At 39.2% G+C, this 72089-nt stretch overlaps 3 protein-coding genes across 6 annotated transcripts in view; 2 read left to right on the top strand and 1 right to left on the bottom strand.

Moving 5' to 3' along the window:
* The window catches only part of LOC115787028 (platelet-derived growth factor C), a 52970-nt gene extending 47878 nt beyond the window's left edge, over window positions 1-5092 (bottom strand). Inside the window, exon 1 of the mRNA XM_030739593.1 lies at window positions 4915-5092. Within this exon, the coding sequence (XP_030595453.1) occupies window positions 4915-5092 (178 nt within the window). The remainder of the gene's footprint in view (window positions 1-4914) is intronic.
* Window positions 5093-14719: 9627 nt separating this feature from the next.
* On the top strand, window positions 14720-42631 carry LOC115787401 (glycine receptor subunit beta). Of its 2 annotated transcripts, XM_030740092.1 has the most exons (10): window positions 14720-15034; window positions 17339-17477; window positions 19911-20017; window positions 21480-21547; window positions 28401-28627; window positions 30458-30540; window positions 31037-31177; window positions 34798-34950; window positions 37803-38095; window positions 41501-41797. In XM_030740092.1, the coding sequence occupies exons 2-10, from the start codon at window positions 17356-17358 to the stop codon at window positions 41795-41797; spliced, it is 1491 nt and encodes a 496-aa protein (XP_030595952.1). In that variant the 5' UTR covers window positions 14720-15034; window positions 17339-17355. The 2 variants fall into 2 exon arrangements, with proteins under 2 accessions (XP_030595952.1, XP_030595953.1); XM_030740093.1 differs by lacking the exon at window positions 14720-15034 and having other exon boundaries at window positions 17356-17477; window positions 41501-42631.
* An 11225-nt stretch (window positions 42632-53856) lies between these two features.
* gria2b (glutamate receptor, ionotropic, AMPA 2b) overlaps window positions 53857-72089 on the top strand; it is a 53020-nt gene continuing 34787 nt past the window's right edge. For 2 of the 3 annotated variants that reach the window (XM_030738800.1, XM_030738799.1), the window contains exons 1-2: window positions 53859-54141; window positions 54294-54434. In XM_030738800.1, coding sequence (XP_030594660.1) covers window positions 54057-54141; window positions 54294-54434 — 226 coding nt within the window. In that variant the 5' untranslated portion in view covers window positions 53859-54056. Of the gene's footprint in view, window positions 54142-54293; window positions 54435-72089 lie in introns of all 3 variants that reach the window. The other variant, XM_030738801.1, reaches the window with a different exon arrangement.

Here is a 72089-nt window from a genome sequence, read left to right as displayed (position 1 = left end):
AGCAGAGAAATTTTCTTGCAGCCTAATGGAATCCATTTAATACGCTGAGGGACAATTGAACTCTATAGCACCACCCTGCATGATAAAAAATGCATGAAAAGGACTACCCACTGCAATGAAATGTGGAGCCTTTAGAGTCCAGAACAGATTGCAGTGATTGGTGGAACCCAAAGCCTAGTTAAATGGAAACTGACTATTGCATTTATACTGTAGTTAATAGTTTGAGACACATCTTCAAATGCTCTGGGTGTGTTCTTTTATTTTTTCTTATGTGCAGTTGCAAAGAGGCAATCACATTCATTAACCTTTTAAAGAACAAGGTAACAGTTCCCTTGTTTGCCAAAAAGGAGCCACAAAACCGTTTAGGGTTGCATCAGGAGGGGCATCTGGCATAAAGATTTGCCAAATTAAATTTGTGTAGTTAACCACTGTGGTGACCTCTTGTGAATAAGGAGCAGCCAAAAGTAGCTTTAAGGTATTAGCCCCCCCCCCCCCCCGTGCATTTTGTTGTTACAAAGAAATGGCTTTTATGCCACTGGCTGCCAAAGCATTGTGTGCAGTGAAGAAAAATTCACTAACATTGAGCCAGGCACAGACAGAGCGCGTTTCTATAGAGACTATTTTGCCTCACTGGAGTTTAAACCTATGACCCAGACCCCCCCCCCCCCCCCCCCGAAACTCCCTTAGCCTCTTGAGGTGGTGGGACAGACAGTGCACTGGCTGCCCGAAATGACAAACAGCAGGCAGGCGGTGGCATGCTTTTCTTGCCAAATACAGCACTCCATGTTCAAATAGTGCTGACAGGAAAAACATAGACACTTTTATCCAGGGTCCCCCACTCCGGAGTGAGATGTTGAGGGGAAAATTTCCTCCTGCCAGAAGACATAGACCTGCCTGTATCCAGTAGTTTCTACTGCTGCTGTTGTGGAAAATTCACATAAGTGCATAATTTTTCTTTTTCTCACTAACACTAAATGGTTACTTAGAAGCTGACATATTTAGTGTCTTCCACAATGGACAGGAACAAGAAGCCAAACTCCTTTGTACAAATGAGAAAATCCATCACCTTCACGCAGCAAATAAAGACCTCTCCTTATAATTGTGTTTTTCATCTCACTATAGCGAGCTCCTTGGTGTAACTTCTGCCTTCTTTGCTTCCCACTGAGTTTATCGAAGAGTCGACCCATCCATTTTCTTTGATGGTTTTAATTCAGCCAAGCATACCGGCTGCTATTGCAATGCCCGCTGCAATGATTAACTGCGCAGTGCTGCATTCATTCATTCAAGCGCATCCATCAAAGCATGGATCCCTCTAAGTGGAAACAAGCTTTCCCAGCTTCAGGAAACATCTAACCTGTATTAAAAAATGAACAGAGATTCCAAGGCAGGTAAGTTTTGTTATGTCTGGTTTGAGAGCTGTATCATAATTTCAAATTAAAACCCAGAGTTAAGCACTATGGGAACCACTTAAAATACCATAGTGGAAACATGACTGCCAGCTGGTCACATTTAGTAGAAGAGGGTTGACCCAGTATAAATGACTATGTTTGGTCTTGTCAGGGCAGATTTAGTAACAGTGGGCTGACAAGGAAAAAAAAACACACAAAAAAAAATATTGCTTCTTAACTTTATATGCATAGACTGTACAATATGACTTGAGGTGACATAATAGAGCCCTAATTTGTATGAAATGTCTGTTTCATCTTTAATGGAAAAAATGTCAGATTGTGGGATAATGACTTTATTTAGAATGTAGTGTGAAAAAAAAAAAACAACCCTGCAATAAATCTTGATTATGAAGATACTAATTAATAAAGCTGTGTCATAAACACCTGCTCCACTGACTGCAATGGATGTTTTTAGATTCATCAGTCCTTGAATGAAACTGAAACTGACCCAAAGTCAAAAAAGTGATTGAATTTAAACTCACCGACATATATGGCTTCAGTAAAGTAGAACATTTAGCTTCCGTGTGCACGTTTCGGCTCTATGATGAGATATTTCCTACAAAAAATGTTTCTTAGGAATTGCAATTTACTTCTGCCCTCAAGTGATTTTGTACACAGGCTGGTATCTGACTCTTTATTAAATTAGCAGGTATTTCTCAAGGCAGTTGGTAATCTTTTAAATACTGTGGCTAGGCAAGCCTTAGAAGTACTTGAGCTGTCAATCACTTAAATGAATAGGATTTTGCCAGCAACCGAAATGACTCCTCCTACTTTGCTACTCTACAAGTATGCTATGAACAGCTGTTCTCAGCTATCTGTGAACGAATAGACAGCATGCTCTGTGTTACACCTGAAACAGTTATGATTCCTAACAAGGCCACCCACTGTCTTCCCTGTTGTTAAATTCTCACTGCAAATGTCTTATTTATCTACATCATAACCCAGTGAATGTATAATGCTCCTCTGTCCTTCATGTATGTATATGTGGTACATTGCATATGTTCCCCGTAGGCCTGTGACCCTTATAACCTCAGTCCTCCCTCTAATCTCTTAATCTTTAGCGGAACAGCAGCCTCTGTGATCATTGGCAGGTCTAGTGTGGTGCATACCTTTCTCCAGCGGTGCTCAGGGGGGATATGTGGGAATATCACAGGTAATCCACATCTCCTACAAATATCTGTTGCTGGATTTTTCTGAAAATATCTGGCTCTGTGCTTATGGGTGGCCTAGGTAAAAAAAACAAAACAAAAAACATAGCCTTCTATGGGGAAGGAGAAGGTAAACCACTTCACTCAGGGAAGTGATATGAAGAGGTGCTCCTGAGATGACCTGTGTGATTGGGAGACTGAGTTGGAGCTTTAGCTGGATGTGCAGTGTTGACAGCTAATGTCAGGCCATCACCGCATAATGAAACAAGCTTAGAGGCTATTAAGTAATAAGCCTGAAGACAGGGTGAAGTGTATTTTTTGGTGTATTTGCTTGGATGGGAGAGCATTTCCTGAAAAATGCCACTCAATAGAGTCTGAATCATGTATTTTCATAGCAAATCAAAATCGTGTGTCGTATAAAAAATGTTTTATGAAGACATAAACTGCTAATTTCCTCTTCGAAATGGTTGAGAATGAAAATAAAGCTGCCTGGATCAGATTCTCTGACATTATTTGCTTCAGTCCAGAAAGGCAGGCTTACATGTCCTGCATCACTCATGATGTCTTTCTGGTAAAAACAACACAATGTCTTTGCCTCTGACTTTTTTCAGCATTCAGTCCAGTTGTAACCTTTTATAAAACAACATTTAAAAAAGACATTTTTCCATACAATTAAAGATATGTTTGTGTTCTGACTTAAAGCTGTGGTGGTGTTTGAAGTGGATGGATACATCCATTTTCCTTCAGCAGTATTTCATTTTCAAAACTTAACAGTGCACAGCTTTTTTGGAGTGAATGGAGAAGTCTTTTTTTTTTTTTTCTTAACAACCATGAAACCCTATAGCTATGTGGCAAACACATGAAAATGGCATGCATGATGCTGTAACACAATTCTCACTGGTGGAGGAAGGAAATGTTCACATTATTTATCACCACAACACACAGAATTTAGATTTCAGAGTTCATTTTGAGAGTTTTTGTCCCAATCATTCATTGTGACAGATTGTTACTCTGAGCAGCTCTGGCTCTCAATGGGAGATGGTGCCCTCTGATATCTTATGGAGTCATCAGCAGCCGCTTGCCAAGTTTAATACAACTGGGGACCGTAACTCTCCAGGCAACTACTACTAAACATGCCAGACAGGTCTGGCTCTCTCCCCTCCATCAGATCAATATCAAATTGTCTCACAGACCATCTGCAATCAAGCACAGCAGAATAGAGCACTCAGACACTCCAGTCAAAGGTTACAGACGGTCTGGCCAGCTTTGCCCTCAGCCAAAGTGTGACCGCCTTTTTAAAGAGTTCTTTGACAGTTTAACATCTCCCCCACCACACTTCCCCCTTCACCTCCTTCATCACTCTCCCTGCCCTCCCTCCCGCCTCCCTCCTCTCTGTTGTTTTCCTTTCTCAGTCGTCCTGATTAAACCTGGATATCCCAGGAGGAGGCTCTGATTTCCCAGCACTGACTGTTAACTGTAGTGAAGTCAGCGCTGCATGTCCTCACACAAGTCCAGTCAAACCTACTGGCTATTGAAGACTGAGTAATATATGAAGTTTATATCAATTAATATTAAAAAAATTTTCCTTATGATTTGCATTTCTAGTACCAGAATATCCTGGTTTGTTTTGTAGTTCTTATAAACCTTCATCATTCATATGAAGCATATAAATAAGCTTATTTTGGTAATGTCAGGATTGGGAATAGCCTATAAGGGACCAGTACATAAGAATTCTTAATGCGCAATCTTAGGTATTATATTAAGATCTGAAAGATGCCTACAACAACAAAGAACTTGACTGTCAAATTACCCGTGATGGCAATATAATTATTTATTTATCCACCTAAACATTATCGTCTTGGCACAAGTATGGACACAAAACACTGAAAAAAGGGCGAAGAAAGGATTTCTGAATTGGTGCAGTTCATTGGAGTCATTTCACATGAGCAAATTACATCGCCCTGAGTGACTGCTCCTGTATGAATGGAGCCTTTTTTTATGATCACAAGAAAAAAAAAAAAAGAAAAAAAAAACGTCTCTCGGGGACGTGGAATTTCAGGAGGGTTTCCCCTCTTAAACATGCAGGGGTACACTTTAAAGGCAAAGGATAATGCTGCACTTCCTCTCCTGGATAATGCTGTTTGAACTAAATAAAAATGCTCCTATTCATTCAAAAAATGCACAAAGATGTGCATTTTTAAAGGAATCTCTTTAAGTTGGGTAAGAATGAGCGTCTAGGTATAGTTGTGGGTGTAAGACAATCCAAAGTTTGAACGTATTAACTTTTGAGACTGAAACAGAATCCATCGAAAACTTACCGTTTTGCTCCTTTACACTTGGAAGGTGAAATTTGCTGACAGGACTTGATTCAGCTTCCGACCCATATTGTTGGAGAAGCGATGCAAGAATGAATATTAATGGAAGGATCATTTGGATGAGTGGTAGATGGCGATTACAAAGCGCTGTAGACGGGACGGTTTGTATCACCACACACATGCGTCGTTTACAGGACACCGGTGCTGTTTCGGACACATTTGGAGAGGATAAACGCAGAGTAAAATCCACTTAATCTGAAGCATCAGTCCTTCGGAAGAACGTGTAATTTTTAACTTGATAAATAAGAACAACTCCTCTGCAGAGGTTCCAAACCTGCCGCTGCTGCGCAAAGCAAATGCGCACCTGTTGGTTCAACGGAAAGTTTGAGCAAAGTTTACTTTTGTGTTGTTGTAATCCTGGTATTAGTTATAAACCACCCTTGTGCACGCATATCATCTATGAAACGAAAACATTAAAAATACACAGATGCATTTTGGGTAAACCGCGCGTCCACGGTGCGTTCTTCAGTCCGTCTGATAAATCCCTGCAGATCTTTACGCATTACAGCAAGAGCTCACACACTGAGACAGCGAGAGAGCGCAGCAACTTGATACAGCCTGTACCCAGAAACCATTCAACACCGAGACGATTTCTGTTGTGTGGCGCGGTCTAGAGTCATAACTTGGAGACTGAGATAAAATATCGCTGCGCGCCCGGGGTTGGCTTTTTGGAGACTGGCAACTGACGGCACAACAGGTGCTATACATAAAGTAGCTAGAAGTTCTCAGCGGAGGAAACTCCCCAGGATGTTAACTATTCAGTTGCTGCCTGGTGTTTCACCCCTTTTCGGTTCCATTTTTTTGGTTTGTTGCAAACACTTTCACACATTTAAAGTATTTTCTTTTCGCAGGGTTAAGGGTTTAATGGCTCTCTGTCACTAAAAGGGTAACGTTTAAAGTTTTTAGGCTAAATATAAGACACAAAAAAAAAATATCAAGGAGACATTTCAGGGTATTTGCAGACACATTTCACTTTCTACTGTGTTGTACCTACTGTCTTAGTGCTCCTCTGTTTTTCTGCTTATTTTACTGGGCTACAGCATCGTGGCCTGGTTACATTTTTAGCCCAGTAAATCATGGTCCATCCGATGTGTAATATATACAGTGTAGCTCACAGGATGTATTCACATCAGGAGCTAAAACCTTCCATACAACATTCCTAAGCAACATTGTTTAACCATTGAGTAATTGTTTAAAACCTTGATTCACTGAATGAAAGATAAATGTCCCCCAAAAGAAAACTTTTTAACATGCATTTTTGTGCTCTTCTGGAATGTTTCTGTGGAAGGAAACGTTTAAGGTTCTCAATTTGTCATATCAAAGCAGAGACACCGCTTGAAACAATACTCCCTCCTGTTCCCAATTTCCTTTCTCCCCGGCACAATGTTGTACCTCATCAACTGTGTTTTATGTGGTTCCTCCCATCCTATTGTTGGCAAAATGCAACAGTGGATCCCCCCGCTGTATGGTAAGTCTGCTGTAGCACAGACACAACAATCAAAGGAGAGCTGGAGACATATTGAACCCATTGAGCCAGACACATGATGCAATGCTGCAGCAATTTACCCCCAGTCTCACATAGCTTAGAAACTACCACCTCAAAGAGAATGCAGAGCAATGATCTCTGCAGCATCAAGGTAAGCAGGGAGGTTTCTGTGGTTTTAATCAAAGTTAATGGTTCAGGAAAGAAGGCGTGGGACACTGATGCAGTCATTTCATACTCGTGTTGCCCCTGTGGAGAGGGGCATTTAGAGGTCTTCATGTGCCTGTTGCAAGGGCCAAGGCCCTTTGTGTAAAGGAGGGTATCACATTCCAGCCCTGCAAGTGCCTGCAGCAGATGTCAGCACTTCACATTGTGGAATCCCTCTCTTTTTCACAAAAACACACACACACACTCATTCACCCCATGAGGTTTTGTCTGTAAAATCTGAGTATTTTGTCTTGTTGTCCACATTTGATTGCTGCTTCCATGGTGGTCTTGTGAAACGCAAAGGCTTTGATACAAAGAAATATAATAAACAGAGGAAATTAGAAGCAAGTTAGGCCTTTTGGGTCATGCCAAACATGCAGAGACAAGCCAGCTAGGAGGGCTCTGTGTCCACTGAGTAGAGTGGAAATGGAAATGTATACAATGGAGAATTCACACTCATCGTCTACTGCCTAAATCCCATTAGCCTTGCTTGCCTTTTTGGGACACATACTGTCAAGCAAACAAATGCCCTCCAACAATCAGTCATTATTGTTAAACACATCTGTCTCCTCCTTTTGTGGTGAAGAGAAACACGGGGGAGTGAAAATGTTAGATCGCTTCATTTTGACTGTGAAACCTGTTGTAGCAGCAGCATGAACTTTGGCTTCGTATCCCGCTAAACATTCTATGTGGTTTAATGGAAAATATGCCAACAGAGCAAAAAAGAGCCCCCACCACACACACACACACACACACACACACACACATAGCGGTTACATTTATCATCATTGTAGGTCATGCTAATATTCATCCTCTAAAAGGTGCACTGACTTTCAGTAAGCAGTCACACTTTCATATTAGTGAAATGTTGATCTTTTATTGACCTTAAAGTCTCATGCTGATAAGTGGAAAGTTTCAGTAATTGCCCCTGGCTGCACATGGCTGTGAGACCGGAGCCCCCTGGTGGTGCCCCTTAGGGCTACATGCAGTGTTTTGCCCCTTGAATTTCTGGATGCCACTGCAGGTGCTGTGGAAAGTTTCTTTTTCTGTTCAAAACAACACTTATTTTGATTTCACAGAAGAAAACATATTTAATCCAGTATTTCAAGATGTTTCCGGTCTTCTAACATCCATTTGCTTGTCCTGTTCATGGTCACAAAGCTGCTCCTCGAGCCTTCATCTTCAAGCATGTTTCAATTCTATGTCTAAAAATGATTATAACTAACAAAGTACAGCTCTATGGTAGTTCTTGGTAGTTCTACTGCATGGCTTGTTCTTGTCTTTCAAAGTTTATGACACATTAATACCCCAATGTGCAGTGCAGGGGTTCACATAAAAAGTGATAGATTTAATCCGTTATGGTAATTTTGGCAGCACAGTGGCGCAGTGGTTAGCACTGCTGCCTCACAGTTAGAATAACATCTGAAAGGTCTGGGTTTGATTCCACCTTGGCCCAGGCCTCTCCCTCTCTCTGTGTGGAGTCTGCATGTTCTCCCCGTGCTTGCGTGGGTTTCCTCCCACTTTCCAAAGCCATGCACTTACTGGGGTTAGGTTAATTGGCTAATCTAAATTGCCCATAGGTGTGAATGCGAGTGTGAGTGTGAAAGGTTGTTTGTCTCTCTGTGTTGGCCCTGCGACAGGCTGGCGACCTGTTCAGGGTGTACCCTGCCTCTCGCCCTATGACAGCTGGGATAGGCTCCAGCCCCCCCTGCAACCCTGAACAGGATGAGCGGAAGTGAATAGATGGATGGTAATTTGATTTCATATTCTCACATAGATATTTACAAGTTGTGCTCACACTAACGTTATCAAATGTACAATGTGTCATAATCAGATCACCCTGCCATGAAGAGCTTCAAAGCTGGACTTTGATGTGGTGAAAAAAGAAGTGCAGAAGGATAATAAACACTTTTCAAAGCCTTCTGAAAGACCAGAAGTAGAAGCATTATTACTGTATTAATATGTAACTATAAGTTTAAGTCACTTGTGTTGGAGGCATGGCTTTGGGTACTGATTGGATGCATAGTCGGTAATACATCATAATGTGTTACTCACGCAGCATGTTTTGTATGTGAAATCTCAATCTTTACAGTAACTATGAATAAATACATTAACAGACACTTCCTTCTAATGAGCTTTAGCAGAAACAAATATGCTTTTTTGGAGCACTGATTGTCACAGCACAGCCTGTACAAACCACACAAAGTAGTATTGTACATAAAGTATATTCATATTATTCATGTGATTATGCACTATACAATTCAGATACTTTGAATGATTAATCTTTATTAACTAATGTTAATGGCTAACCTCACAAATCAAAACTGTCACAAGTTGCAGTGCATTTCAAGTCATTTCAAGTGTGTGACCTTGTTGCCATAGTCACTGTCTACTGTAGCACATTACTTCAGTTTGGCTTCATTAGACACTGATGCATGTTGTGCTGTATGCATAAATCACACAAAAACAAATACACTGATGTCCAATACAATTGTCTGCGGCTAAATTCCATTTAAATCAAATTATTAGTTTAATAATGCAGTCTGTGACTGCTCGATGCTCTGAAAATGAGAAAGAAGCAAGGCTGCAACTTGACAGTGCAAGCTTGGATAAAAACCACTGCTCTGATATCCAGGAGATTTTTAGTGTTTTAGAAATCTAATGTAAACATTTGGGAAAGTTGTGGAATATAGATACTCAAAACAAATAAAACAAGCTCTGTTGTTAACCTTGCTGAAATTAATCTAACATACCTTTAAGCTTTCACAAACGCGTGTAAAATTTTCATTCACTGTAATTGTTTAGTAATGTTGGACATTTCAGTTTGGAGAGAATTTCTTGTCCTTCAGGATTTCCCTCCTTAAGCAGGAAAGTGGTCCAAAAATATCTGAAAGGAACTCTCCTGCTTAACAGATTTCTGGCTCGATGCCTCCACCATAATTTTGGAGAGTGCTGCACTTACTAAACATCTGCTGACAAGGAAGACTCAGTTTCCATTATAGCAATCTGCTCATTTAATGATGAAGGATCTGATATTAGACTGCCAAAGTTCATCAATACATTATTGAACTGGAACCCTGTGCAGTGCAATGATGAATTGTAGTTTTAAATCTGTGTGTGTCTCCCCTCACCTATTGCTTTTATGAAGTATGAGCACAGTGTTTGAATAGATCACATGTGTGTTTACAGATCAGACAGAGAAACCATCATGCAGCGGGGAAAGACTTTGATCAATAAACCAGGACGTTGGAAGACGCTGATGTGCTAGTGTAATGAACATGTTCCACACTTTCAGACAGCTTGAAATGTATTTTCCTTGTACATAGCAAAATAGAAAATGTCTATGGAAGTAATTTTGACAGCACTCACCTTAACACACACCTCAAATGACAGCACTCTATAGAAACATCAAGCTGACGTGTGAATCTACTGTATTTTCAGTAAATACAGTTTTATCTCCATCCTTCATGATTTACATTAAGTTCTCATTCATCATGACTACTCTCATATCAGCTCCTGTGACATGTCCCTGTTCCTCTTCCAAATAATTTATCTCATTAATCTGAAGTTTTGGCAGCAAAGCTTCTCTGGGTTCAGTTAAAACACGAAAATGAAAACGGACCTGTTACTAAGCAGCACACAGAAAAAAAATATAATAAAATGTTTAGCGGTACACTTCTTTGTCTCCAGATCTGTCAAAAACTTGTTTTTCATTTGAATTACAATGTGACAACACATATAACTCTTCAGAGCTGCAGCGGTAGCAGAAATGTGGTTTTCATGCCAGGTTGTATTAAACCACAGTAGGTTGTTTCAGTCCAGCCTGACATATTTCTGGAATGGCATATGATTGTCCATCACACTCATGGCTCTTAGCCAGCCAGCCAGCCCGTGCACAGTCTCCTAAACAACACAAAAGAATCCTTGTGCTTGAATGTCTGCCTCTATATTGTAGCACCGGAGTCTTGCCCTGTGACATAAATCATTAATCTCTATGCATATGGTGCTGATTAATTTGTGTATGCAAATGGAATGCCTTGTCAATCAAGATTATACTACAGGGATCATCGCAGGAAGACCGCACAAGTTGTTTGACATAATGATGCATGAGATATGGATCAAATCTGTGGGGGAAAAAAGCTCCCTGGATTTTTCTCCTTTTTTTTGGACTTAAAAACAAAGGATCTGCCTTACTGTTCCCTTTTCTTAATGTCTTAATTTTTTTCTTTTTTCTTTGAAAAGGGGCACAAACATTTTTGGATGTTTTAGAAGGTTCCAAAAGAAGAAAAATATGACAACAATTAAATCCAGGCACATGTTGTGGTTCTTCCAAATCTGTACAGACATAAAAAAGTAAATTTGATGTCATCTCTGTCATCAACCAGATAACCAGTTCTAGACACGACCTACTTTTGAAGACAGATTTCAAAAGCCAACAGCAATTTTATATGATTTGGAAAGACACAGTTAAAACTGGGAACTATGGCTCAACTATTAATTGTTTGAATCCCTAAGATTTAATAATAAGCTGTCATAACACAGCCAGTGTATATTTATTTCTTCTTATTATTAAATGGTTTAAGGTAATTGGCGGGTCACCCACCTAGCCAAGCTTTACAGTGCTTGTAAATGTTTGGAGAGAAAGACTTGGAGACAAGTTGAGGACATTACACACACACACACACACACACACACACACACACACACACACACACACACACACACACACACACACACACACACACACACACACACACTATTTAGCTGAGTTTCTTAGCAAACACTTCTTGGAGCAGAAAGACATTTTTAGATTAATATTTATTTACAGCCCTGAATCCTTTCCAACATGGAGGAGCATCAGTCATAGGCCACATAAAAAGCCTTATATATGATTCATAAAATGACTTTATATACAATGGCTTTTAGACTGAGTATAAAAATTAATGGTAGGACCGTTTGAAGTGATAATCTTTGATGAGTTTGTAGCCATTTGGTCTTCTGCCAATAGGTTTGTCACAGTCAGTTATTATTATTTAAGATCTGCATTCATTTATATGTCCATCCTTCATTTCATTCATTTGGTCATGAACGTAATCACTGCACACCAAAATGAAAAAGACATTTCGTCCTGCTATAAATCCTCAACGTGTTTTAACAAACAGGCTGACAGCACAGACGTAGCGACTAAATCCAACTTACTGAATTTGGCTATAACAGCATTTGAGAGGCAAAAGTCCATTAAACAGTTGTTGTGGGGATTTCGGTAAATTTATAGTGCATCTCATTCCCATGAACAGACACATTTTGGCCAATATGGATTTGCAGATTTTCCAGTTTCCATTTTTCTAAGCTCTCTTCTCCATCTTCTTATGAAAATAGTGTGAAATTTTAAGAAATGGTTTCTGTGGTGGACCTAACTGTAAACACATGCAAAAGTGTGCAAAAGTGTCAAAAGTGGTTTATATTTGGGCATTGGCTGCTTCCTCACTCATTTTCAGTTCAGTCCTTGTACTTGACCATTTTCAGAGGAATGTTTTTTGTTTGTTTGTTTGTTATTAAGCGTTAAGCTTCTTAACACTGACCTATGACACATTCAAGTAAGAAAAGGCACCTAACTGAAGGAATAAAACAGTGCTGTGTCTACACATGACAGAGAACTTAGCAAAGAAAAACTGGAGTAAACTGGACAAGTGGAGGACAAAAGAAGCCTTAAAAACTATCTACAGCATGGGAACTGTATCTGAAAGTCATGTCCTTAAGAAGATAGATAGATAGATAGATAGATAGATAGATAGATAGATAGATAGATAGATAGATAGATAGATAGATAGATAGATAGATAGATAGATAGATAGATAGATAGATAGATAGATAGATAGATAGATAGATAGATAGATAGATAGAAGCAGGCAGGGCATACATGGAATGCCATAACCAAGTGTCTAGCATAGTATACAGGAACATCTGTGCCATGTATGACCAGGAAGTTCCGAGGTCAAAATGGGATACGCCCCCAAGGGTGGTCGAGAATAACAGAGCTTAGATCCTGTGGGACTTCCAGAGACAGACGGACAAACTTGCGATGGCTAACCAACCGGACATCATAGTGGTGGACAAACAAAGGTCCAGGAGCTCAGTGATGCCAGATCTGGGAGAAGATGCACCACTCGTCATCTCATTAGGAGCATGCTCCGATGTTGTCAGCCATGCATACAAGCTCATGGAGGCCATTAAAAACTACCGCACACCAATTTGAGCTGCTGCAATTAAATTTCAGCAAAATTGGCTAGCCTGTGGCATCACTGTTTTTACTTTGATTTTTGGGGTGTCTTTGAATTCAGTAGGTTGATAGTTTTCACTTCCATCAAATGATGTGGATTCACAGACACCAGGATGGCTTAGAATTTGAGCAGGCGCCCATATATGCTGTGTGGCAGTGGGGGTGGTGCAGGTTAGAGTCCCCAGGGACGTGGATTCATTTCACTCCTAATACATTACCCAGCCCATATCAGTACAGATATTCAATATGCTGCTGCCCCCCCCCCCTTCCACTGAGATCTGATGTGTTTTTAAAGTGTTCCTTTCAAAACTCAGGTGGGGGAATAAGACACAGGTGAATAGTTAACAACAGGTGAAGACAATGAGGGTGGGGCAGATGATCACACAGGATGGAAATGAAAACAGGAAATAAAACTAGAACAAGACACGTGAGACTAACCTTTAAAGTAAAAAAGGGAAAATGACCAAGAGACAAACACCTAACGCAGCAATATTAAGATTGACACTGAATTACACAACAGCGGTAGAACACAGGAGGAAAAAGGCAAACACACAAAGACAAAAGACAGATGGCTAATCCATGGAAACGGTGAGTAAAACAGGAAATGAGAACATTACAAATAAGAATGATGAGTAAGATCAAAACTAGACTCACAAATTATAATAATGCTGAACAAAATCCTGAAAGCGTGACAAAAAGCTCCAGGAAAAACAAAACTCAGCTTTGGAAATGTATGTGACAGTGCTTTTCACCAACGTTGCTAGTTAGAAAGTTTTTTTTCTTAGAACTGGCCAGCCAGTTTGGGCCACTTAATGGTTTTGGAAAGTGTGAACCTACAGAGGAGAAGGACATCGTTCTTTATTTCTGTTTAGCACCAGGAAGCACTGGATTGCAAGTCTGTGAGAATGGATCATGTCATGAGAGTTTCTGTCAAAACTGTTAATTTCATTTGAGCCAGAGGTCTAAACCACGCTCGGCTCTGCAATATTAATATTACCCTTGGCCTTCTGTGCCACACCAAAATAAGATAGTCAAGCCAAGAAGCTGTGCAGGTGCATTTTTCTGTAGTGATATTTTTTGTAATGACAGTAAACTGCCTTAATGTGGAAAACCTGAGACATATTGCTTAAATTTAACTTAAAATATCTAAGGCTGTATAATATCTATTTCATAAATAAGCTGAATGTTTACCAAATATGAAAATACGCTTAAATACACAAATTATGAGATCAAATTGCCCTGTTTGTGTGCTACAGACTAAAATGAGTTTGAGACTCCTGTATTATGTCAATAAAACATTACTTTGATCAATAATATTGAAACACTGCATTAAAAGAGGGTTATGATTCCACTAATAATAATTTTTATCTGGATGATAGAAACATGGATTAAGCCTATATCATTATCTTTTTGCACTCAGGCATTTAAGGAGTCACATTTTTTTCTCTCACATCTAGGTCTTGGTCTTACTACGGAACAAGATTACTACATAAATCAATATCAATAGAAGCTTTAGTATGAATCGTATTGGATCAATAATTTCTGATACAGCCCTTTTTATTCTCATCCGTCTGCTGCTAAATACTACACAGACCCAGCCATAAATAGTGATGCGTTTGGGTCCATCATGTGAAAGAGAGCTTTTATTTCCTGCCGTCACGTCACGTCTCCGTTTAGCAGCGGCTGTGGATGTGGAGGCGGGGAGCGGCTGTCCGTGGTGCTGATGGGAGTGATGCTCTCCAGTTCTGTGCAGCCGCTACTGCGCATGTTGCATGACAGGTACACGCAAGCCTCCATCTTGGGCATCCCAAGCTGAGGCGAAAGGGCAGCAGCTATATACACACTGATTCAAAAACAACAACAAGCGGGCTCGGAAACCAAAACAAAGAAAGAAAAAAAAAATTGGCAATTTGCCGAGATGTAACTTTTCCCCTCAAGCCAACTGAACACAATCGCATCAGTGAAGAAGAGAAGGTAACAAAATGGGAAAGAAAGACACCGACTGGTCGTGGAGGCTCTGTTAACGACTGTTTGCACAGTCAGCTTGACTGGATCGAGATTTCTGAGGAATTGACAGGTGACAAAGCCAAACGGTGAGTGGGACTCCGTGCTATGCTTCGTGACAGATGGCTGCTGTGTTATTTCTGTTCATAACATGCGCTCGCGTAAAGTGGAATCGCATGCTCGTGTTCATACGTGATGGCATCTTCGTCGTGCATCCCCCCCGTCATGGTGGTCGTTGCTTGCTGTGTTGTGCTCACCTCAGTATCCTCTGCTATTCTGATGCTCAGGCTTCGGGCGAGTGTCAGCCTCTCTTACTTACTTTTCTCTTGTTAGAAAGAGACCCAATGCGACGTGCAGCCACAGGTTGTGAGAGTCCCGGTAGTCTGCGGATTTATTTTGTGCTGGTAACATGTCAGTATTTTTGCTGAATACACCTGAGGCCTTTCCTCGTGGAGTATTGCATTAATCTGTAATAATATAGCAAATAATCCAGCTTTAAGTATATATATATATATATATATATATATATATATATATATATATATGTCCACCAAATAGAATAAAATAAATATTAATTTATTTACCTTAATATATACCCTCCTCCTGGTTGAAATTATTACAGATATTATGTTTAATTTCCAGAATCTTAAAAAGGATCTGCTCATGAATTGTTTATTAGCCCGTGACCCATAGGGCAAACCATGTAGCCTGCTTGAGTCACTGTCAGCCACTGCATGACAAAGCCTCTGCAGTTTTAACTTTGCCCCTAGTAAAACACAGCTAGGGCAATGTTCTTCAGTGGTGGCACACAGTTGAGTCAGACAGTGCCAAGGTCGAGTTACAGTTTCAGCTGAACTCACATTTATGTTTTAATGTCAGTCAGGTGGCATGGTGATTGTGTTTTTTTTATATATATATTGAAAATGTACACAGTAAGATACTGATTGAATTCAGTGGTCCCCACTTTGGGAATAGGACAAAGAACAGGTGTCAAAATAGATACATTTTAGGGGTTGTGTGATGATGCATATTCAGCACTATCAAGAATTTCATATGTGTCTTATTCTGTAATGAAGTAATCAAACTCTTTTATTCCCTACAGTAGAATATAGAGTATACTGGTTTTATATCTTATGCCTCTCTATTTATCAGGCAGACTGTAGTAAAGATGCTGAGATTTTACCCACAGGAACGTTAAGGGGGGCATGATATAGAGAATTTGTAGATTGGCTAAGAAATCGTTTCTCAGAAATGTGGTTGGGTTGCCAAGTCAAACATTTGATACCGCTCCAGCTGTTGCCATCTGAGATGTGTGGATTAGCTCTAACATTATGTTGGCCAGTCAAAGCCTCTGGTTTTCAGGAATTTTCCAAATCAATAAACAAATGTTGTCTTAGTTTAGACAAGGTGTTTGCATGGAGGCAAAAGGCGCTGTACTAGACATGGAGAGGATTTCTGTTGAAGAAGATGATGATCAATGTGCAGGTGAGGAGCAGACAGGGAGTTGCTGGGTCAAGGAAGTGAGACAGGGAGAGAGTGTCTCTGTCTAGACAATGAACTGCCTCGGTTAATACACAAGATGTGCTAAGATGTGTGTCTGAGTGAATGCGTGTTTGTGAGGTGGTATTGCTTCTTTGCTGTAGGTCTGAGTGTCCCTGTGCAATGAAAGGGAAGCACTTTCAGATGGACAATGAATCACACAGGTACTGTGGTTGCGAGGTGATTAATGGTCTCTATCAAGAAATGCTAAAATCCACTGTCTGTACTTCTAAGTGTACATTTGTATAGTTTTGTTCCTGTAAATACACAGGACCATATTATCTGTTACTTACCTTTACTTAAGTATTATACTGTGAGAAATGAATGACAAACAGGACTACACCAATCATAAATCAAGCCAAGTGACAGAACTCTAAACATGATTTGCAAATCCAAAGATGCATGCCGAAAGCCTTCTATGCAGGTCTCTCGAGTAAAGTGAAGGATATTGTAAGTAATATTTATTTCAGCTATCCTTTAAAGGTCACATTCAGCTGACAAGTCCTCAATGACCATTGTTATTCAGGTGCGATGCTCCAGTGATTGGATTTATGGTTGAACTTGCCCTACTTTATTAAACCTTGTCAGACTGATTCATCTATATTTTAGACATTTATTGTATATGACATGCATCTAAAGTAAATATGAATGGATGTCAAAAAAGTAAAGGGCAAAGTTGCAGTGTTCAGGAAATAACAAGCTCTGAAGCTATATCTTCTAATCAAGGAGCACGCCAAAGAACAACTGTGACATGCAGGCCGAGATTTGTGGGATGTGAAACAAAAATGATTGGGTTAATAAATGACAATCCTTTTCATTTTTTTCCTGTTCTTGTCTCTTTTTTTTCTGCACAGGTTCAGATCACGCCAGAATGGGCACGAAGAACTTTGTCGTTTTTCTCCTGGTCCTCTTTCTTTGTCTAGAGGTAGGATTTACCAAAGAAAAAGGAACAAAGAAAGGAAAGAAGAAAGGGAAACATGTTTACTGTCCATCGTAAGTACAGTGTGGAATAAATAACATCATGCTGTCATATTGGCCTCTGGGGTGGTGATTACATATATAAGCTTGATTGGTCCACATACAGTAAAGCCCATACATTTTGCTTGTGTACAAATCAAAAAAAAAAAAGGAGAGTACGTTTTTTGTTTTAAATCTGTTTTTGGTTCTATTGGATTGGTTTTAGTCAGTGGATTGGTAAGTGGTTCAGCCAACACAAATTTATTTATTTGTACATCTCAGAATTGCTTAATTTCACTGGATTCTCAAGCCACTGGTCTCAGAACTCAAAAAAATGCACAACACTGTCATCATTACCACCATGTGCCATGACTGACTGACGTTGACCGAGGCTGGATGCTGTCCAAGCTGTGGCTGCAACCTTGTATGTCCTTGGATGTCTATGAGAGGACCATCTGATTTGACTGTTCTTGGTGGAAATTCAACTGGACAGAGGTACTGAGATGAGGCACTCCGACCTCTACTTGTTCCATTCTTATGGCAGCACCCCCCCCGGTTGCTGTTTCATCAAGATAATGCCTGGAGCACGAGCATATGCAAACACTTCCTTGGACAGCATTTATATGTCTCCTACTAAACATACCTGGAAAGTGCTGGGTAAACATGTTCATCTGAGGCGGCCACAGCCAGTGACCAGACACTTACACAGATGGCTGACTGGTTGCATCACATCCAGAGGATTATTAAACATCTTGCATATACATACATGTTATAGTGTTGGGCTATTAAATTTATTTACACCACAAACTTGCATATATTTTTGACTAGTATATTTCTGACCATTTGGTAAACAAAATGGTTATTATACTTAAGTAGAGCAATGGTGCGGTAGTTTGCACTGTCACCACATAGCTAGAAGGTTCTCAGTTTGAACCTACTGGCCAGCTGGTGCCTTTCTGTGTGGAGTTTTAATGTTCTCCTTTGCCTGCGTGGGTTTTCACTCCCCAGCTCACTGACCCTGATTAGGCCGAGCAGTTAAGAGAATGGATGGATGGACATTACAGTGATTTTTTCCCCCCTTTTGGTGGCTAAAGGATCTTTAGGGGTCAAGGATTCCTCTTTGTGGGAAAAAAAACATGTCAGTTCAGCGCTGAGCTGAAGCATGAGTTTGTCAATTTTACACTTTATGGATCTTACTTTCCAGTCTTTTCGCCATACACGTGAAGCAGATCTCAAGTCATTATTGCCTCTTTAATACACTCCAATAGGTCATTCTCAGGTCATGGGTTAAACTATAGAAGTAAATACTGTGCATGCCTCACAAAAGGAATTTAACTTAGTTATATCCTGCAGGCTGTTCGAGGGTGCATGAGTTGTGTGTAATGTAGAGCTGCACTATCTTCTTCCTTAAATGGTAACAAATGGCTCTACAATGAAAAGTCTTGAAATGCGGGATAAACTGTTTGATGTAGTCCAAGAATTGGCAAGTGTAAGCTGTACGACATGCTTTGTGTTTAATGCTGCAGATGCCTTTGTGGATCAACTAAACCACTCGGTTCCAGCTTAGCTCTTGTGCTTGAGGTTGTCAGAAAGGTCTCTTAAAAAGGTGGAGGGGGGGTTAGTGGATGGGAATTGTGTTTCACTTTGATCAGGGGAACATATACACACTGCTGTGGAGCACTTTAACTTATCCTCAGTGCATGATAAGGTTTACATAATGATATGTAAAGAGCTTTGGGAAGGGGGAATTCTTTGGCAGGAGAATTCATTGCCACCCAGGAGGAGGCTTTCTGTGTCTCCTTTCTCTGTTGCCAGATCTCCTCCTCATCCTCATCATTAGTCAAGCTCAGAAAACAAATTATGTTTGACTGATTGACTTCACATCGTTAATGTCTTCGCCACTCTCTGCTATGGTGGTGATATTCTTCTGAAAGCTGTTGTGTTTTTACAGTTTTGTAGGAAGATTTAAAGTTGGCTTGAACAAAAATAAATACATAGCACAAAAATAAAACTTTCTTTAGAAGCACAAATGCTTTATTTATGCTTAAACATTTATAAGTGAAAAATAAATGTCAGTACATCCTAAGCTGTTCTGTGTTTCTTCTTCAGTAACATATTTTTGTATGAAAATGCATTAAGATGGTAAATATCTCAAAATTCAGCATGTTGAGAAATGTCTTCCATTATCCCAAGGGATCTTGTCAACTTCCTCAGTTATAATCTGGAAACATCCCATAATAGCAGCACATTTCATTTCTAAACAATGTGTCACTCTAACATTTCCTCGGTGGTCCAAATCTTAAAAGCCAATTTAATCCCAGACTGGTAGCTCTCCCAGGTTATAGTTTAATCAAAGAGTATACAGAGTAGAAGTGAGTGCACTGTGCACTCTGTCTGTTCATCTGCCAGGAATTTGACCCGCTAATGTAATCGTGCCTTAAGTTCTCTCCCTGTCTTTTTTATTTGCAGACAGCTGTCATCTGAGGATCTGGCCCGAGTCCCTGCAAATTCAACCAGCAACATCTTGAACAGGTTACTGATCAGCTACGATCCCAGAATAAGGCCCAACTTCAAAGGCGAGCTTTTTGCTCTTTATCTGTTTCTGTCTCGTTTTAATTTACATTCTAGGTGCAGCGCTGTCACGCTAATTAAAGAAACACGTGCGTGTGTGCCTCCAGATTTCGTCTAAGAGTTTAATCCTGGAAGTAGGAATGCAGAGACATTAACCAAAGTGCATTCCCTTGCAAATGTAACTTATGGTAAAAGACAGTTAGAGAAGGCTTGTGTTCTTGAGTTGACTTCTTAAAGATACTGCAGCATGGGCAGATTTTAATAGACACTCTTACATAGAACAAATCAATCAGATTCATGCAAATCAGTGAAACGAGCTTACAGGGAAAAAAAAAAAAGAAAAACAGCTGGAACACAACACGGAGCTAAAAATTCGATTCACTAATCTCTTAATTTGTTCTCGCGGTCATACTTTGCTGTGTTGTTAATAAGAGTGATGTGTTTTTCACTCTTAGAAATTAAAGCATACCTTATCTTTCACGCTCATGCAGTCATTTTTCTCTGCTCACAAAGCATCCATCTTCAGTGTTTATAGTGGACTGTACATATCACACTGCTGGGAGTACTATGCTTCAGTCTCACAGAAACAGCCATGAAAATAACAAAGAGGTGGCTGGTGGCCTCTCTGGCTGACTGATAGTCTCCTCAGTCTTGAGGTGGATCTGTAGTTTCCTTCCTCTGGCACTTGGCACCAGGAGCTGCATCCGAGTCTCAACGTTTGATGTGTAGCGAGCCGACTTAGCGCTCTCCCTCACTCTCTGCGACTGACCCAGCAGCCAAACATCTGCTCTTGATTTCAGGGTGGGCTGAAAGCTCCTAGTCCATTAACATCCACATCATAATCTCCCAAATTAACAACTAAACTACACCTTATACATTACTTTGCCCAAAGCTGTGAAATTGCAAGCTGCTTTTATGGATCCTACAGAGAACTTTAATGCAACACCAAAATTGCTTTTGAATATTAATTTGTTTGACTTGTTGCATTAATGCAAAGAAGATGTGAACTCTATAATGCCTCCATATTATGCATTAATTTTGTGACTTGCATGGTAGAATTTATCCAGTGAAACTCATGAGTCTCAAGTAAACAACTCAAAGGAAATAATTTATTCAAAGCAATGTGAGCGGTCGACATTCTTCAAGAATTTTATTAGTTTATGCAAAAGGCTGAGTGGGGAGAGGTGCCAGTGTACAGTAAATGAGTGTTAGCTCGGTAAGGAGATGATTTCAAGAAGAGATTTTTAATACATAGCAATATTGGGCCTTTCACAGATCCCAAGCAGCAATATAATCAGTTAGGTACTATATGCGTTGGTTTAGAAATGCATGCACAGGGATTTACAGAACAAATTTATGGTAAACTGTAAGCACAGTGGTAAAACGGTATCATAGCAAAGCAGTTATTGAACACAGCGGATAAAATTCCCAAAATTACAATGGTTTTTTTCCTCTTTCTAAATCCAGGAATTCCTGTGGAGGATAGAGTGAACATTTTCATCAACAGCTTTGGCTCAATCCAAGAAACGACCATGGTAAGGATGTGCTACAGCATTTCGAAAGTATTGGTGATCGATACTTCTGCCAATCACAAGCACTGAATCAGGGCTGAAAACTGCTTTGGCCAACAAATTTTCTGGAGAATTCATGAGCATGTTTTCTCGACGGTATCAGAACATTTAGCAGTGAATCATTATGAAGACTGGGGTTTGCATGCCTCATTTATCTGATGGCTTAATTGCTGATAAAGAGATGCAGTCTGAATACTAATTACCAGATTAAACTCAAGGACAACGCCGGGTCGACTCTTGATCACGTAGAAAGCAATAAATGAAAAGTTCCTGTTTCTAATAACTCTGGCTCACCTGTTGCTTTTGTTTAAGAAGTGTAATTATACACACACACACACACACACACACACACACACACACACACACACACACACACACACACACACACACAACATATGAATGTCAGAAATGACCAAAATCTTTATTTTCATTAGTCAAGCTCTGAAAACTTTATTCCCTCATGTAGCATATAATGTGTTTTACTACAAAAAAAGACCCTTATTCCCACTCTAAGAAATCATGGTTGTTTTGGGTGGTTCATTAAGGTTAATCTGATAAAACATCAAAATTTGACATTTTTCTATGGGAGTACAATCAAAATAAAAATTTAAACTTCAAAGTTTATATGAGGTTCCTGAGATATATAGTGTGTAAATGACTTTCTTTCACAAGTTTAGCAGACAAAACTGTGTACAATGTTTGTGTGTGTGGCAGCCAACGTGCAATTCATGCTGGCTGCCTCACACACACATGGCGTGAATGATCCTATTTTAGTTATAGAACATAAAGTTAGATCCATAATTTTTTGGACAGAGAAATGTGTTTTGTTTTGTTTTTTTCTCTTTAAATTTGCCTCTGTACACCACCACAGTGGATCTTAAATCAAATATGTGATTTAAATGTAACACACGGTTAGGTTGCATGGCTGGCAGGGGTGGGTCCAAATGCAGGATGCATGAGACAAACTAAAGTTTTAAAGCAGCTTTAGTGCTGAAACAAAAACACTTGGAAACTGATGCACACTCAGCAGGCACAGTACACAGAGGACACAACAATGAACAGAAGAAACCTGAGGGCTTAAATACACACAAGGTAATTGGGAGCGTGGCGACAGCAGGGAACAACAGGTGAACCAAATGAAACTAATAACACAAAGGAAGCAAAACCAAACACAAAGCACAGGGAACACAGGACTGTCAAAATAAAACAGGAAGTGACACGCAGACTTGACAGAACACGAGGAAAAGAATACACAAGAGACAAGGGACAAAGACAAAGAGACAACCAGACACCTGAACACAGAGCTGCGGGAAGGACAACACAGGGAGCAGGGATTTAATATAAATACCAGAAACTAATAAGACCTTCAACCTAAAATAAACTAAGAATGGAAACCATATGAACACTAAAACACAGGACTCTCAAATTAAAACAGAACTTAAAGAAACATAACACAAAATGCTGGGCATGAGGCCCAGGACCATGACAAGTGCAGACTTTATTCCAAAGAGGTTTACAAAATGTTTGCGTTAACTCTTAAGAAATACATTCTTTTTATAGATAATCCCCATTTTCAGAGGCTCAAAATGAATTGGACAAACAAACGTAATTGTAAATAGAAGGATTTTTTAAATAATTGGATAAAATCCTTTACAGTCAATGACCGCCTGAAGTCTAGAATCTATGGACATCACCGCATGCTGTGTTTCCATCCTTGAGCTGCTCTGCAGCCACCTTCAGCTGCTGCTTGTTTACATGTCTTTCTGCATTCAGTTTTGTATTTAATAACTCAAAAGCATGTTCCAATAGGCTGAAATGAGGGGACTGACTTGACCATTCAAGAATAAATAATTTGAGTCATTATCCATCTGCACTGTGAGAGGCTGTCTGATCAGCTTTGCAGCATTGGCCTTAATCTGAGCACACTTAAGGATTCAGCCAGCTACTTCTATCAGCAGTCACATCATCAATAAACGCTAAAGGCCTGGTTCAACTGGCAGCCATACGTGCTCGTGCTATAACACTGCCTCCACCATGTTTGACAGATAATGTGTTATGCTTTGGCTCATAAGCTGTTTCTCTACTTCTCTTCCATCATTTTGGTGCAACTTAATCTTGGTTTCATCTGTCCAAAGATTGTTTTCTGAGCCGCACAAGCTCTTTCAGACTAATCTGGCCTTCTTCTTTGTGAGTCTAACCTGTGGTTTGTACTAGTGGTGGGCGGATCGATCCAAAATATCGATATTATCGATACAACGCTGGTATTGATATCGAACAATACTAACATGATATGATCGATACTTTAGTTTGTTCATCTGTAAATTCAGTGCATTGCTCCTGTTTATCAGAGAGCAGATATATCTGTGCAAACACAGGTCCTCTCATGGAGGCACTCTTTGCTCCGCCCCCTCCTTCCTGCACTGCTGTGATTAGTTGTCTGTGGTCACGTGACTCAGCAATCATGTCGGCTGGAGTGAGTGAGAAAGGGGAGTGTCACGCAGATGTACTTTATAGCTGGAAATGAAAACATCGTAAACAATGATGCGTTTTTCTCTACTGTGGAAACACCATGGACTTATTTAAAAAGGTGAAAGAGCTCTGTGCACTAAATCACCAGATTAACGGTTTGCTCTGGCATTAATCATGTGTCCTTTTTAACAACAGTGTTGCCTTTTACTGGCATATTTTTTAATGTTTTTATGTGATAATGAATCAGGAGTAGGTGGCATTCATAGGGATCATTTTCTGTGGAAGAGTCATGTGATGCGTGAAAGGCCTCTTTTAGATTGATTAGATGCTGCCAACACCACCCTTTCATGTTAACCTGTAGGCCAAACCTGCTATTAACTAACTTAACCGGTTAACTTAAGTTGATAACCACTGTTTATCCTGATCGCCAGTGTTAGGCTAAGTTAATCCAGATAACCGAAAGATACCCTGCATATGTTGAACTCGCTTCCTAGTGCAGGTCCCTGGTTTCCAAAGAAAATCCAGTTTCAGAATACATGAAAAGCTGAAAGGTGTGTTTTATTGTGTTAACTAATTATTGTGGAAAGTAAAGATTGAAGTAATTGAGTAATTTAGTGGCCATTAAAATGTGTTCAGATTTGGCAAAGTGATGATGATTCATGTCATAAATCATGACACACTGCTCTCCCCTACATAAGCAGCCTTTATAAGTTAAAAGTATTGGTATCGGTATTGGTATCGGCAATACTGGCCCTGTATTTACTTGTATCGGCTCGATACCAAAATTTGCAGTATCGCACACCACTAGTTTGTACCTTGTTGTCTCTTGACTGTAGACTCAGACAATGACATGGCTACCTTCTCGAGGCCTTTTTAGGACTCATAGTTAAAATTAACTATAAAATAAAAATTAAATACTTTGAATCAGCTTCAGACACTATGCTGCTCCATTTTTCATAAAATATTGAGGGAGCAGGTTTCACATGGCCATCAAACTGCTTGTCAGTTAAGTGTGAGCCACTTAAAATGGGGGACTGTGTATAAAAAAGCAGTTCATGCAAAACTTTTGTAAACCCTTAACTGTATTGCAATCCTTAGTCTTCACAAGAAACAACCAAATGTCCAAGAATGATCAATGTTCAGCAGGGTTACGTATTCCATTATGCTCATTTTTATGAGTCATGGCACTCTGAACAAAGTCTTGGATAATATATCCTGGGGTTGGCACTGCATGAAAATCTACCACATGGGGAAAAATTGGCAGCAGATAAGTAGTGTGTATTTGCTTATAAAATATTCCAGGGGAGGGTTTCACTCTATTATAGACCATTTAGGATGATAAGTGGAAAATTCTTGCAACTCAAAGTATACAGAGACAGTAGAAGAAAAGGAACAGATGAGGAGTAAACAAACCATACGAAAAGAAAAGAAGAGTAATGAAGAGAAATACTGACACAAGATCAGAAAGAAGATGGGCAAAAACCAAAGACTTACAGTAGAAACAAGAAAAACAGACTGCAAGGGAAAAAAAAAATCAACCAGTGGCACAAAGTGTGAAAGGTAGACATGATGTTAGGGAGAGAGAATGACTAACTTAAAGTGATATTGATGCATGAAAAAAAATTAAATCAGATCATTAAAAGGGATGAGGGGTTTGAGGGGTGAAAAAGAATAAGACAGAGGAAGGGAGAATAAAATATAAATATAAAGTGTGATGAAAGCAGAAGAATATTGATTAGAGGGAATAATCTAAATAAAGAGAGACCATAACAGTAAAGAAAAAAAAAGAGAGGATTGAGAAAGAGAGAATAAGAGCCAATAAATAGAAAGTGGAAGAAAAAAAAGCACAAATGGTAGCTTCTGTTTTCCTTTTTCTCCCTGGACACCCCCAAAAAATGCAGTGACTGAACGAAAGTGTGGAAGGTTTGAAACAAATCCAGCAGGAGGAAGAAGAGACAGCTGGTCACCTCTCCCCTCAATTTTTCACTCTGTGGGGTATCTGATCCCAGGAAAACTTCTTTCATTATTCACACCTCCCTCCACCAAACACCACCAAACAGCCACTCTATTTAACACACCTATTTTCACATTATGATTATAGTCCTTAGAAAAGAATGACTAATTTGATCTGGAGATGGAATAAATTGTAGTGATTTTTTTTTTTTACTGCTTCTCAGCTTTAGTTTTCCTCAGCAAGTGGTTGTGTTAAATCTCTCTGGAATCGAATGCTGTTCTGGCAGCTTGATTGCGAGCCAGTAGGAAGATATATTTCCTTGTCTGGTTTTTAGAAAAGCAAATGGTGTGGGAATTGGCCTGTGTCTCCCTTAGACAGAGAAGAGCCAGCAGAAGCTATTTGTGTTGTAGCTTGAGGACTAGTTGGACACTGGTGTCTTAAATTTGGTTTTATAGAAATGACAGCTTACTTTCTAAAATAAGATATGAAAAGCTTGATTGCAAGGTTCCCCTTTCAGAGGAAAATAATGCATCGTCTGGGCTGCTGCTGAACTGTTTATGTCAAATTCTGACCCTGCCATCCGAATGTCACAGCAGACATTGAAACTCATCAGACTAGGCAACAATCTTCTATTGTCCAGGATTGGTGTGCAAATTGCAGCCTCAGATTCCTGTTCTTAGCTGACAGGTGTGGCACCTGATGTGATCGTCTGCTGTTGTAACACATCTTCTTCGAGGTTTGACATGATGTGCATCCATTTATTCTGCGTACTGATGTATGCAGAATAACATGCATCAAGAGGTTATTTCAGTTACTGTTGCCTTCCTGTCAGCTGGAAGCAGTCTTTCCATTCTCCTCTGATCTCTGGCATCAACACTGCATTTTCACGCAGAGATCGTCAGCTCACTGGATTATTTTTTTCTCTCTGTTTCGGACCATTCTCTGTAAACCATAGAGATGGCTGTGTGGGAAATTCCCTGTAGATCAGCAGTTTCTTAAATACTCAGACAAACCCGTTTGGCACCACAACAATCTTGCCACCTTCAGATTCACTGAAATCACCTTTCTTCCACATTTTGATGGTCGGTTTGAACTTCAGCAGGTCGTTTTAACCATGTTTATATGCCTAAATGCACTGATTTACTTCCATGTCAGTGGCTTATTAAATATTTGCATTAATGAGATGTTGAACAGGTGTACCTAATGAATTGGCTGGCAAGTGTATACATGCTGATGAAGAGCAGGCCTCGTTAATTTAAATTATTTTTTTGGATACATAAAGGCCACGTCCCCTCAAAAAAAATCCACCAATTAGCTGGTTTTGGCTTAGCATCACTTTCCAACTGTGGACTGACTCAGATAATAATAATATCTATGTTCACCAGCAACATAGGTGCCAAGCTACGCAGCTGCAGGAAGCTTTTGTTGCACTGTGAGAGAAGTGAGGGATTTCATGATGTACTGTGTCATCATCATATCAGAATTTCTGATATAATTATTTATGTTGGCACAAACCTGGTGCATTCCTGTCGTCTATAAACACATATATTCTGTTTCCATCAATTTAATTGTTGTACTTTGATATTTTTTTCTTTAAATTATAACAGTAGATTCACATGTGGCAAAACGGAGTTGTTAAAAATGTTATCATGGTCTCTCATTGACTTTACTTTAGAGTTAAACAAGCTGCCATGACAAATAACAATAATCCAAATAGTAATATAGTTTAAGGCAATAAAAAAGGAAGAACAAAAGGGGAGAGTATCAGTTTAAGGCTTATTTCTTAAGAGTGAGCACACACAGCGCTGACATATCGACAGGTTTATTTGACATACCATCTATCTTCAGCTTCAGCTTAATAGTTCACCTGCTCCCAGAGCAGCTTGAGGCCCACCATCAATGTGTGCACAAAGACGTGTCCCAGAGTTGACTGTGATACTTTCCCACTAGCAGGAATGTGGGCATTTTACTAATATGTGCACTAATGAGGTACTTGCTGTTGCTGTGTTGATAACATTTGATCCTTGGGTTGTGCGGTTTCTCGCATGTTTGCATTCAAAGACATCATGCTGCAGATGTCAACTGTCACTCTGCACTTTAAGTAATCTATATGTTATTATCCATTATTCCAACAGATTTATGAGGGTTAAAATTGTTCTGTTACACTTTTTAAGGCATCTCCTTCATTGCCACAGACAATGCATTTCTGTACCCCCCCTCTTAAAGCTTCAGAAAATGTTAATGGAAAAATTAGCATATACTTTATTTTATTCCATTTAGAGAATTTGCCTTTGGGGCATCAATTATTCTGAAAGCACCCAAATTGTGTCCAGTGGAGTTTACGTGGAACTAACATTAACTATGTTTGTACTTGTCTGGTGTTAAACCTAACAGGATTACAGAGTCAACATTTTCTTGCGGCAACGCTGGAATGACCCCAGGCTGAAGCTGCCAGAGGACTTCAAGTCCGATTCGCTCACTGTTGATCCCAAGATGTTCAAATGTCTCTGGAAACCTGACCTCTTCTTCGCTAATGAAAAGAGCGCTAACTTTCATGATGTTACCCAGGAAAACATTCTGCTCTTCATCTTCCGTAATGGAGATGTCCTTATCAGTATGAGGTAATTTATTTAGTTTTTCTTTAAAAAGTGTTTTTAATTGAAGTACTTGTAATGCTGTTGTAGTCTTTTTTTTTCCAGTCTTGTGTAATTGAGTGAAAGTAATCACTTCAATTATGTTGGTGTTTTATAACGTACATCTGGGGTTAAGCACAGTGGTAATATGCCTACAGTTTGAAACAAAGTAATATCAAACTTCTTCTCTCTGTTTTGGGTATACTTGACTGTAAGTACAGATTTTAGCAAACTATCTAGCCGTTAGGGATTGTTGCATTTCTAGCTGTTCAATGACAAGCACGCAACACCTCAGACAACTTGGCTCTAATGCAGGAAAAGCAAATTTTTCAAGATAAACTTGGTGACAGCTGAGTAGCATTCTGTTATTTCCTGTCTTGTTTTGCCTTATCTAGTGACTGAGAACGCATCCATGGAAGATACCGACTTATCAGCAAACAAGATCGTAAAACTTGCAAAAATGTATCACAAACTGGAAACCAACACATTTCAACAGACACAACTTTTACTTTGAAGATAAACAGTCTCCATTTCTGGTTTGCAGTGCACTCTTTACATTTTCACTACACTTGGAGAGTGGTTGACGAGTGTTTGCAGACAAGTTGGAGTCTTCCATGCACACTACAGGCAATAGCAATCTGCTAGCAACCAAAGCAATCGCAAAGAGGTTTTCAGTGCAGCACCGTATACCTCTTTGCTACCAGTTTGCTGACTGATCTCTAGGCCTGTGTGACTGGGGCCTTATATTGTTACATACAGTACACAGCAGCACCATTTGTTTAGCCATCTATCAATATTAATACTTTGGCAGACTAATGATGACTCTGGAACTGGCACCAATTTGATACCAGTCATCAGTACCCATTTCTAAGTTGTGATGCTGTGTCCCTTGAGGGCTGTATTTCTGGCTAGAGCAGCAGTTCACCATTAAGGACGTCATATTCTAAGTGGTCTTTTTAGTCACTGCTACAGCTTTTATGTCAAGTAAAAAACAATCACCTCTTGCCACTATTTAGACCAAAACAACCCCCCCTGAACAAAAAGCTGACTAATATGATATAATGTCAGACTGAATTAATGTAGCGTCAACTTTAATAGTGACAAAATGACTATTTAGTGTTCTCAATACCAGGCTACATAAAAATAGAGAAATTATGTTATGTAGCTGTGGGCACATCTGTAAACAAGACTAAGCACATTAAATAATTTATGATCCAGTTGCATGGGACTATTACCTGTAGTGCTTCCAATGCACTCATTTGTGTCCATGCACTGATATACTGCAATTTCAGGCCTGTGTGTTATATTTCAGTCTATGGTGGAAATATTTTTTTCATGTTTTCAGGGCTTCTTTGCTTTTTTATGACATATTTTTCAATAATTGAGTGTGAAAAACCTAAATCTCAAAATATAAAACTGTTCACATGCATAACATGTGGTGAAACAAAGAGGTGTGCGCCGCCTTTCACCCTGCAGCAAATGGCATAAACTCCAGGCCTACCTGCAGCAGTGAACTGGATAAGCAGTTAAGGGAGTGGACGGACTTCACCTTCAAAGGGACTCCCTATAAACTGGTTGAGGCTACTGAGGTTTTATTTACCTCCAGGGATAATTGTCTGTGTGTTTGCATGTTCAATTTTATTCCATGTTAATCCATCACTCAGAAAAGAGACTTTAGGTTAAACCCTTAAATCCAATGAGATCTGGAGGAATTACTCAACATATGCAAAAAAATTAAGTGCATACAGTAACAGATACAATATATACAATAAAGCAGTGTATAAATGAAAAAAGAATAAAATCTTTATCCTCCTCCAGGTTGTCCATCACCCTTTCTTGTCCACTGGATCTGACCTTATTCCCCATGGACACACAAAAGTGTAAAATGCAACTTGAAAGCTGTAAGTGTTCCTAAATTAATGCCATTTTAAAGTGTCTCATCAGTTTATACGTGTGCCTGTTGATATTTTAGAGATTCAGTATTTATGAGTTGGAAATATATGTGTTGGTTTTGTAAAGTAGTTGGTTGTGGGGTAAATGAGAGCTTTTTGCTTGTGTTCAGCAGCCAATTTCAGTGGCGAACACTTAGTGAAGTCGAATAAATCATCATATTTTAGGGTTGTCTGAGAGTTTCACAGCTAATTGAGCTTGACTTGTGTTTACTGCATCTTGTTTACAAAGCAGTTTAGACTTAAATAAGCAACATAACTTACAGTAAAGCCATTCCCCTCTAATGCCAAACCTGACTGCTGAGATGCAGCACTTTCTGCAGGTCTTCATGCGTTTAGTTTTACATAAATTTGAACTATGTTTATTTCAAGGGTGATAAGAACAGCAAATGGACTGTGTTTGTTTGACTTTTTTGTATCTCTGTATCTGTGCACTTGTGTTTTCCAGTTGGTTATACAACAGATGACCTGCAGTTCATGTGGCAGACAGGAGACCCTGTGCAAATGGATGCTATTGCTCTGCCACAGTTTGATATCAGACAAGAAGATATTACTTATGGAAACTGCACCAAATACTATGCAGGAACAGGTACTGTCCTTGTCATAAATCTGTTTAAAGCCCTTTCAAATAAGAAATTTACAGAAATGTTTGTTTGAAAAAGAAAAAGTAAAAATCTTCATAATACTCCTTATAGTTTGAACTAGTCAAAGAGGATAGTTATCCTCAGCTGACAGTAATAAATGCACAGCAGAGTTATGAATGCGTATATAGAACTGGTAAACTTACTTTATTCTGCATAATATCTAGTGACACTTCTGTGGGTTCTGTTTAACTGTGAGTATTGTTTCAATTTAATTCAATTCAGTTCAATCACAGACAATCACTTTAAACAGTCATTTGAAGGTGTTTTGTTCAGTAAATTAACCAAGATTTTTCTGAGTGTGTTTTACAAAATAATTTTGATTTTAGCCTCACATGACCAAATGGAAACAAAGTCAGGTGTAGAGCTGCACATTTATTATCAGAACAAACTATAAGCCTAAACAAATATAAATAATTTAAAATATAATCCAGAATAAAAGCAAAATGTTGGTTGGTTCAGCTAAAGCAGGAATGAAAGTTACCAAAAAAAAAAATGGTTTAAGTGGCCCAAAAGAAAAATAATTCACACTTGTTACTTGGCTTACTTACAAATTTCATTTGAAGTTATTTAAAGTGTAAATCTGCAGTAGGATTATATTGCTATACAAATATAAAGTAATAAAATGGTTTGCTGTCTTGAAATACAGGGGTTGGACAATGAAACTGAAACACCTGTCATTTTAGTGTGGGAGGTTTCATGGCTAAATTGGACCAGCCTGGTGGCCAATCTTCATTAATTGCACATTGCACCAGTAAGAGCAGAGTGTGAAGGTTCAATTAGCAGGGTAAGAGCACAGTTTTGCTCAAAATATTGCAATGCACACAACATTATGGGTGACATACCAGAGTTCAAAAGAGGATAGATTGTTGGTACACGTCTTGCTGGTGCATCTGTGACCAAGACAGCAAGTCTTTGTGATGTATCAAGAGCCACGGTATCCAGGGTAATGTCAGCATACCACCAAGAAGGACGAACCACATCCAACAGGATTAACTGTGGATGCAAGAGGAAGCTGTTTGAAAGGGATGTTCGGGTGCTAACCCGGATTGTATCCAAAAGACATAAAACCACGGCTGCCCAAATCACGGCAGAATTAAATGTGCACCTTAACTCTCCTGTTTCCACCAAAACTGTCCATCAGGAGCTCCACAGGGTCAATATACACGGCCAGGCTGCTATAGCCAAACCTTTGGTCACTCGTGCCAGTGCCAAACGTCGGTTTCAGTGGTGCAAGGAGCGCAAATCTTGGGCTGTGGACAATGTGAAACATGTATTGTTCTCTGATGAGTCCACCTTTACTGTTTTCCCCACATCCGGGAGAGTTACGGTGTGGAGAAGCCCCAAAGAAGCGTACCACCCAGACTGTTACATGCCCAGAGTGAAGCATGGGGGTGGATCAGTGATGGTTTGGACTGCCATATCATGGCATTCCCTTGGCCCAATACTTGTGCTAGATGGGCGCGTCACTGCCAAGGACTACCGAACCATTCTGGAGGACCATGTGCATCCAATGGTTCAAACATTGTATCCTGAAGGCGGTGCCGTGTATCAGGATGACAATGCACCAATACACACAGCAAGACTGGTGAAAGATTGGTTTGATGAACATGAAAGTGAAGTTGAACATCTCCCATGGCCTGCACAGTCACCAGATCTAAATATTATTGAGCCACTTTGGGGTGTTTTGGAGGAGCGAGTCAGGAAACGTTTTCCTCCACCAGCATCACGTCGTGACCAGGCCACTATCCTGCAAGAAGAATGGCTTAAACTCCCTCTGACCACTGTGCAGGACTTGTATATGTCATTCCCAAGACGAATTGACGCTGTATTGGTGGCAAAAGGAGGCCCTACACCATACTAATAAATTATTGTGGTCTAAAACCAGGTGTTTCAGTTTCATTGTCCAACCCCTGTATGTTTGAAGCTAGCAGATTAGGTGTGCAGCATAAGTTATCGTGACAGTGTACCCCACTAAGAAGTGAACCACCTTTGTGAAACTGAAAACACAGGGTTCCTAAATACTGCATTATATCACAGGCGTCAGCACCCTTGTGTGCAATTCTGCAATCCTTACTGTACGTAATATTGTTGATAAGAGTTTTCCTATTTTTCAAATCTATGTCTACACACCAGCAAATAAACTTTACAGGTAGCAGGCAGCTACAGTTGCCATTTTTCCAGGCTGCTAGAAGAGCTAAGAATACTATTCCTTTAATAAAAAGAAGCAAAACTGCAAAAAAAAAAAAAAAATTCTAGCAGTGCATTATATACTTATTCAGACTTATATGAGTACAAAATGAATTCTCAATGAAATGGAAAAACCTCTATCAGCCAACAGAGCTGGTCTGACCTCAGCGCTCTCGCACTTGGGAGGCACACTGCTGGCGATGAGTCAGGCTTTTAACTGGTTGCCATGGCTACCTGGCCAGACACAAAGATCACCTCTGTCTACAACTGGTTCAAGCCTGCTTGGCGACACAGGCGGCCCTTATATGCTGTATAAAAGCTCCAGAGATCCCTGAGCTAGTTAAATATTACTTCAGCCCACCCACTCCGCCATCCCATTGGACCGACTAACTAGCCTCTACATTCAGCAACAAAGTGCTCCTGGGAAAGGTCTGAATCTTATGGATTTTTATTCCTCCTGCTTACTAATGATGGCTGCACTTCCAACAGAAATGAGTGAGTGAGAAACAGATCATTTCTGAGTAGGAATGTATACAGTACCAGAAAATGGGGCGCCAGGGTGGCTCAGCAGGCAACCATGTACGCCACATGGCAGTCTGGGCTCAAGTCTGACCTGTGGCCCTTTGCTGTGTGTCTTCCCCCATCGCTCTCTCTCTCTCTCCCACTTTCCTGTTGCTCTTCACTGTACACTATCTAATAAAGGCCAAAGGCCCAGAGAAAATGGAAGTGCCAATCCACTAACAATCATAACTCACAGCGTTTGATAGAGGGCAGTTTCAGGCATCCTGCACAGTTGGCACATTCACAGCTGGAAGCAGTATTTTCTGATGTGCTGCCCCGACTGCTCAAATGGGTCTCAGCTTTAACAAAGTTAGATGAAATTATGTTAAAGTCCTTATGCCTATTTGCCCTTGTCTTTTCTTTTGCATTTTCCATGACAAATGATACACACAGCTGCAGTTGGCTTTCTGCTTGAGCCAAGTGCATAAAGAGCTTACCCTGGCTTCTACCTTTCCTCCTAATGCCTAATTTTATAGACCATTCAGTAAAGCACCAGTTCTCTCACCTGCTCAGTTTCAATTAAGGTCCTGGATGTTCTGAGGACCACCTTCCTGCCAAAATACACAAACATTTAATTTTTTTTCTTATTGATCGTGAAACTACTATTAGTTATAGCCTCTAATCAACTTTGCCTTCTAGGAAAACTTCTTATAGTGTCCTCTCTCTGAATTGGAACACATTGATCTTGCGCATGACGGCACTGTCTGCCATCACGCACATTCCCACAATATCTGTTTCTCATTTTTATTTAACACTTCAGCTATGTTTTGATTAAATCATGTTTTGATATGTGACCATTGTCTCCGCTGTCATGCAGGGTACTACACGTGTGTAGAGGTTATCTTTACCCTAAGGCGACAGGTTGGCTTCTACATGATGGGTGTCTACGCCCCTACGCTGCTCATCGTGGTCCTTTCCTGGCTGTCCTTCTGGATAAACCCTGATGCAAGTGCTGCCAGGGTTCCTTTGGGTATGGATTATTTGATAAGTTCCACCATCTTTTAGTGACCTTTACCAGTACGCATTATCTGTAAAATGTTTCCATCTAGGGTTAAGTGCGTAATTTGACGTTAGGTCAAAAAGAGTAATGGGTGAGAGTGGAATTTTTAGTGAAGTATTAGACATTAAAACTTGTGTCTAAAAGGATTTCTATTGGGCAAAATTCTGTTGTATATAATAGAAACCACTCTAAAGTATTTGGATGCTTTTAGGGATTGCTGACATCATCCATCACTTTGACACCATGAAGGACTTCTCTGTCGAGGATGGTGACACTGGCCATCGTTTTTCTGTATGTGATAAATCACTGAATATAGCTGTAATTGACAGATGGGACCCATGGAGCAAGAACCCTTGTCCACTGTAAACTAAATACACAGGAATCTGGGCCGGGAACTTAAACCCATTTTAAAGTGCAATAACCGCCCCCTTTGCTGGTTGGTCAGCGCAAAAGAGACCGAGATTATGACTAATGGTCATAACTTTGGTTTCTCTGGGTCATTATGCTTAAAATCTAAAATATTCATCTACTGAAGCTAGTTCTTCCTATAAATAGTAAATTGATAAAATTACTTTTGGTAAGTTTTGGCTTATTGTTGGAGACAAGTGCAGGTACTTGTGTTTCTGGTAAATTGTTCTGTTATCCCGTGTAGTCAACAAGGTGTTACTGAAACAGTGGGAATTCAGAAGCTGCTTGAGCTGGCCAACGAGGCACACCGGATCCCCGTTAACCAAAGTAATGAAAGGTTGTGCTGAAGTGTACGGGTGCTGTTTTTTTTCTTTTTTTCCAAATCAGAGAAGCACACATTGTGTTTAGCCCGAAGGAGGTCCAGCTAGATTACAAGAGTGCTAGAACAAGCCCCGAGGGGATGTTTACAAGGATAGTCCAAGACTGGTAGTACTTAGATTATAGTGTGTCTTTGTGTATGCACTGCATAAATCACAGGACCCAGATGAGCAATATCTAGTTACCTTCTTTTTTTATAGTATTGATTGTCGGCACAGTTTGTCTTTCACTGAGGACTGTGTGGTGGAAAAGGGAACTAGGTTGATATACTCTAAATAATGGAATCACTGGCTGATAAAAAGTCTTCAGTTCTTCATTTTCATGCATTTCCTCAGCTAAAACCCACTCTTCTCATAGCATCTTTATATTTAAATTTCTTTGTCATGTCCTGCATTTCCATTTGTCCTGTGTCGCCAGTTAGTGGATGTCTTCACGATACCTGGAATCCAAACTTCTGACTGTACTGTATGTCTGCGTCTTACAGATAATTATACATTATCTTTCCTATATACAGTGTAGATGCTAATACTACACTCTACACATACTACACTTTTCAGAATTGAGACAGCATTTGTAAATCTTGTGCTGGCTAGAAAAAAAGTCTCTCCACTTTGCTGTCCCCCTCCCCCTTCATAATTTAACCTGTGGGTGATATGTCAGTGTCACCCACATACAATGTCACACTGGCACCTCTCTGTGTGTGTTCAGGGCTGCACAGATGAGATAATCCATTGTTATCCCACTTCAGTCTTCCACTGCTTCCTTTTCTCCATCCTCCCTCCAGTTGTTTATCACCACTTTCATTCCATCATCACTTCAACTCCTCCTGGAAGCCTCCTCTGACTTCTCTCTAAATGGGATCAGTCCAGGTCAGTTAGCACCCAGGTGTGGGAATACTTTCATTTATAGCTCCTTGCTGTGTGTGTGTGTGTGTGTGTGTGTGTGTGTGTGTGTGTGTGTGTGTGTGTGTGTGTGTGTGTGTGTGTGTGTGTGTGTGTGTGTGTGTGTGTGTGCGTTTTAACATGAATGTGTGTTTGAATGTCGGTGTACGTGTTCATATGCTGAATGCATCCATGCGCTCATTGTGATGTGTGTGTTTTAGGTATAAACAGCATGTTTTCTTTCTGCATAGGGAGTGTGAACAAATGTATTAGTGTAAATTGCTTTACCATAACAGAAATGCTCTGTACAGTATGTTGCACCTGTTTTTTCCTCTCACATCTTTATTTTGTACAAGAAGTGTGTCACTGGTGAGCAAGACAAACTATTTCAGCGTCGCCAGCTTTAACGTTCCCCTCTGTTCGTTGGTAATAGGCGGGCTTGCAGCATTCTCTCATTAAAGTTTATTCCAGTGAGAAAGAAGCAATTTGTTTAGAAATCCTGAACCCAGTATGAACCTTCTCTTGATGAGTGACCAATATGAGACCTGGAGGCAAAACCTAGGAACCATTTATATGTATTTATTGTCTCCCTGATGCAACATAAGTGTTTGAAAAAAGTGAGTGAAACTCTTTGTTGGTGGTTAGAACCCCCTCCAAGACTGCCTGTAATTATTTCAGCTATAACCTGAAAGAGTGCTTTGGTGCTTTGCAGGGGGAATCTCTAAGCTGAAATCCTGTTGGCTATCAGAGATAAAAATGATTTAGAATATTATTTCATTAAAGGCTGTGTTGGAGATGACCTAATAAAAGAGGCAACCATAATCATAAAATATTTTGTGCAGATGAGTATATTAATTAACTTGAAATCTTTTGTTCAATAAATAAAGATTAAATGTATCAAGTTCTCTCCCTCAGCAGTAGGTTAATCAAATGCTTTACCTCTGTGCAAATACATATTGTGGTTATACAGGAAGTAATGCCTTACAGTATGTCTCGAGTACTGGCAGTTTTTGCAGGGACCAAAATGTACCCATATCTCCAAATATCAAAAAAATGCCAATTTTTATTAATGCCTCATAACTCTGGCAGCGGTTGTATCCGATCTCCTCTGACTTTGCTGACTGACAAGGTTTCTTGTTATACCTGTCCATACAGGCATCCTCTCAGTGCTCTCATTGTCCTCTGAGTGCACCTCCTTGGCCTCGGAGCTGCCTAAAGTGTCCTACGTCAAGGCTATCGACATCTGGCTCATCGCTTGCCTGCTGTTTGGTTTCGCCTCGCTGGTGGAGTACGCCGTGGTTCAAGTGATGCTCAACAGCCCGAAGCGCATCGAGGCTGAGAAGGCAAAGATAGCATCCAAAGAGAAGGCTGCGGGAAAGAGCCCCGCCGCACGGAACAACACGGTCAATGGAACCGGAGGGACGCCACTTCATGTCAGCACTTTGCATGTCAGTATATTCACTTTGATCATTTGAGTGTGTCTGTTTGTGTCTTTGTATCACCATTAATGTAGTCTTATTTTATAACAGGGTCATACAAAGACTGTTGCTTGCATACAAATAAAAAGAGGAATGAGTAGAAAAAAAGTGGACAGCCAACACTGACATCGCTTTAACTATTACATGTCATATATTTATCTTTATGGTGAATTTTTTTGATAACCTGAAAGGTTGTTAATTGGCAGAGAGACACCTGGTGAAAGGGTCCCAAGAATGCAGCTATTCACAAAGCCTATCCAATAAACTGTATGTAACAGTCTCATAGGCAGCCAAATGTTGTTATTCAGTCTCTTTATGGGGGTTGGTGCTTACACCTCCAGTTTCTCAGTAATATTCATTTAGCCATGAGAAGAGCCAGAATAAATACTTTTTTCTTTTTTTTTTTTTACAAAGGAAGAGAAGTCAGAGTCTTGAAGTGCAGTTGTTGAACATAAGATAACCAGTCTTTTCTTTAAGACTACAAAATAATCTCTTGAATATTAATCCACCAGTCTTTGAGAGTGGTTCAAGCCCATACAGTAGCACATGTAGCCCCTAATACCCCACACCAAGAGCAGTAGCTTCCATCTATATAACTGTTGTGGTGTCCAGAGCCACCTATGTATTAGTTTCAGTTGCCTAAATTTTATTTAGCCTTATTGCAACAGACCATATGTGAACTGTTGCAATAACAGTTTGCATATGGTCTAACTGGACCTATTCAAATCAAAACACACCAGAAGACACATGCTTTGCAGATGCTGCTCAGACTAATGTAATATACTAATTTCAGTCCAAGTGAGATCTTTCCTCATGATCATCAACAGCATTTACTCTTCCAGAGTTTAAATTTTGCATATATACAATATGATTGCAGTGTCACCATTTCTCCCATTTCTCACTTGTCTTCTGTCTGCATCTGTTTTCATCTTAAAAAAAAAAAAGACAATGCCAAATATCTTTCAAAAGAAGGAGAAACAGGAACTTTTTTGCTTCTATTTCAGAAATTGTTGACCTATTTTTTATTTTTAATTTGGCCACAATGGAAGTTGTTAAAGCAATATGACTTTGCTGCTACAGAGAAAGAACAAAGTTGTGTTGATATAACAAAGGCTAAAAATTCACTGGGTTTGTAACCTTTGATTTTTTTTTTTGCTTTATCCACTCGTATATGTATTTATTTTTTGCTAAAAATATTTGGACGTGGAGATGAAAACCAAAACAGCTTTAAATTGCCTGAAACCCTAATGAGCCTAAATATCATCCACTGAGATAGCATTGAGGGTATTTGTGTTATGCGTGACTTGATTTCAGTTGCATGTTGCCTAATGAGAGCACAGACTCTTGTGTAATCGATAATGATCATATCCATAAGGACCTCTTTGCATTTTGATGCCTGAGTTAATCACCAAAACATTTCAGTGATTATGCATTTCTGTTGAGTGAGTGCACAGTGTTGGATACCTTTGTGTGTGTGTGTGTGTGTGTGTGTGTGTGTGTAGGTATATTTTATATATATATATATATATATATATATATATATATATATCGTTTTTTTTTATGCAACTCCCCACCCACATTAACAACTAGATCCATCCCATAGTAATAGTAAGGCACTGAAAATAGTGAAATCCAGTCATCTTGGTGAGGACGTCTGACACTTATATGCACATGCAGGATGTTGCATGGGTCTTCCAATTGTTTGCCTAATTGAAATGAATTTATTTCTGAGTCTATGGTAGTCTGAACCACATTTGGTCTGAGAGGATTACATTATTCCATTGAGGTTTAATAGGTTTTCTTGTCAAAACCGAATCAAAATAATGAAGCTTTAATGAGCTTAATGACTTCAGTGGGTAAGCATCCTTAGTCTGATTAGATCCTGTTCACCCTGCAGGCCCTCAGGGAAGTCGATGAAAGGGATTTTTTTGGATGACGTTAACTTAAATCCTCCTGCAGATTGTTTTGTATAAGCACAGGTTGTGATAGCATGTAGAGGCTGTAGAGGGGTAACAAGAATCTAGATGAGAGAACAGCCATATTAGGCAACATTTTAGAGCACAAAGTGAGTCTAGTTTTGGCTCCAAAGATATATTTTTTTTCCTCTTAAAATAGCAGAAGCTTTGATTTAGCAGCAGACTTCGGTCCGAGCTTCGGGATCAAACAGCTCTTTTACATCATTTTCAAAGTGTAGTCTGTTTTCAATTGAGTCCAGCTATCTGAAATAGCCTCATTTCAATGTTCCTTTTAGTTTAGAGAAAACCTCCATGCAGAGTAGATGTGACATCATAGCTACTGTACAGAGACGGACCATTTTTTAATGTGTCAAACAGCAGTGAAAAGAAGTGTGGCATTCAGTTACCTTTTGGCACTGTAAGATATTTGAAAAATGGCACAGTCAAAAAAAGTTTCTACATGCCGTGTTGTCCCATTTGATTCACAGGAAAGAGCAAAGGGCAAACTGGACAACATTTTTGAATAGTAAAAAATCGGAGTTCTACGCCTACTTCTTCCAGTCTTAGTCTGATACAGTTCAATTCCAGCCTGCCAGGGAGCAGAAAAATGCATGTGTCCATATTTGTGTCAGAATATCCTTAGTCAGCAGTGGCTGCCATCTGTGGTCCTACGTGATGTGGTTCAGTTCAGTTAGCTGCATAATTTGTTGGACAGAGACACATTTTTTGTAGTTTTGCCTCTGTGTGCCGCCACAGTGGGTTTTAAATCAAACAATCAAAATGTGATTGAAGTGCAGACTTTCAGCTTTAATTTAAGGGGTTTTACAGCAACTTTACATTAACTGTTTAAGAATTACAGTCGTCATTTTCAGAGGCTCCAAATTAATCAAATAATTGACTGACAAGCAGTTTCGTGGCCAGGCCTGTTCCCTTGTAATTTCATAATAGACATGCGTGAGGACAGATGTGCAGAGCACTAAAGTAACAGATGAGTTCTGTCTGCTCTGACAGCTTAACTTTGGTCAACATGGCAAAAGTGCCCCAGTGTGAACTTTGCAACTACCCATCTTTATTTAATTGTTACTATAGTACAGAATAATGCAGTAGTGGTATGGTGTAAATGGAGTAAGGTTTTAAATCAACTGAAGAACCTGCTGTACAGGTGGAATAGTCTTTGTAGTACCACTAATAAAACTATAAGCCTTTGCAGACTGCACAGTTGGTCTGTTGCTCAGTCAACCAGTTTTGAACCACTTTGCTGTGGCTGCTCTGCCTTAGGGGCTGCCCGCGGTGCTTTCGGAATATTACTTTAATCTTATCGTAGCTCATGTGTTTCACACAGATTAATGTATTTACAGTGAAACGATGCAGAATCCAATAATCAATTCGCTCTGTCCTTGTGCTTTTCTCTGGATTCCAGGTGGCTGAAACCCGCTGCAAGAAGGTGTGCACCTCTAAATCAGACCTGAGGACCAATGATTTCAGCATTGTGGGCTCACTCCCTCGGGACTTTGAACTGTCAAACTTTGACTGCTACGGGAAACCCATCGATACTGGCACTGGTCTTGGCAAATCCCAAGCAAAGAACAACAAGAAACCTCCTCCTCCAAAACCAGTTATCCCCTCTGCTGCCAAAAGAATTGACCTGTACTCCAGAGCTCTCTTCCCGTTCTCCTTCCTCTTCTTTAATGTGATTTACTGGTCCATATACTTGTGATTATCTTTAAATGATCTTGTATTATTAACGTCCCATCTCACTGTCATGAGTTTCTTAATTATCAAAATAAACTTGAAGAAATGTGAAACCTACCCATACAAAATTATCTCTGAGAAGCTACTCTATATCATTAGAATTATTATATTTATCTTCATTAAAAAAAAGACCATGGTCACCATTTGTGTTTAAAAAATGATTCCAAATCAGTCTTTCTTATCTTTCCTAAAATGGATATATAAAGTCTTATAGTGAAAAGCTTTATTTATTGATAGTGGTACTTGTGAGAGTAATACAGGATGTGACGGATGGTGTGCAAACAAATCCACAAAGACTGATTAAGAAATGAACTGAAGATGCACAGATCTGTTGGTGATGCTATTTGATTTATTTATTTATTGATTGATTTTTTTTTTTTTTTGCCCTTGCCCAGTGGGAGTATGCTTGCAAGTTTAATAAGTTAAAGCATTTAATTTAAGCTTCTATGCAAAGTGTAACAATGTAATTACCTTGCATGTTAAAAAAATAATGCATGTATATGAAAGCAAAGCATAAATATATATGAAATATATATTTATTAAATTTCTTTAATATTATTATGATTTGCTCTTGAGAAGATATGTGGCTGTGAAACACTCCTGTTCCTGTTCAGATGGCCATGTGACACTGCCACTCCTCCAGCAAATGTAACATTTGACACCTTTAATGTTTGTAAATGGGTCGCTCGTGAGCTGTGACCACGTGTTTGTGAAATACACGAGCAAAGGAAAATAAACGAACAAGCAACTTTTCACCAATTTAATGTGATTAAAGAAAACAGAAAATTTTAAATCAAGAACTGCTTATAAAACTGCATTTTCTTTACTCTTTTTTTTTTTTTTTTTTTCACTTGTCTGTTGATTCTCAGCTTGCAGCCGGGTAACATGTATTGCTTACAATGGGGGGGGCAAAAACAGTGTATCCCAGCATTTTCCATTTTGCGCATCACACAACATCTGCTTCTTCACCTAGGCCTGACCTCCCCTAATCTGACAAACCAGCCATCAATTATTCATGCAAACCTGCTTGGGAAATGACACCAGACCATCGCTGTGAGACTTCTCTTATGAAATCTGTCTCTGGCTTAATGAAGCAAGATGGATGCTGACCTGAAGTCATGACAATGGGATCATATTAATGACGTTTGAAATCATTTGGGCCAGGATTGCTCATGTAAAGGGACAGTTAAAGTATCATTTGCTGTGATCTCTCTTTTTTTTTGGTCTCACTAGAAACAAGCTTCTTTTTCTTCTGTGGCTGCCATGGTTACAGACAGACTACAAAAACCAGCCTATGACACAGAATTGGAGTCAGACTGAGACTAGAAAAAATGGTATGGAAAGCCTCTAAAATCACATATAAAAACACATTTAAAATGACTCAACATGAGTATATGTTTACTGATTACATATATGTAGTCAATTTTAATAGATCTGTAGACTCTAGCCAAGTCAGACTGAATCACAAATATAACAGATTTTGCATTGCAGTGCCCCCCGATGGCTGCATCTATATTTGTTTAAAGTAATGAGTAGATAAAATGCAGATGTAATACCAGGCTTTGCACTGTGGCAGTGGCATCAGCAGAAAATAGTCGTGAATATCCACTTATGCTAATATATATATATATATATATATATATATATATATATATAGTCTTTATGAGCATTTCACATTGCAGGTACTAGCTGATGCTGTTATCTGCTACAAAAATAAACTTACATTAATGATACATCAGCTAATAGGTCACCAGCAGTGGAAGCAATAAAAACAAAAAGATTAACGGTGTCATTTATAGCACCACAACAGTAGATGCAGCTCTTGTTACAGGTGTGACTCATCTGTTTGTGGCTGTGTGTGTGGCTTGTTTGTGTGTGCGTGCGTGCATGCGTGTGTGTGTGCGTTCCACCCCCACAACCCAGCACCCTGCTAGTAGCACAGTGCAGTAACCTATATCACACAGGGTGCTTTCTAATCCAACATGACCTCTCACCAGGCATCCACCCAAGCCACCAGTGCAAGCACCAGTCAGACAGTCAGACAATGATTAGTGGAGGAACAGTTTGGGAGAAGAGGCCACAAGGCTTATTGGAAGCTCATTTACTTTAAACAAGGTTTTCACACATCGGCGCTGTGCTTTTAGAACCTTTCCCTAGCCACTGAAATAAAGAAATACAGTCTGGACAATGATTTTCTTGTCAGGAAATTAGCATTTCTACCATTATTACAGCACTAAAATCAATTAGTGCAAATTACCATATCATGCAATCAGTGCCATGCTGTAATATTGCAATGACTGTCACATCTATCAGTAAGTAAAGTCTGTTTTCTTTTTCTTTTTTAGCTATCATGTTGCACAGTGTCATTAGAAAAGTTTTATCTGAAACTGATGACATTTTTCCAAAGGCCACAGCAGATTTTGGGTCAGCCACAATTTTCCACTCCCTCAGCCTTCACAGGTACCATGGCTGTCTGGTTCTTGGCAGGACCTTAAATATGAACGTTTAGAAAGTGTGGAGGATGCCATTTCCTGTCAGAGCTCAAAGTGGCTAAAAGCTTAGTTCCAGCCAGACTGAACCAATCTGTAAAACAGCCATGACCACAGGTCCCATCATTAAAGTTAGTTCTGCACAAGAGGGAAAAAAAAAAAAGAGTGAGGAAAGACAGGGATGAAATGGTGAAGATGAAATACTGTCATCAAGTCCAAAAAGGCTGGCACTGGCAGAAATAGAGGGTAAGAGACAGTAAAAGCAGAGAGTGACCAGTTTGAACTAGTTCAAGAATCATAAAGCATTTTATTATTTTAAGCATTCATTCTTGCATTTGTAATTAAATTTGGATATCAGTTTTCAAACTCATATTTTTATTATGCACAATATCATATATTTCTGCCTATTGTAAAATAGGCAGAAATATATAACACAATAAAGCAGCAAAGAACACAAAATACACAGAGGAACATAGTGGTATCATAGAGTGATTAATTTCATACCACGCATGACGCCTTAACCAATAATCTTCACCCTCACCTTTTCATGTCATTTAACACCATAATGCAAAAGAACTTAAAATGCATAGATATGTAAAATGTGCATGAAGTAGTGTGCTATGTAACTGCAATCCCAAGGCAAAAACAAACACTCAAAAATCAGACATGAAACAGTTGAAAACTATTATATCACAGTTCATATCAAAGATCACTATAACTGTTGTTCTTTGGCTTGAAAATAAATGATTAATTAAAACAATAAAAAAAGAAAACCAGAGGACAGGATCATACCTAACGCTAATGTTATGCTCAACATTGTCTTTTCATATATTTATGTGAATCTTTTATTTATATATTAATATATCATCTTCCTAAATGCTCATTAGCCCAACACTAGTTCACATCCTTCCTTAGTTTGAGTATGTAATTTCTGCTACAAAATTTCCTACACAGGAAATATAATACATAACTAAAGGAACATTTTAATTACAGTACTGTGCAAAAGTCTTGAGACACCCCTTATTTCTTTATATTTTGCTTTTGCTGCTTTTTCCACATATTTTCAATCCAGTCTTTGTACCTGACCATTTTCAGGATTTTTTTTTCTTTGTTAACCCAGTTAATCCTCATGTATGAATCATTCAAACACAAAAGTTACTTAACTAAAGGAATGAACCAATGTTGTCTTTACACATAACACACAGTTTAGCAAAATTTACTAAATGTTAAATTGCATCTTTAGGCACTGTTGCATGTCATTGGCTACCATTTCTTTAACTGAATCTTCAAAAAATGCCAAAGATAATGCAGTTCGACAGGCATAAACTGGCACATTTGCACCAACAAGATGATTACAAAACAGCCATTAGCTGAAAACCTGTTATATCTCAGCATGGTGTGCAGTGTGTCCTTAAAAAATTTGAGGAAACTGGACAAGTGGAAGACAAAAGAAAACGTGGCAGGCCTTAAACGCTATCTATAGCAGATGAACAGTATCTGAAAAGTCATGTCTTTAAGAACTAGGGAAAAGTCCAGCAAAGATCTGACGCAGGACCCGAGAAATGTGTCAGTTGATTCAAAGTCTCATCAGACACAGTCTCAGTGGGAGGATGGCTGTCAAAAAAAAGCATTCTTAAGGAAGGGGAACATGGAGAAAAAATGAGGTATGCCACTGAAAATCAGTGGCAACAGGTCTTAAGGTCCATCCATCCATCCATTTTCTTCCGCTTATCCGGGGCCGGGTCGCGGGGGCAGAAGCCTAAGCAGAGAAGACCAGGCTTCCCTTTCCCCAGCCACCTCCTCCAGCTCATCCGGAGGGACCCCAAGGCGTTCCCAGGCCAGCCGAGATACATAATCTCTCCAGCGTGTCCTGGGTCTACCACGGGGCCTCTTCCCGGTGGGACATGCCCGGAACACCTCACCCAGGAGGCGGCCAGGAGGCATCCTTATAAGGTCTTAAGGTGTAATGAATCAAATTTGGAATTTTTGGTTCTTGTTGTCAGTACGTACAAAGGAGGTCAGGAGAGAGGTACCGAAGTGTGCCTACAACCATCTGTAAAACACGACTCTATCATGGTTTGGGGCTGCATCCCAGCATTTCAGTGTTGGGGACTGTTAAAATTACGAATACAGAAAAGTACCATCTGGAAAGTGTGTGATTGGTTCATTTTACAGCATGACAATGCTTCCAAACACACTGCCAATGCAGTAAAAGTGGATGGAAAAACATACAGTGGATCATGGAGGGCAGTCAACATCCAAAGAAGAGTCCTTCAAGAAGCCTGGAGAACTGTTCCTGAAGACTACGTGAAGAAATTACAAGAAAGCTGCTTAAGAGAGTTCAGGCTGTGTCGAGAAATAAAGTTGGTCATACTGTACCACATTTTGACTTTCAAGCTCGTTAGAGTGATACAAACTCTGTTTTTGCCTTCTATACTGTATTTCCAGGTATGTTTACACATGTCAGTGAATCGCTGCACCCATTTCCCATTTTCCCAGCAAAAAATAAAAAGACGGAGGTGACATCAGAGTTTTGCACAGTACTGTATTTCTCTTAATAACACAGTTTAAATATATTACATAATGTTACTTATATAAGGACTAAGTGAGTTTTAGGCTAATTATTTGGAAACTCTCATATGATTCAAGGCTGAAACAGTGTTTTAGAGGTCAGATGGTCAGTGCGTACCTATGAAGATTGATTGAATGCTATTGATGGCAGCATAGGCAGGCAAAGTGTCCAGTCTCAGCACTCTTCCTGACCTTGGGACCGATCCCTGCAGGTTCAACTCCCCAAAACTGTTTTAATGGTAGGATATGCTTGGCTTAGCAACTTCTGTGTGACCAAAGGTCTTGTTTTGTATTCACATCACCGCTTTACTGTATGCACAAACAGCCCTGAAGACAGTGTCACGTCAGCAGCAGCTGCAAGTCACAGAACAATGCTGTTTTCCATTTTCTGATCAGGTGGCACAAGACAGAGAATTATTAAATTTGGTTGATTTCATGCTGCATTTGTTTCTGTAAGTCCCAACGTCCAGTTGAAATTCCTAGATTTGACTACAGGTCACTAAATACTGAACAGTACCTTTTCATACCTGAATAAATATGGCTGATAAACATGTTTCAGAATGAATGATGGCTGATTTTCCTTTTTGTGTTCTGTTGGTTGTCACAGGAGTTAAAACCATGTTTCTAAAAATAAATGGCTATAAAATACAAATGAAAAAAAAAAAAAAACATTTGCAAATTATTTCACTGCTAGAATGGATTGAAAATACCATAATTAATAAACTATTTAATTCTTTATTTCTTAGGATATCCTCATTTTGAATTTAATGTCAGCAAATATTTGGAACAAGGGCAACAGACTGCAGACATTATGTAATACTAAAAAAAAAAAGGTGGAACAGCCAAAATTAATTAGGTTAATTGGCAACAAGTCAGAAATGTGATTGGGAGTAAAAATGGGGAAGAGCTCGCTATGCTGTGCCTTGGTTAGCCACTGCAATGAAAACTAACAAACAAAGAAACAATACAACTGTCTGGGGAGCACATTTCTAAAAATCATAGTCAGCGAACTGTGAAACTGTATGAAGAAGATCTAGAAATGCTTCTGCTTTCTCTGGAAATCATGGTGGTCATGACCTTCAGTCTAAAGAAGGGAGGGGCAATCTGCCATGCTATCAGTGCAGCCAGAATCCCTGGTGGTATGGGGGTTGCTTAAGTGCATGTCATAGTTAACTTGCACATCTGTGAAGGCACCATTGATGCCAAACAATAGTTATAGGTTTTGGATAAATGTGTATCCAAATGTTTGCTCTTTTTTCAGGGAAAGTCTTGCTTATTTGAACAAAACAACTGCAAACTGCGTTTTGCATGTATTACATCAGCACTGTAGTAAAAGAGTCAGAGTCATTGCAGTCCAGGCATGTCAATCAATAATAAAACTACTACAAAGGAGGACCCACTGAGCAGCTGAAATCCAGTATCAAGACTGGAAAACAGTTCACACTGAAAACTACAGCAACCGGTCTCATTGTTTCCTTCCCACATAGCTATAAAAGAAGAGGTGATGCAACAGTGTGGTAAACAAGCCTCTCCTGTTTTTAAAATGAGTTTAAATGAGCATAGAAAATGAACAGTTTCAACATTTTTTTTTTCTGCATATTTTTATTCATTGGGCATTTATTGGGCAGCTGTTTAACACTATGGTGCACTTAGCGTCAATGTTTTCCCTGAGGTATTATATATTTTCCACACATAAACAACAGGTTTACTAAACAGTTACATAAAGAAAAAAATGTGCGTTGCACAAAGCAGCACATATACCAACGTACACATTTATTACGTGCTAATTTATGACATGCAGTAATTCATATCCTGCATGTGCTGTGCTTAGATGTGGGTCTTGCAGTTAGTCTTTTTTGAGGAAGAAGAGTGTTGAGTGTTGAATTTTTCACTCTACACAATGTAGCCTGGAGGCAGCGCACTGGCTTGGCAGTGGAGACTGTTACCTCATGATTTTAAGGAAACACTTTGGCATTATTTTTTAAATATTTTCCCGTGTTTGGCCTGAATTATTAACAAGATCAAAAATGTTTGGAACATTATCGTACATATCAATAATTTAGAGCCCAAAAGATGGGAAGATGTTCGACTGCCTCAAACTATCCTTGAAGTACATGATTTCACAATGGAAATATGTTTTAGCTGAAACTTGTATTCCTGCATCTGACGGCAGTGTGGTCATGTCTGAACTCTTTCTCTGCTTCCTGTGCTGGGAAGTTGTCGAGCCCTCTGGAACTTTCTGAGAAATATTGAGAACGTTAGAATGACACTGTTGATTCTTCGAGTACTGAGAAAGAATATTCAATTTGTGTTGCTCTGTAACATGTTTTGGTCCTATTTACCCAAGAGGATTGCATATTTAACTAATATCTAATTATTTTATTTACAAAAACACTATGACAGAGGAAATTCTCTGCAAACCTGTTTTTAAGGTTAGTTTAAACATAGAAAGATTTTCAAATATATAGAATAAAACACATATAATTAAAGCTATTAATAGCCACATATGGATCCTGCATAAGGAATAATGAAAATAAGTATTCTGTTGCAGAAAGGGCATGTGCTGGATTTGTGTACCTCTCTATAGATATGAGAGCCAACTAAATGCCAGAAATGTAAATTATTTCTAGAGTACAACCTTTCTGGGATACACACACCTGAGTGATTAAAGATTTCTCAAAAGGTCAGTGAGTTGATTTTATCAGTTGTTTGCTCACAATGATGGATTTACAAGGCAGTAGCAGTTCATTAGCATATGTAAAATTCTCCTCTCACTCTTTTGGTTTATTTGTGTAAAGATACTCCATGTAAATGTTCTTAAGCGGCTTGTGGGGTCAGGATTTGATTATGAGTTTTGAACTGTTCATCATGTTGAAAATGTTATTCTCATTTCACCCCTAAAAACTCATTAGGTCACACTTCAGCATTGTGACAGTTAAATTATCTCGCAGGCTGCCAATTCAGTACATTTGCGAATGTGCTCTAAAATAATCAAACTGAAATGGAGTTTCTTTCTAGCAGCAGCAGAAAAAAAGGAATCCATGCAAGGCAGAACCTCAAGACAAGGTCAAACAGATGAACATATGTGTGCCTGTGGAATATAAGAAGTCGAGTATAGAATTAAATTGACCAGGAGGAGGATTGCAAATGAAAACAGAATAAGAAAGAAAAGGTTTTGGGGTTCTATTTAAATGAAGGGAGTTATAGGTATAGCCATAAAATTCCCAACAGGTTGAAAGGAAATTATGATGTTATACATGTTATGTTAAAGTTTTCTGTCATTTTGGGCATTAATCTTTTTGGTAACAATATCATTTTGCACCCAAATGAATTGCTGAGATGTGAGGATGTGGCAACAGTCTGACAAGCAAGTAAAAAATACAGCTGAAACACATTCTATTAAACAAGAGTCTGGCTTTGAAGCTCCTGGTTGACTTGGTCTATCTGTGTGTAGTTTACTCGTGCCCGTGTGGGTTCTCACCACATACTCGAGCTAGCATTAGGTTAGGTTAGGTTAATTGGTGGTTCTAAATTAGCTTTGGGTGTGAATGTGAGTGTGAATGATTATCTGTCTCTCTGTGTTAGCCTGTAATAGACTGGCAACCTCTCCAGCATGTACCGCTCCTCTCAACCTACAGACGCTCCAGCTTGGGTAGGATGAGATGGACCGATGTTTACAGGTAACATGCTAAGGATAAGAGAGTATAAGGGTGTATTTTTCTGATCTCTATGAAAACTCATTCCCTGCATTTGACCTAAGCATCAGGAGCAGCAGGCTACCAGCAGAGACTGGGTCCAGATGTTGTTTTCCTCCCAAGCCAGTGCCTTTGTGAAGGACACAGTGACAGGTGAATTAACTTCAAAATTACCTTCTTGCTGTGAGGCAGCAGTGCTAAAACGCTGAGGTACTTTACTCTTTGTCTGTCATCTCAAAAGTGAGTGAAAAGACAATTGGAAATTAAATACATAACATGAAAAATGAAAAATTACAGGTTAAAATTGAACTAGACTCTACCATGAATACCGTGTTTTTTTTTTTGGTTTTTTTATGTGTAATCATGTCTTATAACAGATATTTTGCATTCTCTTTTGGTTGTTTTTTAAATAAAGTTTTTGAGATAAACTGTAAATCTTTTGAACTGAATTCTACTTGTGTGATCATGTGGGTACTTACACTCACCAGCTTCTTTAATAGGTATGCCTATTCAACTATATGTTAAAGCAAATATCAGCCAGTCACGTTGCCAGCGATCCAGTGCCTTTAAGTGTGTAAAGATGGTCAAGATGACCTGCTGAAGTTCAAATTGAGAATCAGAATAGGGAAGAAAGGTGATTTAAGTGACTTTAAAAGTGAGATGGTGGTTGTGGATACAACACCAGATAGGCTGGTCTGAGTATTACAGAAACTGCTGATCTTCTATTTTGCCTCACAACCATTTCTAGGGTTTACAGAGAATGGTCTGAAAATGACAAAATATCCAGTGAGCAGCAGTTCTCTGCCTAAAAATTACTTGAGATTAAATTACAAGAGACCAGAGGCAAATGATCAGACTGCTTCAAGCTAACAGAAAGGCAACAGTAATGCAAATCACTACTTATTGCAACCAAGTACGTAGAAGAGCATCGCTGAATGCACAACTCATTGAACCAAATAAGCTATAGCAGCAGAAGACCACATCAGGTAACACTCCTGTAAAAACTGAGGCTATAATCCACACTGACTCATCCAAATTAGACATTAGAAATTGGACAAAATGTTGCCTGGTCCGATGAGCCTCTGTTTCTGCTGTGACATTTAGATACTATGGTAAGAATTTGGTGCAACAATCTGAATGTATGGATCCATCCTGCCTTGTATAAACAGTTGAGGTAGGTGGTGGTGGTGGTACAATGTTGTGGGGGATATTTTCTCGGCACACTTTGGCCTCCTTCTGATCTTCTGATGGCTGCTTCCAGCAGGATAACTCCGCATGTCACTGAATGGCCTCCACAGTCACCAGATCTCGAGATAACAGAGCACCTTTGGGATGTGGTAGAATGGGAACTCACAGCCAACAAATCTGCAGCAACTGTGCGATGATGCTTTCATGTTAATACAGAACAAAATCTCTGAGCAATGTTTGCAGCACTTTGTTGAATCTAAGCCACAAAGAATTAAAACAATTCTCAGGCCAAAAGGAAGTCCAATCTAGCAGTAGCACTACTACCCCAGGTGCTACCACCCCTACGTGTTCTCATTCACCTAAAGACTTTCTCAACAGGAGACGGTATATAGGTGATGTGCTGTCCATGGTGCTGAAATCTGACAAACTGTTGCTTATAAATGCCACCGCCCTCAGCTCCCACTCACTCTCAGCCTCATTAGTTTGCTCCCAGACTGCTATCTCGCACTGCCAATGATTAATATACATCTGTCTGTGCAGGCTGAGATATGCATATCATAAAACCAGGTGACAGGATTGCCACTTATTTCCTGTTGGCTGCAAGGCAAGCTCTCCTCCATTTAACCCCATTCATAATGGGATCCAAGACCAGGAATATATTTGCATCAGATTTGTATGCAGAAGGTGGAGATAAGCACTAGATCAAAGTTAAAGAGGAGATTCATTTGATGGTTATTCCTGGAGGGCATGAATGATGGCCTCCAGCTGATGTACTTGATGAGTTTTCCCAGTAAGAGCCTTGAACGTGCTGTAGAGGAGGCTTGTTTTTTAAAGTGACCAAATATATTTGATTGTCTTACTCCAAGCTTTCATATGTCTCATAGACATGTTTGATATCTGTCACTTATAAAACTAAGTATAGACTTAATTGATCCTTACTAATGTTTTTGATGCAAGATCAGTAATAAATCAATTAAAAAAAATAGCAGGTAAATCCTTTTTGTGCAACTACATAAATTTAACTTAAGAATAGTCCTAAAATGTAAAATACATCACTAGATTAATATTTGTCATGCCTTTTGGATGGCCTCAGTGATTGATGGCACTGCAGTGGTCTTGAGAGATAATTTCCTTCTGGATCACTCAATAAGATTTATAAAAGTGAACAAAGATTAACTGATTACTCAGTCAACAGTAAAATCAATCAATGGTTTTGATCATTACAAGTGAAATTACATATAGTTTCGGAGATGATTTAAGCATATCTTTTAAATGATTATACTTATTTAGAAACCAGCATCGCAATAGGCCTTTTCAGGATAGCGTCACAAAAATACATATATCCAGCTTCTCTGTTTTCTGTATCTTATTATAAACTCAATGTCTTTGAGTTTTGAACTAATGATTGTGTTAAAATGGTTACAATAGCAGGTAAGTGCCAGAAATGTACAACAGCTACATACCTGTGTAGACACAGTAAATGTTTGTGATGACGTAATGTAAACAAGTATAAGCACGTGACAATTATACTAAAATCTACTCTATAATCGGAGTCTGCTTTGTTGTTGTTTTTTTTTTTGACTCAAGGCAATGCAAAAACAAAGAAAGTTCATTGAGCACAAGCTTGGTAGTAGCAATGTTGATTTGGGGCAAAAAAAGGGGACTGAGCTTTGAATGAACTGGGACTCTAGCAAAAGAAAATTGAAGTGCACCTCGGGAAGATTATACAAACAAAAATAAAGTAGGACTAATGACTCACGGGTGTTGTGAATAAACAATTTTTGGATATTTAACGTCTTATTGTTGCTCACTGGCGCGTGTTTTACAAAGAGAAGATTACATTATTTAGAAAAAGCGTTTTCCCAATATTTTTCAAAGTGCGCCGTGCTCTCTTATCGCCAAGTAGTTGATTCTCGGCTTTTTTCGTCTCTGTCCGCCTTCTCATTAACATTCCTCACTTGTGGGTGTGATGCTGAGAAGATCTGCTTGCCGAGCGGAGACGCGCAGTGTGCCTGTGCGTTAGAGGAGGTATCAGCTGCCAGCAGGAGGGGAGCGACGAGGAGGAGCAGAAGAAGAGACAGCAAACCTACGTTGCAGGCGACCATTCCTTCACTGCTGGTGTCCTTTCACTGCTAGCCACCTGCAGAAAACGGTCCTTTCCTGCTGATTTTTTTTTTCTCCCCACGGCTAAAGCTGTCCAATATGTCTGGGATCTAACATCTCCGGAGAAAAAGAGGAATATCAGAATACCCTAGTGGATGTGGACACCTAACCTGTGGACATGGAAAAGATAGTGAATTTATCCGTTTCAGTTCTCCTGGTTTTATGGGGATGCGCGCTTGGAGGCTCGCCCAGTGTTCAAATTGGTAAGCGCCCATTAGTTCAACCGAAAAAGCCAGTTGGCTATAAACATTGTGTGCGTAAAAACCCATGAAATTAGTTATAAATGTGTTAAATTATTCTCATTTTTCAAGAGTCAAAAATTTTTTTTATTGTATATTTTTTATTGTAATTTCAGGGGGACTTTTTCCAAGGGGCGCGGATCAAGAATACAGCGCGTTTCGGATAGGAATGGTTCAGTTTGGCACCTCGGAATTCAGACTGACGCCTCACATTGACAATTTGGAAGTGGCAAACAGTTTTGCTGTTACCAATTGTTGTAAGTCCCAAACATATTTTAAGAATTCTTTTATTGAAAGAAGACTTTAATGTCATCTGCGATATAATCTCCAACGTTGTGCTTTATATCATACGAGTTTGGATAAACCTTATCAGCTCTCAGGATGGAATGATCTGAGCTGTCTAATCTATATTCTGTCAGCAAACCCATCCAGACTATGAGCTGGGTAGTTGAGGATGAACGAGGATAGTGTAGGCAGGGGAAAGTTGGTTTCCACAGAAACAGTCAGTCACATCCATCCTATTTTCATTCCTTCAGATTCAGTGATCAAACGGACAATACTGCAAGAATATCGATCACAATATTTATTTTCATCCAGCTATTATTTAAAGCAACTTATTTTTTCGAAAGTAACAGAAGATAGGTTGTGGGGTGGGGGTGGAACTAGACTTAATTTCAGTGATCATTAGCCTGTTTCTTGTAACAAATGGCATTTTAAGTAGCCACCTTTGTGATGACTTTATCTTTAGTATTCAGTGAAAGAATAAACGGCACTAGAAACAGATAGAGTCACTCTATCGGGCCACATTCGCCGTTTTCTTTTATCTTTTAAGAAGAAAACTGAGCTGCAGGACTTGCTGAGACTCACGCTTTTTCATTGGGTACCGATGTCACGTCTTTTCTCAGTCCAGAAAGAGCGGTGTTCAACCATTGTTCATAGAGCCTACATACTAAGCTTTAGACTGAGCTTCAGGCATAGCCTGGCGACTGGGCGAAGCTCTAACATCCCTACTGAGAACTGATGATACCAAGAGGCGGTGAAAGGGTTGAAAGGTTCTTGTGAAAAGCTTTCGACAAAATTTGAATCACGACATTGAAATGGTCTGCCACACATTTGTCCCCAACGTTACTTGTTTTTGGACGAGATGACAGGGAACTGAGTTTTCTGATTATCGTGCATTTCTTCTTTAAAGAGAGAAAAAGAAAGAAAAAGAAATCCAGGCTCCTGTAATGCTTAATTTCCTTGACAGGTTCGAAGGTCGCTATTTTAACAGCCACAGTTCATACATTTCATTAGGCGGTTGCCAGGCGACTGCTCCTCTCAACAGTCCCTTAAACAGAAATCAAACGCTTCTGATTGGTGCGCGCATCTGTCCAATCGATTTTATTACCATATAAAAGCTTCCTGCTTAGAGATCCTCACTGCGCCCGACAGATCACAGTCAATCATGTCGATGATTGAATTGTTTACAGCAGTCTATATAAACCACTGCTGTTTGGCTGACTTGTTTTAAATTCATCTCACATATTCAACAATTCTTATGAACCATATCCTGTGTGTAGGCTGGATTTCCCCCCACTTCACTTCCCTCTACAAGTGTGTCTCTGTTGTGTAACATAAATATTAATCTGAGTGATTAGAAGGTACCAATCTTTGTGTCTGAGTGATTAGAAGGTACCAATCGTTGTGGAATACAACCCGGTTTAAATAATAATAATAATAAAAAAAAAACCTGGAGTGATCTGCACTGTTTACTTGTTTGACTTAGGCTGTTGTGTGGGCAGGTGTCCCAATTTACATTATTCTAAATGAAATAAACATAACATCTCTGACTACAGCAAAAGCACTGTGCAGCACGCTTTGGCCATGCCTTGAGTTAATCATTCAGTTAAGTACATTATTCATTATTATTATTACTGTCCATGTAATTAATTGAATGGACTTCCTGCATGATGTGTAGCTGACTCTTGTGCAGCTTCAGATGGCTGGAGAGACTGTAAGATTGGTTCACATCCACCTCAATGACAATGACTTCAGTTCATTTACTGTTGATCTAGGATTTAACTGGAAACATACTGAGGTATGTGTACAGTTAGCAGTGACCCTGAGTGGTGAATAAATGGATAAACAAAATAGACAAATGAGTGGATGGATGTAGATTGTGTTATCCCAGGCAAAGGAAATGACTGTCATGTAATATACTAAAATGGGCACACATTTTGTAGAAGCTTTTATGTGTTTCTTAAAGTCTCCAGACTAAACCTGTGCATGTGCATACATAAGGGCATTCCAGGTTGTGTGTGCATGAACTCTGACTGACTTCTTGAGTTGGAGTTAGAATAAGAAAAGACAGGACTGACTGGGCTAAGGTGAGAAGGGTGAGGGGGGTTGCATTTAATCCAGTAGATGGCAGTCTGCCCCACAGTCCGCCTCCATCTGTAATTACAGTGCATTAATGCCACCACTTTGTCTTTTGCTAAACTATACTTAATGAAACACATGCAGAGGAGAATAAAGGCGGACACGCTGAAGCTGATCCACCACCCTGAAATCTAAAACATTATAACTACAGGTTTTTATAAGCTATATGCTAAGTTCCATGAATGCACTCTTCCAATTTGAAACCAGAAAAGTACTTTAGTATTTAATAAAGAGGGACAAATGAAAGCCAGTATGAAGCAACAGTATATATATAATTTGATCGTAGTGGACTATGTACCCCAAGAGAGATATACCATCACAGTATTTCTTCCTTAAATATGAAAATAGATGGTATCAGCTACAAAAAAGCACTAAAATTTAGCTGGCACAGAATCTGTTTTTGTTGCTTTCTTATGAGATATTTTAAGACGTTTATATATCATGTTTTAGTTGATTGCACACTGTATTGGTGGTATAAAATACCGTCTTTTATTTCCTTGCGAGATATGGGCCTCACAATATATGGATTGGTATCTCTCACACTGTGGTTGTACTTCTGGGCACCAGCATACTTCATCAATGCATGTGTCAGAGACAGTGGGAGGGAGGATGATACATTCCTCCATCAATAACAGTTCATCTGGTCAGGCCGGCATCTGCTGCCAAGACCAGGGGAGTCTTTGTGACCGTGTATGTGCTTGTGTGTGTGTGTGTGTGTGTAGTCGTGTTGGTGTGCTGTCCACCCAAAGCAATAATAATAATAAAAAAAAGGTATTGTTCAGACACTCTAGATTATAGCCAGCTCTCAGTCCCCACATGATGAACACACCCTGAAACTCTTCATCACTGTTTAAGAAATAATGACTGAAGAGACAAAAAAAAAAAGCTTGACTCATATCAGGACAAGATTCTGGTTTCTGCTTCATTTTGGTTCATTCGGTTAAAAAAAAAAAAAAAAGTATTTCTAAAATGTCTCCAGCTTATGTTTAATCAAAGAGCCACGGTGCCACTTTTAATTGGTAATGATAGCATAAAGGAGGCTGTAAGCTGTGTAAATATGTATCTTTTGTTATTGTGTTTTATTTGCTTAATTGAATTTTACTGTTTCTTAACTCTGTTTCTTGCCTTTGATTGGAGACATGGAACTGATGGCAGTATATATTTCAGTTGGTTTAACCTTCATGAGATAACATTAGGATTCTGTCCCCATACCAAAACAAAAATGTATTTCCTGCTCTTCAGTTTCCCTCTGGCTCTTTACAAAACAAGCAAACAAACAAAAAACTGTATTATTATTATTCATCTTGCAGAATCAAGCAATTTAAGAAGGTAAAGTCACTCTTTTGCCCAGCAGAGCACAGCTCATAGACATATATGAGTGGGTTAAAAGTGGCTCCATATTAGGGAATCATAAGCAAAAACTGTCAGACTCCCTGTAAGCAGCTACAGTTTGCAGCTCTGTCAATGACAGTGCAAACTATCACACCTTCTTTGACAACTTTTTAGTTACTTGTATGTGAAACCTCACACCACAGCATCATTCTGTCTTTTCTCTACTGCCTTCACAATCAGTGCACTGGAGTATTGAAAGCCATTTTGGGTAGCATGATAAACAATTTGCTCCAAATAACATCACCAATTAATATTAAGTAACAGTGCAAGGCGATGCAGGGACCATTTGTGGTCCTTGCACATATGACTCTCAGTGAGCTCTCTTGCCCATAAAATTATCCATTGCCACACCTGTTTAAATAAATGACACTACTTTCTGCTGCTCCTTTATTTCCCATGGGGTCACCACAGCAGATATTTGATTTGGCACAGACTTCCAGATGCCTTTCCTGACTCAAGCCTCCCATTTAGCCGGGCTTTGGACCGGTACTAGGAGTACACTAGCTTGTGACCCCCGAGACTGGGGTTGTGCCTACTGGGGATTTTTTTCAAATTAGACAAATGTGCTGCCACTTCACAAATAGCTAAATCACGTATAAACTGATAAACTGTGTCTGAGAGCTCTAAATCTTGTCTCAACATTTTGCATTTGGCTTGATTTTGATGTTGCATTATTTCTGCCAGTTTTAGAGGTCATCATTATACCTTGGACACAAGAAGACAAAGCTGAAAATTCATGTGTCAAAGCTGGAAAATGTCAGTGTAAACTGAAAAATCGGAAGATCTTATTGTCAGTTCAGAGCAGCCAAGTTACTCGTCATGAGACAAAGTATTGTTCGTCCCTGTGTGCTTGAAATGTAACCATATGAAGGTATAAAAAGCTGTTTATAAAATCAGTAGTATTCATCATACTTAGCAGGTTAAAGACATTCATTTTTAAAATTTAATCCCAGGCTCATTTGAGGATCTTCAAAATGTTTTGGCCCTAAAAACTTCCACGGGGATGATCAATCTCTAAAGACTTCTGGTTTTACCTGCCAAATTTCACTTCATATACTTCTATTGTATTTCATTTCTGACACCCACCTCATTTAAAGCAAACCACTCTTCTGAGACCAATAGGGGAGTTTGAGGGCACTGACAGCCAGCTGGTGATTTTAACACTTCAAAGTTCTTGTTTGTCATGGCTGAATCACGTCATACTATAATTTCATGCATCTGAATTCACGCAGCTTTTCGGGGACTCGCACATTCAGGGACCTTGCTGAATGATCAAAAGCCTGAAACCGGCCATACATGCACCGCAGTGAATTGGTTATAGCCAATTTATTGTTCACACTTAATTAAGTGCATTCTCCTCCATTTCAGAGAGAGCTGTGAAATATTAAATAGGCCTGGGAGCTGGCCGGTCAGAAAATGAGGCTAAAAACCCTCTGTGGATCTTGGCTTGCCCTGAATACAGCCCCCAACCAAGCCCTTATCACTGTGTTCTCAAAAAATACAAGCCTGAGATATTATATGTTACAGTGCAAATCAAAGTTGGAAGTTCCAACTCAGCTGGAAGTTTCCTCTTGTCTTGCATCCAGTGTTGTTTTTCAGAGCTTTCAGCGCAATTCTGGGAAAGAAGCAGACCTTATTGTCCTTAGTAATAGCTGCTAGTGCACAGCACACTTTCAACCATACACAAACTACATTGTAGGCAGAATAGGACCTTAAAATTATGATTAATTCATTAAACTTGTGAAACAAAACTTTTTTTCTGCTAGTTTTAAAAAGCCAACATGTTAGTAAATGACTTTTAAAACACTATAGCAAGCTCACATGGAAAAAAAGAGCCTCAAGAAAGAGAAGTGTGCTTCAGTTCACAGCTCCTGTGCTCCTTCTACCACACAGGAACAGGAACAAGGCTTTATTAGCCTCACACTCACACACACACACACACAAGCAAACAGCAACAGTGGCCAGAGGTCTGTAATTGCCACAGTAACCTCAGTCATGGCACCGTGTTGCAAGCCAAACTCAGCATTGTTCTGTGCCATAAAGACGTTAAAGATTAACAGCAATTGCTAATGCAACATAACTGCAACACCAAGTACAACACTGGAAAATTAACACTTTAAATACTAGCAGTATAGTATTTGCACTTGTGGCTCCTCCCCTTAGGTTGCTACAGTACATTTTATTTATTTCAAGTCATTTCAGTGACTTTTATCATACAGTAACTCGGTGTAAACTCGTGGGCTTTTTGCCAGAGGCTTGCATTTCACTTTTCATCAATGGAAAAACATTTTGAACTCCAACAGTACAGAAATCTACAGTCCTAAATAGCTTATATATTTCATTTTTAAAAAAGTAAATCTTTCTGGGATCCTAATATTTGAACGTCAAACACATTAATATGAATCTCCTGTCTGAAAGCCCGCCAGAATCTAAGCGAGTAAGTCCTGTGAGCTGATGAAATACTGTTATGAAACATCTGTGCTGGAAATGCTCCAGATGAATTCTCTGAGTAATTTAATGCAAAATTATGCTATAACTTTGACATTACCTCATGCTATACAGTAGTAAATTATGTAAGGCAACTCGATGCAACACATTTTAACATGTATGAATGTCAAGAAGGAAATAATGAGATGCACTGTGTCATTTGCATGAAATATTCTACTGAGAAGAAGACTGCAACTGCTGAGAATGGCTTAATTTTTATACACAGTGGCTCCGCCTTCCACCACCCCTACTCACCCGTGCTATTTAAAACAGTTTTGACACTGTGTCTTTGTCAAGGGTCACACACTTTGAATCGGTGCCAGTGAATACTCAATATGCAATGCATAATACTCTTACTGTAAAAGAAAACACATTAAAGTTGTGACCTTCTGGAGGCCTTGGCTTTCAACAATAAAGAAAGCATTAAAAAGTAAGACTTAGGTTGCCGCTGCACTCCTTTCATGGGATTTGATGTCTTCCTCACTTTGGGGGATTTTCATGCAAATCGGAGTATTTTTGACGAGCACCTCGGTTATGCACAAGGCTGTTCTGTTGTGCAGACATGACAAAAGGCAGAACTTGTTGTGCTGACACAACACTGGACCATGACATATTAATATTTACTTAGAAATAATCTGTTTGTATAAATGTAAAATAAATACAATGTTCATGACATAAATGTATTGAGGTATTAAATGTAAGCAGGATAGTAATATGGAAGAAACTCTGATGATTATGGAGGGTTTTACTTTCTACAGACATTTTTCTTTGATTGAATACGTGAAGCAAAAAACCTGATATAAATATGAACCCTGTATTTGTCCTCTGAAACAATTTACAGGGGTCACTATTGGATCTGTTTCCTCAGATGAAATGTTTTACTCTGATTACCTTTTGGGATGGAAATCAGAAAATACCAGATAATTTATTCAGCTGCCCCCCTTTTCTAGTGCTTCTCCTGCTGTTTCATCACAGCAGGGGGGATTGTTGAGCTGCCAAAAGATGTAAGGGCTGTTTCCTCATCCTGTATAATTCTGAAATATTTGGGCAAAACTTGACTGCCACATTGTACTGTACTGTAAGTCTCCACACCAAACCTACATGGGCCAAATTCAGAATCTACCTGTATGTGAGCAACTTCCCTCTTTTCCATTAACTTTAGCTTAATGCTGTTAAAATAGGAGTTGACAGCACTGAACAGTGTGGAGCTGCTTCTTGCCTGCTCACTGTCTGTCTGCTACCCAGGTATGTACACTGCAAGTTTATCTGGTCTTAGTGTGTGTATGCATGTGTGAGTTTGTTCGCCCAGTCTTTCAGACACCTGTCTCACACACAGTGTTGTCACCGGGCATGTGTGCTGACCGAGCTTTTCTGGATGCAGCTACTGGCTGAAATCTCATCTCTGCCTCCGTCTCATAATGTTTCTCTCTTATTTGTTTTTTTTATCTACTTCTAATTGCCAATGTCAGGGTCCATTTAATGTTTTTGACCTGCTCCCTGCTTAGCTCTCCTCGAGGCCAGTCTCAGAATTTATTTAACCATTGGGAACTTGTCCTCATCTTAACTGTGTAGGATTGTGATGGGTTGACACCGCTGCATATGCTTAATCAAGCTAGGCTAACTACTACCCTTGACTTTTATTAGCATTTCTACAGTTTCTACTCAGTACAACCAATAATATAAGTCCACACTTCGGTATACAGTACTGCTCAAAGGTTTAGGGTCATTTAGAAATTGCAATGTTTTTTGAAAGAAAAGCAAATTTATTTCTATTCAACATAAAGTTAACTTGAAACATTCTGTTGAAGTCCCATTTCTCTTTCTATTCCAGTAAAAGCCAACTTGAATGGAGTTTTCTGGGGAGTAGTACACACTGCTGCATGAAAATTTTTTAAAACCTTTTTTTAAATTTCTTTTTCCCCACATAGAATAGCCATGATTTCTTGGAGCCAGAATTTTCTCATGACGATGTTACAGTTACTTACAATGGGCTTCTCACACCTATCTTGACATTTGGCTAAAAATTATTTATCATTTATGATGAATCATAATGTTTTAACTAATGATATTTATGATCAGTGCAATCTTATATTAAATGAAAAGAAATGTGCTTTACTTTAACAAAGGACATTTGAATCGTGTTATCGATAGCTGAGCCAGTAGGCACATCAATACATATATGCGCATTTTGCTGTAACTTTAAAGCCTTTTGTTAGATATAGTATGAAAAATAGCAATCACATAATTTAACATATAAGGACACTAGCCAAAATGCTTAAGTAGATAGTCATTGGTAAATGTCAGATAAAACTGACTGACTCCATTTAACTGTTTTGTTAATTAATTTAAATGTTATACTGTAAGCAGGGAAACACTCATCCACACATAAGCAGAATCAGCGTTTTTCAGGCTGACGCATCATCAGAGTCTGCTGTGATCAGATCAGTCAGTTTGAACTTTTAACCTGCAGCTGTTATAACAACTGTTCTAATCTTATTCTTTTTTTTTTTTGGGGGGGGGGGGGGGCACTTTATTGTTTTTGTTTCTTTGCAAGTTGACTTTTGTACAGTCTGTTCTTTTCTGTTTTAATCTTTGCAAAGCAGTGGGGTAACAGATCAAAACTATACCCATTAAATCATAAACTTAGGAGAACCATAGGAAAACATTAATACTCCCACACACAAACCATTCCTGCACAAAGACGCGCACTCTGACATTCACTGCACAGTCACTTTGCAAGATGATCCTCTGTCCAACGCGGCGCGGCAGATCAAAGAAACCGCACAGGGACTGTGGCCTTACATAACTTCTGATCAGGAAACATATGAAGTTCCTTTAATGGAGACAAACATCATCACAGAGCTGAGCAGCAGGGGCGGCTGCACTGGTGCATGGCTGAAAACCAGTGTTGCTAGTGCAACCCTGCAGCATGTTTAAAAATAAAAATAATAAACCAAGAAATGCATGTGTTCTCTGTGGAAATACTCATCTGTTTAATGCAAATATATATGTATACAGTAAAAAAACAAAACAGAAATATTGGCTTTGCAGTTTAGACAGAGTTATCTCAGTTTCACAGTTTACACCCTTTGATGCATAAAAAAAATTCTACACAACTGTAGAAAAAGCGACTGACAAGCCAACAGCTGCTGAGATGCTTTGGCTACAGTCCAGACGAGACCTTTTGTTTAAGCAGGCGGATCATCAGGGAACAAGTTGTTACAAGAGTACAATATTGCTGTCTGTAAAACAGACAGTGGTTAACGGCACTGCTGACAATACAAAGAAATGCTTCAAAGGGATCAAAGCTGCAAATGAAGTGGATAAAGTGAGCTCTGGTTGAGAGACAGGGCTGACGAGCAGGTTAAAAGGAAATATTTAATTATGTGACAATAATGTAAATAGTATAGTACATTAGTTTTTAAGTTAGTTTCTAAGTTTGTTAGTAGTTCTCTATCCTTCTTAATGGTTTACAGGTATGAAATGTTATACTCTCAAAAAAACAGACCCAGGTCCCCCCAGCAGCAGCACCACCACCTACCCACCAATCTTATCTACCTTTATCCTGAGTCATCCTGCCCTTTTAAAAGGACACAGTCCGCCTAAAGAAAGTCTGCCCTAGATTTACATTACATTTAGATTTTGCTCACTGACACATAACACTGCAACAATAGAGCGAATAGAGACATATCTGTGCATTCACTCCCCTCTGGCTTATCACACTTTTAAGACATTCTCATCCTGTTGTGTCATTTGCATCCATCATTTCTTATTTCTTTATCTTTCCCTTCATTTCGCATTATAATTGTTTTTCTTTCAGTCCACACACACACACACACACACACACCATGCCCCCCCCCAACAGACACACACACACACACACACACACACACACACACACACACACACACACACACACACACACACACACACACACACAATTACATCCTAATAAGTTTGTTAACCCCTTAACTGGCAGCAAAAAAATCACCTGACAAAAACTACATAACACCCTCTGGTTATTATTGGCTCTGAACAACCCATTTCATAGCCTATTAATCGGCTGCGTCTGGTCCGCGGGCCGAATGAAGTGCATTTATATGGCAGGCTAGACCCGCCCATTTTGACTGACACCTCATTCGGCCAATAATGTTAAGAAATGGGTTTCCCAGAGCCAATAATACTCAGAGGGCGTCACGTAGCTTTGTCAGGTGATTTGGTGCAGCCAGTTACATGATTGGCCGAATGACGTGTCAATAAAAATGGGAGGGTCTAGCCTGCCATATAAAAGGGACTACAAACGGCCCGTCACCGGGCCCTTGCCAGTTAAGGGGCTACGAGCCAAAGGGACCATACATCTCCCATTTTGGCTTCTCTACACTGGCTCCCAGTGAGTTTTAGAATCAATTTTAAAACGTTATTACTTGTTTTTAAAGCTTTGCAGGGCTTAGCACCCTCTTACCTCTCCAACCTCTTATGCCTACATGTTCCTACTAGGGCTTTGAGGTCTGCCGAGCTAATGCTCCTTTCAATCCCGAGGTCAAGACTGAAACACAGAGGAGATCGGGCTTTCGCAGTTGTTGCCCCAAAATTATGGAATACATTGCTTCTTCACATCAAGACCTCCCCAACAGTTGACATTTTTAAAACTCGGTTGAAAACTCACTTTTATTCCATGGCTTTTACTGAGTCCTGATGTGTTATTTTAACTATTTTATGTGTTCGTTTTAACTGATGCTTGTGTTATGTTATGTTTTATGTACTGCATTGCTTTTGTACAGCACTTTGGTCAACTGTTGTTGTTTTTTAAAAAAAGTGCTTCAGAAATAAAATTGACTTGACTTGATTTGACACCCTGTAAGACTAGACAAGGCAACCAGATCAAATCTTAATCACCACAATGATGGGAAGTACAGGTTCTCCTCTGTGTGTGTTAATGAGCCTCCCTCTGTAGCAGTAAAGGTTATTTGTTGAAATAATGAAAATACTGAGTTAACTGAACTTCAAGTTGACTACACCGTTTGACTGTAAATACATTTGAATACCAGATTAATGTAGAACTATCACAGCCATTTGAATTTCAAGACTGGCTCTTTTTAAAATGTGTATTATTGTGTTTGTGTCCTTTTGTATTTAGAGACTGATGGTTACCAGTCTCTAGGGCTGAAAGAGTGGGGCTTTAACAGGCAATTTCACAGCGACTGCCAGCAACCACTCATAAACAAACTTATCTTTCGCTAGTAACCAGACTGGGGCCTTAGGTTGGTTTTAAGATAGTTTTGTTAAAGTTTTGAAATGTGCTACTTTAAAATTGTTTGACTAATTTTTTTTCATTGTCTGGATGATAATATGATGTAAATATAGCCATCTTAAATATGATTTTCATGTGTGTTTGAAGTTGTACAGAATTTTGAAAAATCTAGTCAGCTCATGCTTCATGGATACAGTGGTAACAATGTGCTCTTCATCATAACTATGATCAATTCTAGATGGCAAAGTCAGCTATTCTATAATCATTTTTGCTACTCAGCATGATACATTTTGCCTCCTGCCATAGTGACAGCTACTCTCTTAAACCCAACTAGTTTGCATACTAAAACAGCAGCAGTAAGTGGTGTTGTTGATTTTAATGTTGGCGTCACTACAGCATATAAGCTTTTATAACTGCAGGGGAATTAATGTTTTTCTCTTTATTTTTCAGATTATAGATATGAGAGGGGACATCTTGATAGAGAGCCAAGGATAAAGCCATGGTTGCATCTTTTTGGGATAAGAATCTGGGCTCTGTGGATACAATCTGTTAATCTAGGTCTTTTGTGACACTGGTGCAGAGATAAAGTGCGCGTGTTAAAAATAAAATATTAATATAAGGATGGCTATGTAAATACAACCTAATTCCTATTGACTTAAAGCAAGACATTTTTTCCTGAAGTCAGTTTTCTTTGCTGCACGCCTGCATAGAAAGGAATAATATGCACCGGCATATACTATTTATTTATACTTATATCATAAGTTCATGTTCTTTATAACCACACCACTAGAAGTTTACAGTGTCCTGTACTTAATTTTGTATCTTGTGTGGTTAAATGGTGGCTATAATCAGGCTGCTGTTTTTTCATTATGGTAGTGGATGAATGTTTGTATAGCCCAAACAGCTGGCGAGTGGTTGCTGAAGGGGGTGCTGCACCAAAAACCTCCCTGTGATTGCTTTGGTTGCTAGCAGATTGCCACGTTGCCTGTAATTTGCATGGAAGACTTGCCTGCAAACACTCACTAACTAAACACCTTCAAAGTAAAAGTTGTGCTGTACCACTGAAGCCAACATGTTTCAAAAGACTGCAGTTTCAAAACTGCTTAGCGAGTAGTTGGTGAGTATTTGCAAACAAATTGGCATCTTCCATACAAACTATGGGTGATCGCAGCAACATGTAGTTGCAAAGTATACCTCTTTATGACAAATTTCAACTGGAGAATACACATTTTTCCCTAGTGACCGGTGGTTGTGGTTACCAGGGATTCACTGACCAGTCCCTAGGCCTGTGTGAATGAAGCTTTAGCAATCAATTTTACAGGAACTGCCAGCAACCCCTTTTTTTTTCCTGCACATTGGCAGGCAGTCAGTAACCAGTTTCTAGGTCTGTGTGACTGGGGCCAAAGTCAGCCACTGTGATGGTATTGGGGGACTTGGCATCGGTAGTTTGCATGCCTGTGAAGACTCCTTTAATGCTCATCACTGTATGCAGGCATTGGAGCAACAACATTTGGTGTAGTATGAAACACAACAAAAGTCAAACGAGTCCCACAAATGTTGAATGGCTGCTGATTATAAAGAAAGAAGGAGGAAACATTTTGGTTTTAGAATGGTGAGCATAAACTATATGTGAGTATGTTGATAAAAGAAAGATGGGAAACATGCCCTATTTTCAGGATAAGGTTTAAATGATTAACAAATCATTGCATTCTATTAATATTCACACATTTTTCTGTATTCCAATCTGCCATGTAAAAAATGAACATGGTATGATGACCAAAGAGAATATTTCATTTTGATTGGTAGGAGGATGTGCTTTATTTTTTTAAGTACCAATGCACAACCTGACTACTGCTCTTTTTGTGTTTCTAAACTAGACTGTTTTTCATGAAAATCCCCATCACTGAAAATGATATGGATTTTCCACTCCATTGTGAACATATTCTTCAATCACCGTAAAGAAATGAATGATAGATTGTTGTATGAAGGTCAGTTTAGGAGGGATGACCTGACAGTCAAGGAAAAGATGATGAGTCTGAGGTTGAATGGAGATCATGAGAGATCCAAGGTTATCTTGAGCAACCCAGGAAGCTGAGATTGAGTTTGTTGGTGACATATTTTCATATTTTTGACATATTTATGTAGCTAATGAAAGACATAAGAGGTAAAAAAAAAAAAAAAAAAACAGGCAACGGATACCAAAACTTTAGAGACGTCCTTGTTCCACATGAACAGTAACTGCAGGATCATGTGTGTCAAACGCTATTTACTTTGCTAGACCTCTCTGAGTTGATCCCTATACATCTACAGCAAACACCAAAGGTCTGGTTGCCATGGCAGCTGCTCTCTCAGATGTTGGATGAAGCTGTGTTTTTATAGATAAGTAATTTTGCTCTGGCAGGTTCCAAGATCATTAGAACATAAAAGAGCAGATCCAAAGTCCACTCTGGTATTTCCACTAAAGGTCACTGGACATACGGGATGTTTTATTACGGGAGGCAGATGAAATGCGAGCAATGCATCTGATGTACGGGTTGGCTTTGCAGAATCAATATGGCTGAAGAATTTTGTATGGCGCTTCATGAAGTGGACTGGTGTCACTGTGCAGTAATACAACACAGTATTTTTCTGTGAATGTAGGCAGTGTTTTAACGGTAGGAAATGTTAAAGATTTTTTAACCAGAACGCTGCATGATTAATGTGAATGAGGTACAAATTAGCTTTTAGAGAGAGCAGGCTGAGATATGGAATTTTTGTTTGATCTTTGTGCAAGATAAACATTTATTATGTAGGACCGCATTTCTTTGAAGAATATATCTTCCAGAATAGGTGTTTGTAAATGCTTGAGTGTATAATTGGTTTTTAAAGAGAGAGAAATCTGCAACTCAGTTGTTTTGCAGTTACTTTCAGGGTAACCAAAACACTCAACTCAAGGTAATGTAAAGGCAAATTAGAGACCCTAATTTTATTAGATAATATAATGAAATGTTTCTCCTATTATGTACATTGTGATAAATTATTCCACACAATTTGTTACATTGCAGGACCAGCATAAATCCATAAACACAGACACTAAAATGGTTTTTGATTGTTCTGTTTATTACTTTAGCTCTTTGGTAATGGACATGCTGTTTTCAAAAAGGTGATTCTGAAAGTGTTATGTGGGATTGTTAAAAATGACTCAATTACAAGACTCAGGAGGCAGATAAAGTGAACAAAAAGTCCCCTTTAATGCTAAGGAACAAAACCGGGAACATGCAGAGGATTACAAAAATAAAGGCTGGCAAACAAAAATGTGCAGGAAAAAGACTGAGGCTGGGTAATCGGGGAACAGCAGAAAAACTAAACAGAATATCAGGGCAGAGGAAAAAAGGTAACCTACTGTGGGAGATGAACACATATCAAGCAGGCAGGTAAACTGGACAGACTATTTACCTGCCTGTAAACACATAAATAGCAAAGGCTTTGCAAACTTCAACAATGAATGAATGAAGTATGAACAGCCAAAAACAACACAGTGACTAAGAAATGAAAACAGAGATATGGACAGCACCCAGTCCATTCGTAATAATCACATTTCATTTGGCAGACAGAATATATATATATATATATATATATATATATATATATGAAAAATTATGACTTTGCTGATAGAATGTTATTATCAGCTAACACTAAGATACTGGCTTGGTTCACAAGGTGCATCTGAAGACTATATTGCTGAATCTGACAGGCACAAATACCTTCTGATTTGTGCTAAAACTACAAGCCACAAGTATTTGTCAAAAAACGTCATTAAAATTCTTCAAATGGCACGTACACCACAAATAAGACTGAGAGGTTTATTCAGTGATTGGTTTTAACAGTTGTGAAGTCTATAGAGACTATAGTTGCCATGAAGGAGGAAATTAGCTATAGAGAATGAAACTGTTTCTGTATGAGTCTGTACACATGTTCCTTTATTCTCTGGCAGTCTATGGGGACTGACTCACTGACTATTTGAGGAGTTGGAGCTTTGTGTTTGTGGCACTTTCTCATTTGTTTTAATTTAAGCTTTGAAGGTTGCTGCTCGATCCAGAAGAATTTGAATCCCACTTGCACCTTGATAACATCTTGGGTTTTACTGTGTTCAACATGGGAAAAAGCATTTAATTTATCAGCTCAGCAGCATTTTATCAGTGATGTTTTCATTAAATGTTCAGACTTGTTTGGTTTACTCAAAAAAAAAAAAATCCTATTCTTATTTAGCTTTACGTGATGTAGTCAGAAGTCCTACTGAGTCAATAACAGGCAAACATGAACTCTTCAGATATTATGTGAGGCTGCACACACACACACACACACACACACACACACACACACACACACACATATACTATAGTTGTGTTCAGACGTTTACATACACTCATAATTGGCATGAAAGTCATGGAAATTTTAGGCTGTTAATGATTTGGGATTTTATTTAATCCAGACAGGGTAAAAAATATACATACCGGCTCAAATGTATACATACACCACCACTAATATTTGGTAGCACGTTGCACCTTGAACATCAAAAAGTTTCTAGCATAATTCTGGCTGGATATTTGACCATGTTTCTTGTCAGAATTGTTAAGAGATCATTTACGGACCTATGCTTTTAAGCGTAATCCACAAATTTTAAACAGGATTGAACTCTGGACTTTGAGAAGGCCATTCCAGAAGCTTAAGCTTAGCCTGCTTTAACCATTCCAGAATTAGTTTGATATATGTTTTAGGATCCTTGTCCTGTTCGAATGTCCAATTATGTCTCAGTTTTAACTGTCTAGCTGTTGATTTGAAGTGAAGTAGAAGAATTTGGAAATAGTCCTGCTTCTTCATTATTTCATCCACTTTGTGCAATGTACCAGCACCACTGGAAGCAAAACAGCCCCAGAGCATGATGCTACCACCACCATGCTTGATGCAGTGTACAGTTTGTACACTTGCCATTGTGGCCAAAAAGCTCAATCTTTGTCACGTCTGACCATAAAACATTTCTCCAGAAGGTATTTAGCTTGTCCACGTGTGCAGCTACAAATGTCAGTTGAGTCTGAAGGTGTCAATTGTGGAGCAGGGGCTTCTTTCTTGGTTGGCACCCTCTCTGTCCATAGTGATGTAAAACTGCGAACAGTGATGCTGATGTTCTAGCAGTTTCGAGTTCATGGCAGGCTTGAGCCTTGACCTTTCTTGGGCTGTTCCTGAACATCCTAACCAATTTCCTTTCATCTGAGGTTAACAGTTTGGGTCTTCTTACAGACCTTGGCAAAGCGATGACACATTTAAATTACTTGTGTTTGCATACAATTGTTTAATTAGATTAGATTAGATTAGATTAGATTAGATTCAACTTTATTATCATTTTACACAAGTATACAACAAAAAGTACATTTCAGAACACCCATCCAAGAAGAATACAAACAACAGAACAAACAGGGGGGAGACAGGTGTCTGCGGTCATGCAGTCATTATACAGGCACTACCGTAGCAGGGAGGAAAAGCAAAGCGAAAAAAAAAAAGCAACAATAGGATAGGTGAGGGAAAAAAAAATCTGATAATTTGCCCCATAATCGGGGGCACAGCATACGGTTGAAAAAACTTTGTTAAGTAGCTAAGCATATCACACATTTAAAGCCAGGATAGCAATATGGTTGGGTGGGGGGGGGTGCCAACGGAGATGAGAGGGTCAGGGCATTATGGAGCCAGATCCTGGCTCCCAGCTAAAGCAGTTCGCTGATAGTGATGGATGTCAGCAGGCCTGGTACACCAGATCCAGTTCACACAAATAACAAAGAGGGCTGGGGGGAAGAGCGTCTGGTAAACATTGGCCCGGAGAGATATGATCACCAGCCTCAATGGAATTATCTTGAATTAATGGATGATCTTGGATTCTGCAGTTGTTTAGAAATGGTTCCAAGAAACCTTCCCAACTTGTGTAAATCTACAATTCCTTTAGATCTTTCTTGGAATTCCTTGGAATTTCCCACAGTTTTGAGTATTGGACAGTCCGATGAGTACTATCAAACAAATCATTTTTATGCTGGCAAAGGAGAAACTACTGGTTGCATGGTCACTAATGAGAAATTAATAGGCCTTGGCAAGTTAAAAGACTTTGTAGAACTTTCAGCACCACTAATTCAAAGTTTAAGTGAATGTATATGTATATTTGAACCTGTATCTATAATTCTGACCCAGTGTGGATTAGAGAACATCCAAAATATATTCAAACTTGTGCACCCAATTCTTGAAGATGTATGCTGTACAATCATTCCACCATGGAAAAAGAAACGGTCAAAGAAATCATTAAAAGGCAGGGCTAAAATCATGATCAGGACTTTGTGGG

This window comes from Archocentrus centrarchus, chromosome 10 (genome assembly GCF_007364275.1).
Source record: "Archocentrus centrarchus isolate MPI-CPG fArcCen1 chromosome 10, fArcCen1, whole genome shotgun sequence".
Lineage (NCBI taxonomy): Eukaryota > Metazoa > Chordata > Actinopteri > Cichliformes > Cichlidae > Archocentrus > Archocentrus centrarchus.
The sequence above is the reverse complement of the archived record's forward strand: the minus strand, read 5'-3'. Positions and strand labels throughout refer to the sequence as shown.

Bases quoted from the DNA above. Each gene is read 5' to 3' on its own strand.
- LOC115787401 (XM_030740093.1), top strand. From the start codon at position 17,356: ATGGGCACGAAGAACTTTGTCGTTTTTCTCCTGGTCCTCTTTCTTTGT. The intron at 20,018-21,479 runs GCGAGCTTTTTG...TTCTAAATCCAG, and splicing joins AATAAGGCCCAACTTCAAAG to GAATTCCTGTGGAGGATAGA. The intron at 30,541-31,036 runs GTAAGTGTTCCT...TGTGTTTTCCAG, and splicing joins TAAAATGCAACTTGAAAGCT to TTGGTTATACAACAGATGAC.